Source organism: Cryptomeria japonica, chromosome 7 (assembly GCF_030272615.1).
Source record: "Cryptomeria japonica chromosome 7, Sugi_1.0, whole genome shotgun sequence".
Taxonomy (NCBI): domain Eukaryota; kingdom Viridiplantae; phylum Streptophyta; class Pinopsida; order Cupressales; family Cupressaceae; genus Cryptomeria; species Cryptomeria japonica.
Genome location: NC_081411.1, coordinates 410,318,534 through 410,390,622, shown reverse-complemented (window position 1 = coordinate 410,390,622; position 72,089 = coordinate 410,318,534).

Sequence of the window (72,089 nt, the reverse complement as noted above, 5' to 3'; positions counted from 1 at the left end):
CACATGAAAGGGCCCAAGACAAAAACACAAGTCCAAAGAACAATCAAAAAGGATAAAAACCTTAAAATGTATACCAAGAAAGATTAAAAAGCATGTAAATGAAGCATGCCAAAAAGAAGAGAAAAGAAACTCCCTTAGATGCTCCTTGATAGCTCTCCCTTGTATTTCTCTTCTCCAAGATCCAAATGAGTGTATCTCTCAGTTTTTAGAACTAACCATGGATGCCAAATGGAGATTCAAAAATGGTTGAAAAATGATCTTCCTATTGCTATGCAAATGCTAGAAATAAGATTGCTATGAGAAAGATTAAGTGTCTATGCTAATGCAAGTATAATAGAAATGCTCAACTGCTTCCTTTTTTTGCTTGAGGAATGAGACTCTATTTATAGGCAAAATAGAAGATTGGATGGTCAAGAATGATCTGGCTTGTGAAGGGATGGGATTGCATGAGAGGAGCATAATCATCAATCCATGTGACACTTTCAAACCAATGCAGCGATGACAAGTGATACCATGAGAGGGCTTGAGAGGAGAAGGAAGAAGCATTTAATACTTGAGATGACATGAGGGTTATCCTCTATGGTTGGGGTTATAGGATAAAGCTATTATCCAAGGGTAAGTTTATTACCCAATGGGTAAATTCTTGTGTCAATTTTACCCATGGTTAGGCTTTGACCAAAGGGACAAAACCCATGTGGGTTAGTGTGTTGAAGAAGAAAAGCCATTAAGACTTTGTAAGAGTCTTAAATGGTTGAGATGATGGGTTGGGGGTTAATCCTGGTTTAGGATTGTGCAAATGGATAAAAGAGGGAGTAGGCTATTTTAGAAGAACTTAGAAGAACCTAGAAGGATGTTAGAAGAATCTAGAAGGAGGTTAATAAGCGAGTTAGGATAATAGGCTTTTTTAATGAAATGTTTTATTTAATTAAAATAGTGAGTGCAGCTTGCATTTGTAGGAGAATGCAAGTGGATCGGGAGTTTTAAATAAATATTGATTTATTTAAATAGGGATTTGATTTAGGTTTTTAAATAAATGTTGAAGTTATTTAAATAAGAGGAAAGGGGGATTAAATTAATTTATTAATTTATTTAACTAGAATAGAAGAATAGGCTGAGATGAATTAATTAAATGTAAATTTAATTGAGGAATATTAGTGCATTAAATAAATAAAAAATTTCATTCAATTAGAAGACAAATTTATGTGTCTACAGATATAACACATATTCAATTTTTAATATTATTTAATTTATTATTATAGCATCAAAATAATAAAGATATGTTTTAATATTATTATATTTGATTGTTATATTATTATTTTATTAAAAAATATATATTATATTAATAGGAAAATAATAAAAAATGGGCAATTTATTCACCCAATGGGCTATCCTTTACTAGGGGCCTATTTCGAACTCTATTATTTATAATTTAAAAAGTTCATACAAAGGCTTTACCCTTATAACCATATCGTAACTATCCTGATATAGCTATATGAAGTGAGCATTTTACAATCAGCGAAGATTATAGATGCATCGAAAGACTTTTTTTTTGCCTTATTTGGCATGCATTTACCATATGGCACATTTACAATGGGCCAACATTAATCGATTTGCATTTCTGACATATGATACTAAACTTGGAAATCGATGCATTGAAATATGCAGAGTGCAAGTAATAATTAAATATGTACTTCAGAAGAGTTAATTTTGAGGTAATAGTGATATCAATACTGCACTTGAATAATGAATTTAATTAATGAAATGACAAAAATGTTGGTATTATGGATATGTTGCATTGGTTTTGTCATTGATGTCAACACTTATCAACACTTATCCTTCTAGAGATCTTTGGTTATGTTCACCGGCAAGTTCAGTGACTTATGCACAGTCACCGGTATTTGGTTCACCGACAGGTTATATTGTTCACCGACACTGAGGATGACTTGTTATCATCTAGAGATCACTTGGTTATGACGAAGACATGGTTTGGACACTTGGTTTTGGAGATTTGGTTATTGGTCTAACTGGGTTGACATATTTGCTATTACCGGCAAATTGGTCTAGGTTATGGACCGCCATGTGTTATCTATTCCAGATCAACATGGCACATTATGGAGATGGTTTAATCAATTAATATTGTTGTTGAGCTAACATGATGCATCACATCTTGACTTGTTGTAATTGATTTTATTGTATTATTCTTAGTAAGTTGACCTACATATTTGGTCTTAGGTTTTGGTATATATGTAAGATTTCAATTTTGAGATTCATATAGAGGTGGTATGTAGTAAGGTATTATAAGGTTGTGATATTCGATATATGCGAATATAAGTAGAGCTACTCACGCAGACATCTTTTGAAGATTCAAGAAAGGTTTGAAGAAGACAATCAGAGCTTAACCGGTAATGAATCCATCATTGGAGATGCTACTTTGAGTAGTACATCATCATTGGATTTAATCATCCAATTGTAGTTAGTGTGACTCCTATTTTGTGATTGAGCAGTGAGCTCTAGGCAGCTGGCCTTTCTACATGTGCAGACCCCATTTGTAAACACATACTATCTGCAGTAGTATCATCTGATTGTGGGTAAGGTTTCCCACCGTGGTTTTTCCCCTTACAGGGTTTCCACGTACAAATCTCTGTGTTATGTGTTGTGGATATTGTTTCTCTTTCTGTTTCATGCACTAAGTTTCACCGATACTGTTATTAACTGTTAATCTGTTTACCGGCATTAAGTTTGGTTTACCAGTATTAAGTATCAAGTTTGGTTAAGTTTTATTTGAGATAAAATTATTAGACAACTGATTCACCCCCCCCCCCTCTCAATTGCCTCCGGGTCCTAACAAAAAATTATGTATTTTTTATTTTTAAAAATTAAATTTTCTACCCACATAAATTGATATTGACCAATCACATAACAAATAAATCTTATTTTACATAACTTTTGTTAAAAAGTTTGCATGATAACTTTTGAAAAGATCTAGAAATTTATTTTAGCTTAAAAAATTTGAAAAATTGATTGGTTGAAAAGACAATGATTAATAACTATTTAAGCTATTTAAAAGCATAATGAATGCGAATGATGAGTGATAAATTTGTGTACTAGGTCCTCAAATGTTCATATTCCATCGGGCAAACATGAAAACCATTGCATGGTTGATCCACCTAAACTTTAAGTGAAAAGGCACATTAAATATGTTTCCTCATATGCCACCTCTAAGCATCTAGAGTAAAATTCTCTCACATGGTCCCTTGGATCTCCTTTCCCTTGTATTTGTCAAATTTTGGTGTTTTAAAATTGAGTGGGAAAGGAGGCATGATCACATTCCTATCAAATGGATAGGGATAGATATCTTCGAGAGCATATTGCTTTTGTGACCTTCCTAAATTTACTTGCTGGGAGAGGTCTTGTATCTGTTGTCTCAATATATCCATTTATGTGGGAGGAGGCAGGACATTCCTATGTTGATAGTTATCGTCATAGTTGTGAGTATTCCATACCCTCCTATCATCTTGTCAATGGCTATATTGGGCTTGTTCTGGTGTGCCCCTAAGTTGTGATACGTCAAAGTCTGGTGGGAGTTTTTCTCCCTCTTGAACAAGTCTTAGGAAATGGGCGTCAGCATTTCCCTTGAGAATTTCCTCAAAGAGTTTGTTAAATATGGGATTACTCGTGGCTTCCTCAATTTGTGCTTGTGTAGGAGTGTCTAGGTCTTCTCTTCCTCCAAAGAGGTTAACATCTTCTTCCTCTTCCCATATTTCATTTTGTGGTTGTCTCTGACTTTGAGATCTAGTCCTAGCCATGTTTGAAGTTTGTATTTGTGGAAGCGAGGTGGGTGAAAAGTGGGTGGTTGATCCTCTTTTTAGTTCCAAGCTGATATGATGATAATGATGAGTTTGAAGTATTTCGTGGATGTTTTATCTCCTACACTAAAGGTTGGGTATCAACAAAGTCCTCTTTAGAATTTATTGTTGGTGTTTCAACAATTGTTAGATGAGGTGTAGCAAGGTGTGTGCCTACAAATCACAAGCTACCTAGCTTTGAGAGGATGCACTCAAAATCTATTTTTAACCTATTTAGATTCTTAGTAATGTCTTTTAGGATGATTTATCCTAGATGTAGAGACACACTAGAGAGTAAGTTTTTTGGTATGATTAGCAATATCTTGAAAGAACTAAGGACAAGACCCTTGTGTGTTGAGAGAGGAATGGATTTTTGATGTTGTTGGAATGAGTGTAAAACCTTGGAATGATTGTGTGAATTTGAAAATAACTTAAGAAGAAGATGAAATATGGAAGATGGAGGTTTTTAAGAGGTGATTGTGAATTTGTGGAAAAATTTAAGAATAATTTATTAAAGACTAGCCTATATGCAGAATGACTCAATAAGTGATTTCTAGTTGAGGTAGATATGATAATAAGATCTTACCACTTTTATTGAGAGATTGAGACAAGATGGATCTTTGCTAAAAGGCACGTGTTTTTAAAGATTCATCATCAAACTCATGTCCATGACCATGTAGATAATCGTGAAAACTGTGAAGGAAGGTTCGATGTTTGAACAAGAGTTTGTGGTTTATATAGAGAAATTTCCTCTTCTTTAAGATCTCTTTTTGGATTGGTTTCTTCTTCTCAAGAAGGTGATATATGGACTTATTGATATGCTTGAGGGATTTGAGGATATGACGCGTTTGTAAATCGTGTGATGTTTTGCTTGTTTAGATTGCTGTTGGGGTGTAACTTTGGTTCAAATGTTTGATCTCTTTGACAAGAAGACACATCAAGCATACAAGAACATATAAACACTTATTTTCTTTTGATAACTATTGATCAAATGTGTATGTTTAGGATCTTTTCAAATCCACTCGAGGATATTTTCAAATCCCCTTTTTTTTCATAGGTTTGAACAAACTAAAGGCAAATAAAATAGACTCTACTATTGTCAAAAATGTCATTCCTAATATCAATAGCCCACACTTGATACTCCGCCTGCTCAAAAATAAATGTCACACCCTAAGATGCGACCGTTGTTTTGCCTATTTCCATAATTTGAACCAAAGAGAATTGCTCCTCAATTGGAACATTTTCTTGGGAGATATATGGTGAGTGTCTTGGGGGCGGATTCTTCCCCACCCTTGCACTATGATATCACAAATGTTTCTAAAGCTTATAGTAAGGGTTCCATTCAAGTGGTCATAATCGGTAGCATTTTCCACTCCATTAAAGGAGGTCTCCCAGCTTGTAGAGGTTACGCTCTACAAGTTTACGCACCATATAGGCACTAAGGAAGACATAATGCCATTATGATAACATGTAACACTCGTTTCTTACAACTTTTATCACAAACACATTTGTTTATACTGGCTTGGATTTTCTTGGCTTTAGTCATTGTCACTTAGGTCATTCCCCTCTCACCGGCCTTATGGGCTTCTCGGGAGGGTTGACCTATTAAAGGATTTATCTTAATTGCAAGAAAGTAAAAGAAAGCAAAAAGTGTGAATTTGACTTTTTGATCACCCAATTAAAGGGAGAGCACATGCCTATCACTTTCGAATCACAATAACACTTGTTATTTTTATCCAATTATTGCAATATTGTCTAATGTGCTACTTGGAGTTGTTGCTCCAACAAACATGGGATTCTTTTTATCTAAGATAGAAAAATGTTTGATATTTGAAAATTTTGAAAAAGTGAACACCTGGTCAACAAAATAAAATCGTGTAGCAAATGTCAAAAATGAAAATGAGATTCCTTTTATTTGCACCAAAGGGAATAAGGTTCTTTTTAACTTACACCAAGAGCAAAGTGAGATCCTTTTTATCTTTGCAAGAAATAAAGATTTGTTTGTAGTTCTTTTTAAACCCTTTGCAAAATTTAAAAATGAGATTCATTTTATTTGCACCAAAGGAAATGAGGTTTTTTTTAACTTGTACCAAAAATAAAGTGAGATTCTTTTTAAGCTTGAAAGAACATAAAATGTTTGTAGTTCTTTTTAAACCCCTTTGCAACAAAAGGTAAAACAAATGAGATTCTTTTTAAACACCATAGAAAGATGAAGTTCTTTTTAGGTCCTTGCAAAATGAAAATGAGTTCTTTTTTAATTCCTTTGTAAAAAGAAAATTTGTGAAAAGAAATCAAAATCTATGCTAACTCCTTGGAACCTGGAATAAATGTTAGGACCTGCAAAAACCTCTCAAAAAAATTAGTCAATATGGTGGGCTCACAAACCTAAATTTTTCATTTTTTTTACAATTTTGAGCTCTCTACCCAATACAAAAGCGCTAATCTGCTGGAACCAAATGCACTAACAGAGAATCAAAAGCGCTATATTATAGAAAAAGTGCTAGTTTAAGACAAATGCACTAGAATAGACAACAAAAATGTTGCTTTATGATAGAAGCGCTAAAATAGGCAATAAAAATGCTAGAGTAAAACATAAGCGCTATACTGAAGGTCCAAACAAGGTACAAAATCTAGAATAAATATGCTATATCAGGCATCAAAGTGCTATAGCGCTACCTGTGTGTGAAAAACCTACAAATTTCAAAAAAATAGAAAATCTTAACTTGTTAGAAGATGAATGGGACATAGCCCCACAGTGGGCACCAAAATGATGCACATGAAAGGGTCCAAGACAAAAACACAAGTCCAAAGAGTTAGATGTTAGTTCCAACCAAAACAACACAATCAAAATGGACAAAAACCTCAAAATGCATACCAAGAAAGATTAAAAACAATGTAAATGAAGCATGACAAAAAGAAGAGAAAATAAAATCCCTTAGATGCTCCCAATGATTCTCTTTGATAGATCCCCTTGTCTTTCTCTTCTCCAAGATCCAAATGAGTGTAGCTCTCAATTTTTAGCACTAACCATGGATGCCAAATGGAGATTCAAAAATGGTTGGAAAATGATCTTCCTATTGCTATGCAAATTCTAGAAATAAGATTGCTATGAGAAAGCTTAAGTGTCTATGCTAATGCAAGTATAATAAAAATGCTCAATTGCTTCCTCTTTTTGCTTGAGGAATGAGTCTCTATTTATAGGCGAAATAGAAGATTGATGGTCGAGGTTGATCTGGCTTGTGAAGGGCTAAGATTGCATGAGAGGAGCATGATCCTCAATCCATGTGACACTTTCAAACTAATGTAGTGATGACAAGTGTCACCATGAGAGGGCTTGAGAGGAGAGGGAAGAAGCATTTAATGCTTGAGATGACATGAGGGTTACCCTCCATGGTTGGGGTTATAGGATAAAGCTATTATCCAAGGGTAAGGTTATTACCCAATGGGTAAACTCTTGTGCAAAGTTTACCCATGGTTAGGCTTTGACCAAAGGGACAAAACCCATGTGGGTTAGTGTGTTGAAGATGAAAATCCATTAAGACTTTGTAAGAGTCTTATGTGAGGCCCTACCCTGAGCCCGTAATAGCACTTCTTTATTTTTCACTATGGACTTATCATTTGATACATTACTTTGATGCATTATGGATTTTGAGACTATGTGATAGATGATTTAATAACATTGGATATGATATATCCCATATTATGTTTAATTTCAGTACTTATGTTGATGTTATGATGAACCATGTATGCATGCCTAGATAATGATTGTGTAATACGAATTCAATGAATGTTGCAATTAAGTAAATGGTTACCTATGGATTGTTAGGAAAGGAAATTTGATTCTATCCTTATTGTTCTTGATTAAGAGATCAAACCATGATATGATGTGAAATTGGATGCTATGTGTTTTAAAGTGTTTTCTTTCATATATGTATGTATATTGTTTTGGACCTACTGATGTGTGGGTTGAGATGTGCAAGATATTAATCCATGTGACCATGAAAATACATGGGAGAACTAGATCCAAACCTATGTGTGATTGTGAAGCCAAGGTTTGTCTATTTGGAGAGACAATACCTCGTTTGTAAAGTGTTTATTTTGTATAAGTGAATGCAAGTGTGTGTGTTCAATTTATTTAATTTTAATTTTAATTCACCTTGAAAAGACATGTCCAAGTGTATGTTGATGTGTTGTATTTTATGGTGTCACTTGACACTTGTAATGTGTTGTGAGTTGTCATGTGACATGTCTTTGAGAGGGAAATGTGGAAACCAATGCATTTTCAAATTCCATTTAGTGTTCCCAAATGACAACTTGGTTAGGGAGCCCTTGGAATGGTCAAATCAAGTTTGACCCGTAGGTAAACTTTAGGTGGGTTTTGGGGGGTCAAACTAACTCCTATAGTTGAGGTTAAGTCATTTTTGAAGGTCCACTTGATATACCTATGGGTAAGGGACCTTTTTGGGCATAAAACCACTCACATGTGATTGCCAAGTCACTTCAAAAATGACATTTTGTTGATGGACAGAAATCAACTTCTAGAAGATTGAGTCTTGGTAAGACAACCTTCCATTCTTGTGTTGGATGCACTTCCCCACATTACACTTACCTTTTCAGTTTCCTCTTTTAGAAACCTTGTAAGAAGGTTGGGAAGACCAACCTATGAGCTCTCGCATCATCTTCCTAGGAAGTTGGAAAGTGTGAGGAGAGAGTCTACTTAGGAGAAAAATTCAGACTTAGAATTTTTATCACCCACTCACCAATCTTGGAGATCAAGAGTAGTTGTAGGAATTAAATTTTCAAAAAGAAAATTTAGGAAGAAATCTTGTAGTTGGTGGATTTTTTTGGCTTCGTTGGAAGCTCTTCATCAAATCTCTCATCTCTACCATTGCAGGAGTTAAGGTGGTGCATTGTCACCCTTAGGTTTAAATGCATTTTGGATCTTATTGTGGAAATTTACATATGTTAAAATCTTGTGTTTGGATTCGTGTGTTGTGTTATTTTGAATATGGTTGAGTTATTATTTTTTGTTGAATGCTTATTTATGTAATTGTTATGGGAGTCAAGACTAAACTCACCCTTGGGAGGGTAGAGTAGTCTTGGGGTGAAGAGAGTTTGACATTCATAGGGTGTAGAGTCTCTCTTCTAGGAAGAGGGATACAAAGATCTTGGATCCTTACTGCATTTAAATTGTTAAATTTGGGGGTCATAAGGGAAGTATTGGCTTAAAAAGCTTTAGGGGGTCATAAGGGGTTTTTTGTGGTCATGGGAGACTAAGTTTTGAAAAGGGATTTTGGCCTTGTGATGGCCTTGGGTTATTGTTTATATTTGCATATCTCCCCATGTCTAGTCCACCTTCACCCACTTTAAAAATGTCATTCTTGATGGCTATGTGTTAAGCTTGGGATGGGTGTTTTGTGTTGAATGTATTATTTGGAAATCTGAAAAAGGTATATGTGTGTGAGTTGCTTGCTTGTAACCTATTTGGCACCTAGTTCTCCCAAGCTCAGGGGTGGCCTCTTGTAGGCCTAGGTTGGGAGGTGAGCCTCCATGGTCACAACCAAAGGAATTTGTATTTGCAGGTTTGCTTATTGGATGTAGGAGAAGAAAGAAAGAATGATATCCATGTGGCAGATTGAAGAAGTGTGTTCCTAAGTTTGCATCTACATGTGTTTTAGATTTTGCATTATAAATGTGTCATGAGAAATCTGAAAAGAAAGATTATAATAAGACTATTGTATTTGTCTTTATTTGAATTAAAAAAAAAAAAGACCTTTGAATGTTTTGTACTATTATTATTGTTGTTGTATATTGAAAGTAGAAAGAAAGAAAATTAAGAAAGTTATTGTTTTTCTTCTTCTCTACCTTTGTATTTCTTTTTGAAAATAATACAAACAAAAAAAAAAGCTATCTCAGATTTGTATTCCTAAATAGTATGAATATTTATTTCTGTATATAGTTCTTTAAAAAAAAAATATTGCATTTAGCCATTAGGCATAAAGTTAGTAAAGCATTGTAATATAGTAAAGCATTGTAATATAAAAAATTCTAGTTGCTCTATCTATCTAAATGTGTATGAACTTTGAAAAGAAAAGTTATATCAAAGCATTTAAATAGATTCAAATTTATTTATATTCTATTTTTGTGTTTAAATCTGTTTAGTAGTTAGTCTAAAAGTTTAGGTTTAAACAATATAATTGCATATCATTTATATATTAACAACATTTCTATATGTTTCAACCTACAATTAGTCAATCTGTTTAGAAGAAAGATTTTTAAACCAGAATTTAAAGAAACTATTTATTCAAATTTAACTAGGATGAACATATGTATATATCTGAGAGTGTATATATAAAAGAATGTTAGAATAAACAGAAAATAACATCATTTTTATAAAGCATATACTTGTGTATATATATATATGTATGTATATATATATGTATATATGTATATATGTATATATATACATATATATATACACATATATATATATACATATATATATACACATATATATATATACATATATATATATACATATATATATATACACATATATATATACACATATGTCTATATATATGTATATATACACATATGTGTATATATATACATATACACATATGTGTATATATATATATATATGTATATATGTGTATATATACATATATATATGTATATATGTATATATGTATGTATATATGTATATATGTATGTATATATGTATATATATATTTATATATGTATACATACATGTATATATGTGATGCTCTGCAAAAAGGATTAGAAAACCTGTTTGATGGCAACACACACAAGAGCACAAGAAACAAACGTTAGTGTTAGCAACAAGAGATTATCCTAAACAGGCATATCAAGAGAGATATTAAGCATGAAATAGAAAGCATATAAACATAGAATGAAATAGCTAATCAAGATGCTCATAGTTGCTCCTCCCTTGTTCCTCTCCTCTCCAAGTCCCAAATGAGTGTAGCTCTCAGCTTTTAGCACTAGCCATGGATGCCATATGGAGATTCAAGATGGTTGAATATGATAAGCAAATACTATGCAAGAGTAGATAGTGATGCTATGAAAAAGCTCTATGCTAATGCCAGTATAACAACAATACTCTAAAATGCTTCCTCCTTTTGCTTGAGGAGAAGGGTTCTATTTATAGAAGAAATAGGGAAATGAAGGGTTAAGATTGAATGGTTTAATCAAGGGCCAAGTTTGAAAGTTGGGGATCCATGTGCACAATTGGCACCAATAAAATGGTGACAAGTGTCAACATAGGATTGGGTTGAGAGAGGAGGTTGGAGGCATTAAAGGCCTGAGAAGACTTCATGGTTATCTAGAAGGTAAGGGTCAAGCCTAAATTAGGATTACCCACTGGATTAGGAGTTAATGCAAGGATAAACCTTTGTGCAAATGATTAAGAGATAATCATGGTCAAAGCATTAAAGGCTTGATGAGACCCTTGGGTTGGGTAGAGGTTGAGTCAAAACAAATGTTTTAACCATGTGGGAGGGTTGAATTAACCATTAATGGTTATTGGAGACTTTGGGGATTAAGTGGTTGAAGGTTGAAAGCCTTCAATGGTTATCAAAGACTTTGAGCCATTTAGTGGTTGAAGGTTGGAAGCTTTCAAAGGTTATCCAAGACTTTGAGGGTTAATTTGTTGAACACACAAAGCATTAATTGCTTTTCAAAGACTTTGGAGTCTTTGAGAAGTGACTCCAATTTGCTTAGGAATGTGACAATATTTAGGGGATGGATTAGGCTAATTAGGAAGGGTTTAGAAGAATCTAGAAGGGGTTTAGGCATACAAGTGGATTTTGTAGGAAAATGCAAGTGGGAGAAATTTTGGTATTTTCAATTAAAATAAAATCATTTATTTCAATTAAATGGTGTAAGTTGCATTTGGATAAATATTCAAATAAATATTAATTTATTTAAATGAGAAAAATGAAGATAAAGCATTAAAATGCTTGAAGACTTTGAGGGAAACCATTAAAGGCTTGAAGACTTTAAGGAAAACCATTAAAGTCTTAAGAAGACTATAGAAGGAAGCCATCAAGTTTGAAGACTTTAAAGCCATCAAGTTTGAATACTTTAAGGGAAACCATTAAAGGTTTCAAGTGGGTGAGGATAAATAGGTTTTTAAATAAATAATTTATTTAAAATAGTTGTGCAACTTGCTTTTGTAGGAAAATACAAGTGGGTGGAGGATAAAGGTGATTTAAATAAATTATTTATTTAAAATAATTGTGCAACTTGCTTTTGTAGGAAAATACAAGTGGGTGGAGGATAAAGGTGATTTAAATAAATGATTTATTTATTTAAATGTGAGAGGTGGGATTTTGGGGGATTTAAATAAATATTAATTTATTTAAATGTGAGAGGTGGGATTTTGGGGGATTTAAATAAATATTAATTTATTTAAATGTGAGAGGTGGGATTTTGGGGGATTTAAATAAATATTAATTTATTTAAATGTGAGAGAAGATTTAATTAAATAAATATGATTTATTTATTTAATTAATGGTCTGAATTTGGTTAAGTGAATTAAATCAAATAAATTGAATAATTTATTTAATTAATAGGAGAATAGGGTTAAGATGAATTAATTAAATATTAATTTAATTAATTATTAATTGATGGTTAAATAATCAAATAAATACTAAGTATTCATTTAATTAAGTGGACAAATTTATGTGACTACATTTGCCCCTCTTTGAGACGGTGTGGTTTATCGCGTCGTTTCAAAGAAAGAAAAATAGGTGTGAAGAAATGCCCCATAAAATGTAAATTTAATGGGTGGTATGCCCCCTCGAGAGATGGGCCGAATTTTTTTTGAAAAATCGGGCGATCTCTCGAAAAAGAATGAAAAGTGGAGGGGAGGTAGAATAGAAGAAATTAGAACTAATGATGAAAGAATGGGAGAAAATGGAGTGAATATGAAGAAACAACAAGCCAGCGAGTACCCTGAGGTCATGCAAGAGATACATAGCAGATGTAGTGTGGGGTTTTGATTGATGCTATACAATTGATCAAAATTGGTTGGACAATCTGGTGCAATCGGTTTAATTGCCCCGGTCAAGTCAAAGCATGACAGTTGATGTCAGTTGGTCGCTTGAACATGATAAAGTCTGAGTAAGTGAATCAAAGTGACCTGATGGTGACTTAGACAATTGATGTAATTGTCCGATGAAGTCAAGGTATATGAAGCAAAATACTCGTTGAGACGTAGACAATTGATGTAATTGTCCGTTGGATTGTGTTTGATTGGTTGATCAATTGATAGTGTGTGCGTGTGATGGATGGTTGTGGGGAATCATGGCAACCCCGTTGAGACTAGGTCATTATGATAAATGCCCGATGTAGTCTAGGATTACCATAATCGATTACCTGTTGAGACCCGAAGATACGTGATCAGAGTATCTGTTGATAGTCTAGGTGTGTGGGAGTTGATGTACCTATGCAGATAGAGTAACTTTCTTGACTTTATTGGATGACTTAGGATAGGAAACACAATCCCTCCTATTTAGAGATGGATGGTGATGAACATGGCTTGATTAGGTTGATTGGGACATGATGTAGGGTATGTGATGGTGATTATCGAGATGGGGAGGGTGGGGTGGGGGGTTCAATGTTAGAAGAAATGGAGGACCTATGACTCATTCCTATGGAAAAAGAGGAAAATAGAGTATCCATTGTCATTACTATGTATGAATGATATGCAGCTATTTATGAATGTATGGATGGATGGAATGCAACGGAATGCAATATATACAAATGAGATGGAATGATGATCCATGGTGCATTATTTTTCATCATTGAGCTTTAAAATGTTGTAAGAAAATACAAGCAACTTGACATAAAGATTCAAGATGACTAGAGTATTTCTTACATGGATTTTGATATAGCAAGTTAATACAAGCAACTTGATATAATGGATCAAGTTGACCTGAGTATTGCTTGCGGAACAGACAAGGATTATCTCCGTTCATGCATGACTTGGATCGTCCTCCTTGATCTTAGGCTGATCATATCCTGAGACAAGTGCATACCGTACTAAGAAATAAAACCTTTATCCAGTTTGGATGAGGTAGGAGGAACCAAAGAAAGAGAATTGTACCTGCAAACAAACAATATATACATAAAGAATAAAGAATATGGATCCTTGGTAATGGTTCATGCTCATATGGTCGAGGTATATGCTGTAGTCAACAAGCCGTAATGATCTATGATTGCATTTGGCATAAGATCACGTAGCCTAGTGAACTTCCCACGTAGACACCATTAGTACATGCCCCAGAACTTCATCGGAAATAATGCACAAATGATACAAAACAATGCTGAAAGATCCTGATACAGATAAACGAACGATTGTACTCACAAATCAACCAAGTATTTGATAGCTTAACATAATTTTCTTGTCAAAGAAAACGTCATCTTGTCTTTGTTTTGGTAAGGAAGGATGCATCCTTGTTTAAAGACAGGTTTGGATTTGTTAATGTCGATTGTGTGGTTTGATTGGTAAATGGTCATTGTGTGAGTATTTTGTCAATGTTTATTTTGTATCTGATCGGATAAATATGTACAAGGTGTTGCCATGTTTTTGTGTGATTTTTGATGGGTTTTCCGATGTTTTTTGGATTTTGTGAAACAATTTTGAATGTTTTTGGTATTTTGAGAGTCATTTTTGAATGTTTTTGATATTTTCTGATGATTGCCTGAATGAAGAGCGTAATGAATCATATGAGACAATGTAGAATCCACTTCCTTCACGAGGGTAAGGGTATTGCCCCCAGTTTGTAGACCTGACTATGAAAAGGTGGGATGCTAGACGCATGGAGTATTTTCTTAATTGCAGATCAAATAACAAGCCATGGTTTGGATGGATGGATGTATGTGTGCATGAATGTGATCGCAATGAGCCTGAAAGATACTGGAGCCATTGCCTTTATGAGTGGCGCCTGTTTGCCAGGTTTTCACCATCGCACTTACCCAAGGTGCCACCGGAGTGGTTGTTCACCGTTTGGATGCATGATTTTTTTCTTTACTTTTGTGAATGTTTTTGTATTTTCTTCAGGACATTTTCTGAATGTTTTTGGTATTTTCTGATGTGCAGTGGAGCCTGATGCTCTGTACACCTTAGGTATAAAACCTTTTGAGGTGCATGCTATTGATTGGATCTGCAAGCGGTTCTCCTTCTGATGTAGCCAACTGATATGCCCCGGACCCGAATACAGCAGTGACAACATATGGGCCGAGCCAATTTGATTCAAACTTGCCTTGATGTTCTCTATTTGGTTGGTTGCGAGGATTTTCGCGAAGAACAAGATCACCTACCTCAAATGTACGAGATCTAACTCGGTGATTGTAGCTTTTACTCATGCGCTGCTGATAGGCTTTGAGGTGATTGTATGCAGCTTGTCGCTTCTCATCTAGTAACTCTAAGTCCTGAAGACGAGATACTCTGTATGCTTCATCATCGATGAGATTGTGCAATGAAACTCGTAAGGATGGTATCTCGACCTCAATAGGTAAGATAGCTTCAGCACCATAGACCAATGAATAAGGAGTTGCACCTGTAGGGGTCCGAATGCTAGTTCGATATGCCCATAGCGCTGGATTCAATTGAACATGCCAATCACGGCCGGCATCATTGACTGTCTTCTTTAGGATCCTCAATATGTTTTTATTGGATGCTTCGGCCTGACCATTGCCTTGTGGGTAATAGGGAGTGGAAAAGCGGTGTTGGATATGAAATTTCTCACAAAGTTCACGGACATCCTGATTTTTGAAAGGAAGACCGTTATCTGTGACGATGGACATGGGTACACCATACCGGCAGATGATGTAATTGAGGATGAATGAGGCGATCTGCTTGCCGGTGACTTGGGTAAGTGGAACAGCTTCGATCCACTTGGTGAAATATTCGGTGGCGGTAATAATGAATTTATGGCCATTGGATGAAGATGGATGGATTTTACCCACAAGGTCAAGGCCCCATTGACAAAAAGGCCATGGTGTTGTGATTGGTTGCAGTTCTTGTGCTGGTGCATGTATCAGGTCACCGTGAACTTGACATTTCTTGCACTTCCTGACAAAGTAGTAGGAATCCTTTTCCATAGAGGGCCAATAGTATCCAGCTCGCATGATCTTCTTGGCTAGTGATGGACCACTTGAGTGAGTCCCGCAAATTCCTTCATGTACCTCTTCCAAAGCCTTTGTTATCTCATCTTGTTCCAGACATCGAAGGAGAGTACCATCAAGACTACGTCGGTATAGGGTTTCAGCAATAATGGTATATCGAGCAGTTTGGCGAATGAAGGTTTTTCGTTGGTTATTTGATTGGTCGGGAGGAAGGGTGTGATCACGGAGATAGGTGTAGAACTCACCATACCATGGGGATTCAGAACCGACAAGGTGACATATCATTTCAGATTCCGGGATATCATAAGCGGGAATCCAAAGTTGTTCTACCAAGAACTCGTAGCGTGTTGAATTCTGTGGAAGATCTAGTAAAGATGCGATGGTAGCCATGGCGTCAGCAGCTCGATTCTGCTCTCTTGGTATCTGCTCAAAAGTGATAGTAGTAAATGATGTCTTTAGATTGTCCACCATTTGCTTATATGGCATGAGTTTATCATCTTTGGTCTGATACTCATCTGTTGCTTGTCGAATGACCAGTTGCGAGTCGCCATATACTTGTAGTTCTTTTAGTTTCCATTGTATGGCTAGCCTAAGTCCTGTGATCAAAGCCTCATACTCTGCTATGTTGTTTGTGCATGGAAATGTGAGCCTGTAAGACTTCGGGATGCTATCACCTTGAGGTGTGATAAACAGAATGCCTGCCCCCGAGCCGTGCCTAGTGTATGAACCATCAAAATATAATTTCCATGGTTGTACTTCTGTGATCATGAATATCTCTTCGTCTGGAAAATTGGAAATGAGAGGATGATCACCTATGAGAGGTGCATCGGCCAACTGATCTACAATGACCTGCCCTTTGATAGCTTTACGATCCACATACTCAATGTCAAATTCACTTAGAATCATCACCCATTTGGCCAAGCGACCTGTCAATGCTGCTTTGCTGAGTAAATACTTGAGTGGATCAATCTTTGCAATGAGTTGTACCTTGTGTGTTAACAGATAGTGCCTCAGTTTAGTGGCTGCCAAGATTACTGCTAGGCAAGCTCGCTCAATAGGTGTGTAATTGAGTTCATAGCCCACCAGTGTGCGAGAGATGTAGTATACAGCACACTCTTTACCTTCTGCATTATGTTGTGCTAGTAGTACACCCAATGCTGTACTTGTTGCTGAGATATAGAGCAATAATGGTCTACTTGGATCTGGTGGCATCAACAATGGTGAATTCATGAGATAGTCTTTGAGTGACTGAAATGCTTGCTGGCATCTGTCATCCCACTGAAAGCGGATGTTCTTGTGTAGCAGGTGTGTGAATGGGTGACACTTATCAGCCAATTGTGCAATGAATCTGCGGATAGATTGAAGCCATCCTTGTAGTGTTCTTAGCTGACTGATATTCTTTGGAGGTGGCATGTCCATGATTGCTTTAACCTTTGCTGGATCGACCTCAATGCCTTTGCTTGAGACAATGTATCCTAGAAGCTTCCCGGAGGTCACTCTGAAGACACATTTCTTTGGGTTGAGTCGAACATGGTATTGTTCCAGTCTATCAAAGATTTTATCTAAGATGTGAAGATGTCCTTCTCTAGTAAGTGATTTTGCTAGTAAATCATCCACATAATCTTCCATTATAGTATGCATCATGTCATGGAAGATGGTGGTCATTGCTCTTTGATAGGTCGCTCCTGCATTCTTTAGACCAAAAGGCATTACATTCCAGCAGTATGTGCCCCATGGACATGTGAAGGCTGTCTTATGTTGGTCCTCTGGTGCGATCTTTATTTGATTGTATCCTGAAAAGCCATCCATGAGTGAAAGCATGGCATGTCCTGCTGTCAAATCCACTATGATGTCGATATTTGGTAGAGGGAAATCATCCTTAGGACATGCCTTATTTAGATCTCTGAAGTCAGTACAAATGCGGATGCCCCCTTTTGGTTTGCCAACTGGTACAATGTTGGAGATCCATTCTGCATAATCAATTGGTCTAATGAAACCAACATCCAGGAGTTTCTTGAGTTCTGTTTTGACTAGCACGGCAATCTGAGGATGCATCTTACGAAGCTTCTGCTTGACAGGTTTGGCTCCTTTTGCTACTGTGAGATGATGCATGACTAAATCAGGATCAAGCCCAGGCATGTCTGCATATGACCATGCAAAGTTGATCTGACGTTGTTGGAAGAACTCTATAAATTGAGGCTGTTCCTCTGGAGTGAGAAGAGATGCCAGATGTATGATATGAGGATTTTCAGGAGTCCCCACATTGTATTCTTTGGTTTCCTCGATAAGAATCGTTGATCGTTCCTGTTGTGTACTAGCAGGGAGGATGTCAAACCCTTCATCCTCAAGTGCCTCAGAGAGGTTTTCACCATTGGATACGCTCTTTCTTTTTACTTTTGTCGGATCAAATAGTGCCACAGTGTGGTTTTCACTGGAAGATCCATGTTTTATTGTTATATTTTTGCAGCTAAAGGGTTTGGCATCCGCCCCGAAGTATGTTGCGCTATTAAGTTCAATGGCGAATCCAGCTTTGTGATCCCCGCTTGGTAGATTATCCCTTAATTCTAAAAAGTCAATGACAGCCTCATCGTTTTGGAAGAGGTCAAGACATGGGGGATTTGGTTGGTTCCATTCGATGAGTTCAGGGTGGACAATGGGCATTACATCATCGATTAGGTTAAGTGTAGGAGATGTATCAGTGAGGGTTAAGACAGTGTGGTGAAGGTCGTTGATGGTACTCTCCCTGTCAGAATCAGGCGTAGGATGAGACGTAGGGTCTATGGAAGATGTTTCCAGCTCAGGTACCCAAGTGGTCTTTATCTGTGCTTCTCCGTAAACAGGGATGTCTTTGCGGGGTGGAGGTGGTGATGTGTCTTCCTCATCTGAAGTGTTAAGTTGCACTGAATCGAATTCCCACTCATGTGAGTCGGTCTCTGAATCACTCTCCAGCATCCGATTGCTATACCATACTGGGATGTCTTTGGAGTTAAACACGGCAGGTGTGATTGGTTTATGTATCCTTGTAGTGATCGGTGTTGCAGGAATTGTGATGGGGTTTAATGGATTTGTCACTGGAAGTATCGGTAATGGTGACTCAGTGGCTTCTGCTGGAATTACTGGTGCCATAGATGTTGCTGCGGGTTCCAATATAGTTGCTGCTACAAATGGTGTTGCTGATAGGATTACTGGTTCGTTTGATGGGATGAGTGACATTGGTGATGGTGGAGTTGTGAGCCTTGAGGGGGCAGTGGGGATAGTGCTTGATGGTGCTTTGATTATGAAAGGTATCCTCTTTGCAGTAGGTGGGCAAAATGGTTTGCTGGGTTTTCCTTTGAATCTGAGTTTAGGAAGGATCTCTTTTTCAAAGCCAAGGCCTGTATTACCTTTGGGCTTGAATTCTGGTAGTAGAGGTTCGTGTCGTCCTTGTTTGCAGTATCCCAAAGCACTCTGACCATCATATCCCATTCTTTGCATAATGAGGAGGCCTTTGCCATATTGTTCCGTAGGAAGTGTAACTTGCGGTTTGTCAGTGGTGATGGGATCTTTATAGATCCAGTCCGCTAGGTCCTCATCTTGTGTTTCTTCCTCTTGACTCTTTCCAAGGATGAAAGGCGTTAAGGCACATGCTGGCGTGATTAGTCGTTGCTGGAGTAACTGCTGTGGTTTACCATGTGTTCTAGGAGAAGTGGGCATTTGTCCCACACAAAAGAGTTGACTTAAGTTATATTCCCCGGGACCTTCCTCTGCGACTTTCATCTTAAGCTTTTCTTGCTTGGGTATAGGGGTGTTCGAACTGGCAAGAGAGGTGGGATTTACATATGATGTGGAGGAAATGGCTTCCCTATTATTAGGAACAGTAATCTCTGGTTGATGGCTGATATTATGGCAAAATGCAAAGGGATTTGCATCACCCAGGATTGTGATCTCTGCACCATTATGTGGGAACTTGATACATTGATGGTAGGTAGATGGAACGGCTTGCATGGCATGTATCCAAGGTCTTCCTAATAATAGATTATATGGCAGAGGAAGGTCCAGAACCTGACAAATTATGTGTTTTACCACAGGGCCCACTCGGATTGGTAGCACCACCGCTCCTTTGGATGAACGCTCTGCATCATCATAGGCCTTGATGGTGATCTTCTTGCAAGGATCCACTGATTCTATTGCATATCCCAATGCTGTGACCAACTGTAGTGTACAAATGTTTAGGCCTGCTCCATTATCTATCAAGACTCGCTTGATCCTGTGTTGGTTGACAAAGCCTTCAATGTGGAGTGAGGCGTTATGAGGTTGCTGGAATGAAGAGTTGTCACTTTCGGAAAAAGTGAGACAAGGTGATGACTTTAGATTTCCAACCATGGCTTGAAATTGGTCTGTGTTCAGGTTTGCAGGGACTGACGCCTCTTGGAGTGCTTGATCCAAGATTGTTTTATGAGATGGCGATAGGCGTAATAGTTCTAAAATGGATATGAGCGCAGGCGTTTTGTCTAATTGTTCCACAAGATTGTACTGCTTTGGATTGGAGGTGGTGCCTTGTGGAGCTGCCTTGATGGTGACCTTGCCACGACGTGTAACAACATTGCAATTTGAGGTGGGATTTTTGAAGGTTATGGTTGCAATTTGTTCACTGGCATCATACAGGTGATTTACAGTGTAGTTATACGCAGCCTGCGTATAATCAGTGGTATCAGTGCCTCGCCGGGAAGTGGAAGGACCCCTTTGATCTTGTGATGGAAGTGGATTCTTAAACATTAAATGATCATTATTTGTCATTTTTGGATCATGTCCTTCAATCTCAATTTCTCCTCGATCAATAAGATCTTGAATGAGATCTTTCAATCGATGACAATTACTTGTCTTGTGTCCTCGTCCTTGATGGAACTCACAATGTTCAGTATCTCTCCACCATGATGGTTTGACCTGAGGCTCATAGTTGGATAGCTTAGGTAGAGTGATCAAATTCTGAGAAAGGAGTTGTCGCAACACTGTTTCAATGGGTTCCCCTAAGGGAGTGTATGTGCGTTTTTGTTTTTGTGGACGAGGTCTTGGTTCATCCTGAGATGTGATGCGACCTTGATTAGGAGGAACATTTGGGTTATTCTGAGGTGGAGGATTTTGTCCTGCAAACCGAACCACAGGTTGTGCATTTTGGATAGTTCGAGCATCCACAACCCCATCGTTGACGATATTCTTATTCTTGTTCCAGAAGTTTGGTTTATCACTATTGAATCGCGGGCGAGGACCATCTTTTGGTTCATTAAAGATTTTGATGAGTCCTTTCTTGATGAGTGCCCTTTCACATTTTATACCTTTGGTGATCATATCGTTAAAGGAGTCTGTGTCTTTGACATCCAGGTGAAATTCCATTTCTTCGTTTAAGTTGGAAATGAAAATTTCCACTAGTTCTCGTTCAGGTAACTGAAGAGAACGTCTGCTAGACATTTGGCGCCATCGTTGCAGGAATACTGAGAATAATTCCCCTGGTTTTTGTTTGGTGTTGCATAGATCAGCCATGGTGATGTCGCGTTCAATATTATAAGAGTAATGAGATAGGAACTTCTGGATGAGTTCCTCAAATGTTCTAATGCCGCCTGGAAGTTGGGAAAACCATGATGTGGCTGTTCCTCCCAAGCTTTGGGGAAAAAGGCGCATTAGGTATGTGTCCTCATAAGCTACTTCAAGACAAGCAGAATGAAATTCTCGGACATGATCACGGGGATCCCCCTTTCCTCTATATTTTTCAAATTTGGGTGTTTCAAACCCGCGTGGAAAGGGTGGCATATAAAGATTCCTATCAAACGGATAGGGACAGATGTCGTTAAGTGAGAATTGATTGGTCTTAACACCACTATGAAGTTGTTGGGCGAGATTCTCGATTTGTTGCCGCAACATCTCCATTTCATTTGGAGGAGGAGGTGGTGGGTTACCTCGAGGAATGTTATATCTGATGTGATCTCTACCTCTTTCCTCCTCATGGCGACTTTGTCTTTCTGATGCTTGTCTTAATTGGGCAAGATCAAAGTCCGAGGGGAGTTTGGCTCCTTCTTGAGCGAGTCTTAAAAAGTGAGCATCCGCATTGCTCCTTAATATTTCATCAAATAATCTGTTAAAATGAGGGTTATGCTGAACCCTTTCGATTGTTGAAGGAGTGGGAGTACTTGGGTTTTCGTCATTCACATTTCCTCCAAGTGCTTCTTGAAATTCATTGAGGTTGTCCTCTTCTTCCTCAATTTCTATTTCTCGTTGCCTTGATCGTGATCGGGTTTGAGCCATTTTGTTTGCAAGTTTGTGTTGAAGTTGATTGAAGATGATGATGAGTTGTTGATGAAAGATGGATGATTAGTGGATTGTAGATCTCTAGCACTCTAAAGGTAAATGTAACCAGAATTCTTTCTTTGAATTGCTTGTTTGTTTTGATGAGTTTGGATGTGATAAGGTGTAGAGAAATCTGAGATGTGTTACAGATTTTGACTACCTAGTAATGAGAGGATTCACTCATGAACTAGTTTTAACCTGCGTAGATGTGTCTCTTAGGATGAGCTTATCCTAGATGTAGAAACAATCTAAAAGTGATGTGATGTGTTTGATTTCAAGCAATATCTAAAAAGGAATCGTGGGACAAGAACCTCTTAATGTTTTGAGAGTTGGGATGGATTGATGATGAAGTGATGATGTATGAGTGGGATGATGGATGAAAATGTTTTCAACTTTCAATAAAAACTGTGTCACAAATGGGACAAACTCTTCTTCTTCCCTTTCAGACGTTGGTGGCACTTCTCGAGCTGTGTTGTAGGTGATACAGATGTTTGGGAAGAAATTGGGATTAATCTTTCCTCCTTGATTTTTGTGATAACTCAGAGCTCTATATTGCATAAAAGCTCTGCGGTTCAATGATTCTGAATCAAACTCGTTTGTTTTACCTTGAAGGTATAGACGCATGCGATGTAGAAAGACTCTATGGGAGACAAAGATTTGTCGATTGATATAGAAGAATTTCCTCCTTTTGATCAAAGCCTTTGAGCTTAGTGGTCTCCTTTTCAAGGTGATATTCTGATGACACTTCTTCTTTCGCAAGATGTGAAGAATGGTCATAAATTTTTGACTCTTTGTTTGTTTGCACTTTGTTCTTGGTATTTTTGGTTGTGTTGACAGATGTTGGATGAATACTTTGTTTTTGGGATTGATTTTCTGATTTTTCTTTGACAAGAAAACAAAGCAAGTACACAAACACAAGAATGTTGCCTCAAAAGGCACAAATGAGTATGGGTCTAGATCAACCCAATCCTTGGACTTGTTTTTGACCCTTCCTTTAGATTTATTTTAAGGTGTAATTCCAAAGCCTGAAGTCGGCTCAATTTGCACTAGGTCTGTAAAACGAACACACTTCAAACACTCTTTATCCCTAAGGTCAAATGGCCAGTTGTGATAAATTTAGCCCACATCTTGATATTTCTTCGACTTTGGTACTACATACCTTATGAATCCCGCCGTGGCAGGTAAGGATGTGATATACTAAGTCTTGCACGAGCATAACAAATAAATGATCCCTATGATGGGGGAGTCACCACTTTTATCAAGTCACAAGTGACTTTTCAAAAAGCTATGTTTCTACTCAAGGAAATATGTATGGTGAGTATCTTGGGAGCAAAACCTTCTATGCTCTTGCACTAAATTGTATCTCAAATATCCTCAATCAATAGAACGGGTGAGCTACTACTTAAAGGTGTTTAGTCATGTTCGATGGCTTTGGACATAAGTTCATTCTGCAGTGACTCACTTAAGAGCCTTGTAACTAGTGGTGGGGCCCATTTGTCCTTTCGGCCAGTTACACTGTAGGAACAGCTATACCCAAGGCTACAGCTTTCGCTCTCACCTGATTTCTATAGCGGCTCGAAGGATTTACCGCTCGAGGTCGTTCCCAAGAGTATTGATCCCTTGGCAGGCCTCTCTTAAAAAAATAAAATTTTGAGTGTTACTAACACTTTTCTCTTGCACCTAGGACCACGAGAGCCAAGGGAGAGGATAGTGTGTGTTAGAAGTAGGTCCACTCGACTGACTTTTGTGCACAAGCGTGCCAAACATGAAATTCACTTGTTCTTTTTAATCCATCATGGCAATATGATCTAACTATTTGGAGATGTTGCTCCAACAGTCATGGTGTTCTTTTTAACTTCAAAGGCAATGTGTTTTGTAATCTAGAATTTTGAAAATCCTGGTCAAATTAATGAAAAACACGTTTGCATGAAGTAAAATTGCTTTAAAAATGAGACAAGTTGATTGTGAATTTTATTTGCACCAAAAATGGAAGTGTGGATTGTAAGTTTTATCTTGATGCAAGAAATAAAATTTGCCTTGTTGATTTTAAGCACCAAAACGAAGTTTGTTTCCTAACTTGCAAAAAAAATAAAGTTGTTTTTGTATAAGTTTGTGGTTCTTTTTACCTTTGAACAATGAAATTCTTTTTAATAGCCCCAAACAAATGTGTGATTCTTTTTCAAAAGCCCAAATTTGAAATGTGAAGTTAATTTTAAACCAAAATAAAAAGTGAATTCATTTTTAAAACCAACTTCAAAAACAAGTTAGTAAAAAAATATAAATCTACTCTTTAATCTAATTTAAATCTGCACAAAAGAGAAAAATAGTTAGTAAAATCCGCCTATTTGGTGGGCTTCTACAAGCCTAAATTTTTTTTATTTTTTTTTGGTTTTTTATTTTTTTTTTGTTACAAAGTGATTTGTACAACGTTTTGTTACAATAGCGCTAGTCTGCGTTTGAACAGAGGCACTATTTAACACAAACGTATTAAAAGAAAGGGAAAGACAGAGAAGGGAAAAGCACTGAAACAGGGGGAATAGCGCCAAAATAATGCCAAACGCACCAAAACAGTGTCAAAATCGCAACCTGTGTGACATTTTCAACATTCAAACATGTTATTGGTTAAAAAAAAAAATGATCTTTTTGGTGTTTGGATTCACGTCGGGTTCACCAAATGATGCTCTGCAAAAAGGATTAGAAAACCTGTTTGATGGCAACACACACAAGAGCACAAGAAACAAACGTTAGTGTTAGCAACAAAAGATTATCCTAAACAGGCATATCAAGAGAGATATTAAGCATGAAATAGAAAGCATATAAACATAGAATGAAATAGCTAATCAAGATGCTCATAGTTGCTCCTCCCTTGTTCCTCTCCTCTCCAAGTCCCAAATGAGTGTAGCTCTCAGCTTTTAGCACTAGCCATGGATGCCATATGGAGATTCAAGATGGTTGAATATGATAAGCAAATACTATGCAAGAGTAGATAGTGATGCTATGAAAAAGCTCTATGCTAATGCCAGTATAACAACAATACTCTAAAATGCTTCCTCCTTTTGCTTGAGGAGAAGGGTTCTATTTATAGAAGAAATAGGGAAATGAAGGGTTAAGATTGAATGGTTTAATCAAGGGCCAAGTTTGAAAGTTGGGGATCCATGTGCACAATTGGCACCAATAAAATGGTGACAAGTGTCAACATAGGATTGGGTTGAGAGAGGAGGTTGGAGGCATTAAAGGCCTGAGAAGACTTCATGGTTATCTAGAAGGTAAGGGTCAAGCCTAAATTAGGATTACCCACTGGATTAGGAGTTAATGCAAGGATAAACCTTTGTGCAAATGATTAAGAGATAATCATGGTCAAAGCATTAAAGGCTTGATGAGACCCTTGGGTTGGGTAGAGGTTGAGTCAAAACAAATGTTTTAACCATGTGGGAGGGTTGAATTAACCATTAATGGTTATTGGAGACTTTGGGGATTAAGTGGTTGAAGGTTGAAAGCCTTCAATGGTTATCAAAGACTTTGAGCCATTTAGTGGTTGAAGGTTGGAAGCTTTCAAAGGTTATCCAAGACTTTGAGGGTTAATTTGTTGAACACACAAAGCATTAATTGCTTTTCAAAGACTTTGGAGTCTTTGAGAAGTGACTCCAATTTGCTTAGGAATGTGACAATATTTAGGGGATGGATTAGGCTAATTAGGAAGGGTTTAGAAGAATCTAGAAGGGGTTTAGGCATACAAGTGGATTTTGTAGGAAAATGCAAGTGGGAGAAATTTTGGTATTTTCAATTAAAATAAAATCATTTATTTCAATTAAATGGTGTAAGTTGCATTTGGATAAATATTCAAATAAATATTAATTTATTTAAATGAGAAAAATGAAGATAAAGCATTAAAATGCTTGAAGACTTTGAGGGAAACCATTAAAGGCTTGAAGACTTTAAGGAAAACCATTAAAGTCTTAAGAAGACTATAGAAGGAAGCCATCAAGTTTGAAGACTTTAAAGCCATCAAGTTTGAATACTTTAAGGGAAACCATTAAAGGTTTCAAGTGGGTGAGGATAAATAGGTTTTTAAATAAATAATTTATTTAAAATAGTTGTGTAACTTGCTTTTGTAGGAAAATACAAGTGGGTGGAGGATAAAGGTGATTTAAATAAATTATTTATTTAAAATAATTGTGCAACTTGCTTTTGTAGGAAAATACAAGTGGGTGGAGGATAAAGGTGATTTAAATAAATGATTTATTTATTTAAATGTGAGAGGTGGGATTTTGGGGGATTTAAATAAATATTAATTTATTTAAATGTGAGAGGTGGGATTTTGGGGGATTTAAATAAATATTAATTTATTTAAATGTGAGAGGTGGGATTTTGGGGGATTTAAATAAATATTAATTTATTTAAATGTGAGAGAAGATTTAATTAAATAAATATGATTTATTTATTTAATTAATGGTCTGAATTTGGTTAAGTGAATTAAATCAAATAAATTGAATAATTTATTTAATTAATAGGAGAATAGGGTTAAGATGAATTAATTAAATATTAATTTAATTAATTATTAATTGATGGTTAAATAATCAAATAAATACTAAGTATTCATTTAATTAAGTGGACAAATTTATGTGACTACAATATGTATATGTATATATACATATTTAAATAAAAGCTTATTTTTTCGATTTTGAAAATAATAACCAGCAGGGTATTTCAAATACAAAATGCAGGGATACATGATGATATACATACATATACATATACATACATATACATAGACATACATATATATACATATACATACACATACATATACATATACATACATATGTATATATATATATATATATATATATATATCTATATATGTGTGTGTGTGTGTGTGTGTGACCATGTATCCCTGCATTTTGTATTTAAAATACCCTACTGGTTATTATTTTCGATATTAAAAAAAAAGTTTTTATTTATACATACATACATACATACATACATACATACATACATACATACATACATATATATATATATATATATATATATATATATATATATATATATATAACGTAACAAATGTTGTTGCTAAAAAACAAAGGGATATGAGAAAACACTGTGTATATACAGTGTGTGTACACACACACACACACATATACAAATATTAATGATAAAACATGCCTATTTAAAATTTTTTTATCAAAATAATTTATTTAGCATCGGGTGTGGGGGCTGAGGCCACCCACAGTCGCAGGCCGAAGCACCGCGGCTATGGGGGAGCATCCCCACAGTCGCAGGGGGGGATAACCCTCCCCGCATTGTGGGTGGTGGCTGCCACGGCGGACCACCTCCCCTTCCCTCTGCCTCGCCTCTTCAAATGTCGGTGTCGTCGTTCTTCAACCCTAAAACAAACACACGACCGCCATGGTGTCGATCTAGGGTAGGCATGAGAATCTGCCGCCCTGTGACATCCGACCTGCATAAAAAAAAATATATGATGGTAAAAAAATAAAAGATGCCCTATTAAAAAGTTAGGGTAAAGTTTCAAAAAGGTATTTTAAAATATGTTTTAATAATATAAAATATAAACATAGGGTTTGATGTTTAATTAATTAACAATTTATAATATATATGTATGTATGAATGTATACATATAAAAGGGTTTATTTATGTATATATATATATATATATATATATATATATATATATATTTCATATGAATGGGGCATATTTATGGAAGGTATTTGTGGATATATACATATATACATATATACATATAGTATATATATATATGTATGTATATATATATACATATATATGTATATATATATATATGTACATACATATATACATACATATATATATGTACATATGTACATATATACATCTACATATGTACATATGTATATATATATATGTACATATATATATATATATATTCAAAAAAACAATTGGGTTTGTATATATTTCATATGCACCTAAATAGAGATATTAAAATGATTATTCTATGGTGTTGGAATAATAAGGTTGGTGGATAAATGGGTATGTGCACAAAGATGGTGGTCAGAAAAGTGGACACCACCCAAAAAAAATGAAAAAACAAGCAGCGCGTATGCGATTATAAAATTTGAAATCACCGCGTATGCGCTTAGGTCTGTTGTTCCCGAGCCTAGAAAAGGTAGTGCATATGCGCTGCTTTTAGGAAAGTGAGCACATACGTGCTACCTTTAGGAAAGTGAGCACATACATGCTACTTTTAGGAAAAAGAGTGCGTATGCACTAATAAGCCCTAAAGGACCACGTACACAGTACCTGTCAAAAAAAGATTTAAAAAAAAAAAAGGGTCTTATTTTCCTATGACAGCCACGTTTTTTCCCTCATTTTCTCCACCAAACTGCGAATGAGGTGCCTCATTTCTCCTCCAGACACTATGGATCAAGATTAGTTTTTGTTAATTTTTGTCTTTCTTTCCCGTTTGTTAAATTTGTTTTACGTTTTGAATTTAATTTCATTAATTTTGATTAGATTTTTTTCATTTTTTGTTTCAAAAACTAGATTCTGATAATCCACAACAAGAACAACAAAATGCACCTCATGAAAACCCACAAGATACACCCCCAATTCCTCCTTTTGACCGCACAACCTGAAACACAAGAGCAATTAATTAATCAGTTAGGGAAAAATACGTCTAAAATCAATAGACTGATTGATAAATTGAAAACATCCGAACTTGAGCATCATAAATCCCTCACCACTAGCCTAGAAACATTAGCTAGTGGTGCCATAGTTGTTTCCACACAAATTACAAAATGGGGAAACTTTAGGGATAAGTGTCGTCAATACTATGCTGATGAGTTGTCATACGAGGGAGTGAAAAACAAAAATATTAGTAAACAACAAATATGTGCCCTTTTTGTTGATCCTAAAACTGGTTAGTCATTACCTCTTAATGTAAAGAGGTTTCTGATACATTGGTGTACCAATGTGCAGACGAAGAATCTTTTTTGGAAGAGGTGGTGGATGGTCTTTGATGATCCACCTTGTAATAATTATGAGGTGCCATTGTATTTTTTGATAAAAGTATACTATGATTTTGTGCTCAATGTGCGGCCAAACTATTTTGACATGAGGGAGTTCCATGGTAGAGGTGGTGACTCTGCCCAAGATAGACCTGGAGCCCGTAGGCGAGTAGCCCGGAGAGTCGTCGCTCCCTAGCACCCAAACCCAAGGTGCATCAGGTTGTCCCAGTAGAGCTGAAAGAGTCGATGGAGCTATAGACTCTTTAGGTGTCCACAACATTGATTGGTGCCATCATCCAGCATGGGACGTCATTAGCATACCCTATTGTACTGGATGATGATCCATCAGTTGCTCCAGGTGGTGACAGAGAGCCCATTCAGGCATATGTGTGTCACTTGCTCAGGGATATGCTCAGGGATAGATGATATGGCCAGTGTAGATTGATCCACATCTCATCTGTGCATGATTTGTGGGAGTAGATGTCAGGCCCACACGGCTGAGGATTTTGCGTTGACAAATGAGTTGATGGACATGGTGTTTGCCCATCAGCGACAAACACAAGTGTGTTGATTTGAATTCAAGGCATTTTATTTATCAATCACTTTAAATTTGTAATTACATAAATTAATTTTCATTTATACATCGATTTAAATTGAGACAAATAATATGCATTTCATGATGTAGCAGCGGTATCCCATACTCCTCCCCCAATTACTGCAACTGCAACTTTGATGCCCGAGGTATAAATTTTGTAACATGTTAAAATAGAATAGTACACTTTGAATTCAAAAATATTACAAGATATACTAACTATCTTTAATGCTTGGTCCAATTTTTGGTTTGTAGGTGTTGATAGGGGACCAAATGTCCCAGATTGATGACATCACGCTCTCAGCGATCGATTTTGGCCTACAAGGCTATATGGTATCATATTTTGTACAACCCTTTTTATGCATTGTTTTGATGGAATATGCAAGTCATTTCATTTTAAATTTTTTAAATTATGTTTAATATATTATCTATACTAATATCTCATGTTAATTTTGTTTTTTTAGGGTACCCCCTCCGCGTCTAGGCCTCGTCCTAAGAAAAAGAATTCCTTGAAGACGCCAAAACGTGGGAAGAAGGTAATTGAACACATTTTTAGTTGTACAATTGTTTGAAAATATTGAAATCAAGTATTAGTTGGGGTTTGTAGATTGATTAGTGTTTTTTGTCTATTTTACATGTACAATGGCCATTGAGCTATGTGGATTTGTTGAATGCACCTGATTCGCCCGTGGATCAAGAGAGGGCAGAGGTATGTATCTCTACTCTATTTTCTTGATTTCATGATTATATGCATGCGTACATGTGAACTTGTGATATATTATAATCTTATAATTTTTTCATACAGGAAATATCCATAGTTGTTTCATCAATGGCGAGCCCTCCTCTGTGCACTGGAGAAGCATCTCAGGATCTGGTACACTTTTGTTTGATATATTACATTAATTATTTTTAACCTACAATACTTATCATTATATTAATTGTATTTAATCTTTGATCATTTTTTGTATAGGTAATAGCGATAGTTTCTCCATCGATGGTGAGCCATCCTCAGTCCATTGGAGAAGCATCTCAGGCACCGATATGTCATTGTTCTCTATATTATAGCTTTTAAGTGTTTTTGATATATTTATGTTAGTACATTATATTAATTGTACATTTAATCTACAATAGACCCCTCTGTGGTATGGCCATAATGTGGATCGTTTAAAGTATGTCTTCAAGAAAACTCCTAAGAGTGACAAGGAGAGGAGAGCGAAGACATTAACTCCTAGATCAGCCGATGAGGTAATCTACTTTTCAATTACAAAGGAATTATAGTTAAATGCATAGTTATGTTGTTAATTGTGAACTATTTTCTACAAAAGAATTCTAACTTGGCTTTTGAATTATGGTTTTGCAGCCATCTACAGAGCCATGTACTGCATCGAAGAGGCTTGATTTTGATGATCCACCACAAATTTAGGATCATATAGTGTTATTTTTGGTCATAGAATGACCAATACATGTGGATATATTCTACATTTTTAGTATATATCGATTTGGATATGCCACATTTTTGTAATACTTGTATTGACTTGGCAGACATGCCTTTTTTTGATATATATAAATGTTGATATTCGATCCAATAAGTGTCTACTGAGTTCATCATTTTGTATTTGTTGTATTTCACTGTTGTCCTTTTATAAATTTAATTGATCATTTGCCTATGTAATCAACAATATGAATATAAACAACAAAAAATTATGATATAAAACATTGCAATCGTGGAATATGATTTGATAAAATTTCTAAAATATTGTATTGACCCCATAAAACTCCTTGTATTAAGTTCATTATTTTGTATTCGTTGTATTTGGTGGTTGCCCTTTTATAAATTTAAATGAATATTTTCCTATGTAATCAACAATATGAATATAAACAACAAAAATTGACAATATGTATATAAACAACAATATGTGTGTGGTGTGAGAGCACCCTCACGCTCGCAATGGTCAAATTTTGGTTATCATGTGCACAAACCGATGTGACGAGCACATCCAGGTGGGCAAGTTTACACTAGGCATTCTCCTCTCGTGCATCCCAAAGTGTCAGAACGTCGAGAGTCATACCCTACTGGTGTGATCTCTCAAGTGTCATGAGACCAAAAAATTGTCAAACTTTGACAGACTATTTCGTCCAATCTAGGACACATATGATCAATCCGTTTGAACTTGTGGGGTTGCATGAGGATCCTCTACAATGGCCTATCTCATTTTTTCATGGCTTAGAGCCATTTTCAATTGGTAGCATTTTTTCGCCTGCTGCAAAAATCGTCAATTGCATGCAATGCAAAGTTGCAAGATAGGCTAGAATTGATTCGGTTTGTTATGTGCACAAACCCATGTCATGAGCACATATGGGTGGGAAATTTTATGCTAGGCATGCTCCTCTCATGCATCCCAAACTGCCAGAACGTCAAGAGTCATACCCTACCCACGCGATCTCTCAAGTGCCCTGAGTCCAAAAAATTGTCAAACTTTGACGGACCATTTCTTCTAATCCAGGACACATATGATCGATCCATTTGAACCTGTGGGGTCATGTAAGGCTCCTCTACATATCTTAGTTTTTGACGACTCGGAGCCATTTTCAATTGGTAGCATTTTTTCGCCTGCTGCAAAAACCGTCAGTTGCATGCAATGCAAAGTTGCAAGATACGCTAGAATTGATTTGGTTCATCGTGTGCACACACTGACATCACGAGAACATCTAGGTGGGTAGGTTTACACTAGGAATTCTCCTCTCATCCAACCCAAAGTATCGGAACATCGAGAGTCATACCCTACCGGCGCGATCTCTCAAGTGCCCTAAGTCCAAAAAATTATCAAATTTTGATGGATTGTTTCTTCCAATCCATGACACATATGATCAATCCATTTGAACTTGTGGGGTTGCTTGAGGCTCCTCTATAATGGCCTATCTTGGTTTTTGATGACTCGGAACCATTTTCAACTGGTAGCATTTTTTTGCCTGCTGCAAAAATTGTCAGTTGCATGCAAAAAGTTGCAGGATAGGCTAGAATTGATTCGGTTCATCATGTGCACAAATATACATCAAGAGAGTGTCTAGTTGGGAATGTTTACACTAGGCATGCTCCTCTCTACATCCCAAAGTGCTAGAACGTTGAGAGTCATACCTTACCGGCGCGATCTCCCAAGTGCCCTGAGTCCAAAAAATTGTCAAACTTTGATGGACTGTTTCTTCCAATCCAGAACACATATGATCAATCAGTTTGAACATGTGGGGTCATGTGAGGCTCCTCTACAATTTCCTATCTAGGTTTTTGATGACTCGGAGCCATTTTCAATTGGTAGCATTTTTCGCCTGCTGCAAAAACCATCAATTACATGCAATGCAAAGTTGCAGGATAGGCTCGAATTGATTTGGTTCATCATGTGCACAAACCAAAATCATGAGTGCATCCGGTTGGGAAGGTTTACATGAGCCATGCTCCTCTTGTGCATCCCAAAGCGTCAAAACATTGAGAGTCATACCCTACCGGTGCGATCTCTCAAGTGCCCTGAGTCAAAAAAATTGTCAAACTTTGGTGGACTATTTTTTCCAATCCATGACACATATGATCAATCTGTTTAAACCTGTGGGGTCACATGAGGCTCCTCTACAACGGCCTATCTCATATTTTGATGACTCAAAGCCATTTTCAATTGGTAGCATTTTTTTGCCTGCTGCAAAAATCGTCAGTTGCATGCAATGCAAAGTTGCAAGATAGGCTAGAATTGATTATGTTGATCGTGTGCACAAACCAACATCATGAGCATGTGTGGGTGGTAAATTTTACACTAGGCATTCTCCTTTCATGCATCCCAAAGCATCAGAGCGTCGAGAGTCATACCCTACTAACGCGATCTCTCAAGTGCCCTGAGTCCAAAAAAATGTCAAACTTTGACAGACTATTTCTTCCAATCTAGGACACATATGATTGATCAGTTTGAACCTGTGGGGTCGCGTGAGGCTCCTCTACAATGGCCTATCTCGGTTTTTGATGACTTGGAGCCATTTTCAATTGGTAGCATTTTTTTGCCTGCTGCAAAAACCGTCAGTTGCATGCAATGCAAAGTTGTAGGATAGGCTAGAATTGATTGGGTTCGTCGTGTGCACAAACCAATGTCACAAGGGCATCTGGGTGGGCAGGTTTATGCTAGGAATTCTCCTCTCATGCATCCCAAATCATTGGAACGTCGAGAGTCATACCCTACCGGTACGATCTCTCAAGTGCCCTGAGTCCAAAAAATTGTCAAACTTTCATGGACTGTTTCTTCCAATCTAGGACACATGTGATCAATCCATTTGAACATATGGGGTTGCATGAGGCTCCTCTATAATGACCTATCTCATTTTTTGACGACTCGGAGCCATTTTCAATTGGTAGCATTTTTGCCTGCTACAAAAAACCGTCAGTTGCATGCAATGCAAAGTTGCAGGATAGGCTAGAATTGATTTGGTTCACCGTGTGCACAAAATGACGTCACAAGCACGTCTGGGTGGGAAATTTTACACTAGGCATGCTCCTCTTGCGCATCCCAAACCGTCAGAACGTCGAGAGTCATACCCTACTAGCACGATCTCTCATGTGCCTTGAGTCCAAAAAGTTGTCAAACTTTGACGGTCTGTTTCTTCCAATCCAGGACACATATGATTGATCTGTTTGAACTTGTGGGGTTGTGTGAGGCTCCTCTACAATGGTCTATCTCAAATTTTAATGACTCGAAGCCATTTTCAATTGGTAGCATTTTTTGCCTGTTGTAAAAATTAACAGTTGCATGCAATGCAAAGTTGCAGGATAGGTTAGAATTGATTTGGTTCATCGTGTGCACAAACCGACATCATGAGTGTGTCTGGGTGGGAAGTTTTATGCTAGGCATACTCCTCTCATGCATCCCAAAGCACTGAAACGTTGAGAGTCATACCCTATCAGCGCGATCTCTCAAGTGCCCTAACTCAAAAAAATTGTCAAACTTTGACAAACAATTTTTTCCAATCTAGGACACATAAGATCAATTTGTTTGAACTTGTGGGGTCACATGAGGCTCCTCTAAAATGGCCTATCTCAAGTTTTGACGACTCGAAGCCACTTTCAATTGGTAGCATTTTTTCGCCTACTGCAAAAATCGTCAGTTGCATGTAATGCAAAGTTGCAGGATAGGCTAGAATTGATTATGTTGACCGTGTGCACAAACCGACATCACGAGCATGTCCGGGTGGGAAAATTTACACTAGGCATGCTCCTCTCATGCATCCCAAAGCATTAGAACGTCGAGAGTCATACCCTACCGACGCGATCTCTCAAGTGCGTTGAGTCCAAAAAATTATCAAACTTTGACGGACTATTTTTTCCAATCCAGGACACATATGATAGATCGGTTTGAACCTATGGGGTCACGTGAGGCTCCTCTACAATGGCCTATCTTAGTTTTTGATGAATCAGAGTCATTTTCAATTGGTAGCATTTTTTTGCCTGCTACAAAAACCATCAATTGCATGCAATGCAAAGTTGCAGGATAGGCTAGAATTGATTTGGTTCATCGTGTGCACAAACCGACGTCATGAGCGCATCCAAGTGGGAAGGTTTATGCTAGGTATGCTCCTCTCGTGCATCCCAAAATTTCAGAATGTCGAGAGTCATACCCTACCAACGCGATGTACCAGTTGCTTGACAACATTTTTGACAATAATGATATTTTTTGCTCAAATTGTATCTAGACTCAATCTATGACCCCTATGACTCGATAATGACTCAAATAATTCTCCATGATTATACAAGAATCAAGAATTCTCATGATTGACCTTATCACAACACATAAACTCAAAATATAATCACAAAACATAGACACAAAAAATAGTCAAAAAACACTGTCATATATTATTCAAAAAGTTGCCTCTAAATATGGTCAAAACAGCTCTTGGCTATATGAATATACAAAAAAATATCTTACAAATCATCTCATGGGCTTTTATATAAAATTTGGCATTACAATATGTGCGATTCAGCTCATCACCATTTTAATATACAAAATTTGGCATCTACATCTGTACAAATCAACTCATTGTCATTTAAATATACAAAATTATGCCCCTAAACATGTAAAAATCAGCTCATGGGCATTTATATATACAAAAAATGAATATAGAACAATTTGTCAATAATATATACAAAATTCTCAAAATCATTCTACTCTAAACCATAGAATCAATCAAGTGAGCCTTCAGGATTGTCTCTAACCCGTATTGTGTCAAGTATTGTATCATGGTTAGATTCACAAACTTTCCATAAAATCTTGTTATGAGGTCTACCATGATACTTCATCAAATGATTTTTTTTTTGCAACAACAAGGTTAGAGAAATAACGAATATGTCTATGTGTTTCAAAGTCCTCGAACAACCAAACATCAGAATTCTTGATAGGGTATCTCCTAAGCCATGTTCCTGTCATGACAACGGACCCTATTGGGTACTCAATACCCTCTCTGTCAATGATTGTGGTTGTCAATTTTCTTTTTGGCTCAACACAGTGACACAAATAGTAATTTGTTCCTTCTTCATTGTTCTCTTCTGCAATAACTGCATACACATGACCTGCATTTTATAAAGTGTTAATTAATACCAAAAATAAAGTATGATGTACAACAAAATGAACCAAAAAGAATACTTGCAAAAAAATTAACTCAAAAAATCACTTGAATCCACTAGGTCGGATACATAGTCAAAATCCACTGATGTCTCCATCTGGCTCAATTGTAGTGATTTGGGAATTTGATATGTATCAATGAGAACCAACGGTCTACAAGACCACTTGTCAACCCACTTTTGTGATTCAAATTCTTCCCAGAAACAATAAATGCATGAAGAGCAAAAACATACCATTTGGCTCGTACAAATTACTAGTGAACTTGAATTTGAACTCATAGATGAGTGCATATCACTCGATCCTGCAATTGTACAACAATCTAGATAGTTTTCAATGTTAGATTCAGTGATCAACCAAAAATATCTATGAACCATTTACATACCTGGATTACCTGGGCCCATCGTAGACTTACACCATTAAACAATTGTTTATGCATCTATCAACTCAGCACCACCTTCATACTGTAAAGCGGAAAAATCAAACCCTAGTTGTTCTCCCCTCCCTAGCTCCAAGGAGAGAGAAGGGGGAGTCACTAGGGTTGATGGTTTTCACTTAGGAGAGACTTTACATTCAAAAGAGGGGTTGAAACCCACAAGATCCAATCCCACACAATTCAAGATTGGATTCTATATGAGTTTCAAGGGTTAAGACATCAAGGATACCCTCTTTTGTAAAGAATGTAGATAGAAAGATTGAACTAGGAATGCATGTAAAGTAGGAAAGATTCGCTTATAAACAGAGATAGGGATATGGGATGAAGCTGCGGACCTGGAATTAGCAATAAAATGTTGAGATGGTGTTGTTTTGCAAATTTGAGCGAAAGTTGACAGGACGATGGCGCCCGGCGTGCACACGGTCCTCCGAAAAATCTGCGAAACGAAGGTGGATCTGTTCGTCTCTGCACAAGGATTCCAGATCTTCAATTACAGCCGCGTACCTGCAACCTACACACAGAAAAGAGAGGACGATTGGGGGGTTAGGGATGAGGGGTTTGCCTTTAGGTCAAACCCCGGTTTTGGAATTAACCAAGAAATGAGAATGCTGTAAATGTAAATGTTTGTAATGTAAACAAGTACTGATACCTTGTTGTAAGAATGTTTGTATTCTTACATGCGAAGGTGTAATGTATGTAGTATGTTGTATGTTGTATGTGATCTCCTCTTCAATGGTTGAATCCTTGTCTTGAATGCAACACTTAGCCTTGAATGGAGACTTAGAATGATCAATTGCTTGAAGGAAATGCTTGAATGCTTGAATGCTTGAATGTTTGAATATCGTTTCCGCCTTTTTTCTTCATCTTCCAAAATGGGAGAGGAAATGTAGTTTATATACTTGTCAATTAGGGCTGATAGACTGATTTTCCCGACCTTAGGCCGACCAGGAAATATTATTTTCCAATTTGCAAACTTAAAGACCCAAAGCCCCATAAGAGACCGGGCCCAAAATAGGGCCAGGGACCAGGGCGCTGGGCGCCATGGTCCCACCTCCAGGGACAGCAGGGTGCAAGGAGGATCAGGCCAGGGTGCTGAAAAATGCAGTTTTTGATGTCATGAACAAGTTTCGGGGTCTCCATTCAGGTTCCATGTTGCATCGCCATCGTGAAGACCCAAATGCGGTCGAAATTGCAAGTGTCGCAATTTTAGGACGCTACACATACTTCAATTCTTCTCTAGCTAGGGCTCTTTTTACACATGCTTCTGCACCATCGTGCTCTCCCTTACCATTTCCAGCCTCAGTGAAATTCCAAAAATGTTGTACACCACTTGTCATATGCATCCTTGTCAACCAATAAAACATCCTTGCATTATTCAATTGTGTAGTGTAATTATCTGACCATATTAAGTGTCGATTATATTGTATGTTCCTTTCCCTTAAACTATCATAGAAAAGTTTAAATCATCCTTATACAAACTCTAATGAATGAGTATGATCATCACTTATGTAGAACCGATACTCTCTTACAACCTTTCTATCCTCCTTTGTACTATCATCTGCATGCATGAATGCTATGTGTACAAAAATAGAAACTTGTGTAGAATGATAATACATAGATTGCACTTCATTTTGAGGTTGTAGTGTATAATTTTCAGCAAAATCAACGATAGAGACAATGGTGCCAAGAGGAAATGTGTCCTTACATAATTTGAATTGCTCATCTAACCATCGAGCTCTATGTGTATGCATTATGTACTCATAAACTAGTTTCTCTTGAAACATTTTCATAAATTCAGCTACACATATATCATTTTTCACTAGCTATGTATCTCTTCAAATCTTTTCCATCTTTAACTCCATATGTGACTGTCTTGTATTTTCCAAAAGAAACTAGTTTCCTACCAATTTCATGTGTGCTCTCCAAATGTACACATCTTAGTAAATGTTGCAAACCACCACATATAGCACAAAAACCTTCCAAACAAGGCATCTTATAATAAATGCAGCCTTCATGTCTATTACATAGCACACTTGAAATAAATTCTCTTACCGACTTAGGAGGTGCTTGTATATTGCATTCCTACAAAACATAGTTATTGTGCAAAGTAGAACAAATATGACAAAAAATATCATAGTGCATGGAAAATTCAATATGCATCCTACAACAACACATGGTGCGTACATGATTAATCTTAATATAAAAAGGTTTTGCCATTTCAAAAAATCTTTGAGAAATTTTTATTTGAGGAAACTTTTGAAGGAATCTTTCATAAAATTTAGTCTGAGTCATATCCAAATAGTGTTTGGCATGTGGCTCACGATTTGTAGACCCAATTATCCTTCTAACAACATCTCTTTGGTTGGGCGAAACTCTTGTGTTGTCATTCCAAAAAATTTCAATTAATGTTCTTAGTCAATCAACAACAACCTTGTCTTTGCATGGTAGTCTACCCGAGAATGCCCAAAGAGAACTATTGTTAGGTTCCTCTATTTTTTCTCGCCTCTGTAATGCTTTACTTAATGTTGTTCTACTAATGTTTAATGACTTACTTGTTTTGATTATCAAACGATTTTTTTTAATTTTCTTGCTCATTATGGTTGATTCAATGACACGTGGAGTAGCATTAAAATCTTTAGTACGTGATTTTGAACCAATAGCTTGATATGAATCAAATATATTTCTCACAATAGTTCTTTCACTGTTACTTTAAGATGATCTTAAGCCTAGAATTTTCATTGTCTCTCTAAAATTTGAGTTTTTAATCATTTGAACAATTAATTGACATCTTGCGATTTGATTTAAGTTTTCAAAATAGTTTTGCCATTATCCATTCTCCTACAAGTTCATTCATTCATTTTCTCGGGCATTAGCTTCAATATATTCTCATCAATGTCAATTAGGTATTTTGGTTTCCTACAAATGATTCTAGGAGGTGTTAACATCGGTGCATTATGTGCATTCAATTCATCAAATAGAGAAGGTGTATGTTCATCATTTAATTGATTATTCAACATGGTATCTTCTTCAATTGCATTAGGTTCATACAATAAATCAAATGTCTCTTGTTCAATTGCATTAGGTGCATTATGTTCGTTTGGTAAATGAAATTGAGATGTTGAGGATGACATGCCTTCTTCTCCCATTATTCTTATGTCATGTAATTTCTTCATACATTGCCTTTGTCTTTCCTTTTTAGCCTCTCGTTGTTTGATCATTTCTCACTTGTTCTTTCCCATGGTTGATATCGACTGTCCTAAATAGAATCATATTACATATATATGTAAACAAAATTTCATAAACAAACAAATAACCATAAATATGCATCTTATCATTATTTTTTAAATCAAAAGTATTAAACAATCACAATAATATTGACAAAACTAATAAGAACAACAATTCAATCATTTGAAATCATGCAAAAATAGTGATAGAAGTGTAGACACAGTTGTAGTGGGGCCTTCAACAACCTCAAAAACTTCTTTTGAGGTCGTTGAGGCTCTTGGGCAAATAAAACTATGTCTAAGTACCCCGTACATGCTATATTAATAACCGCATGCGCGCTATTAGTCCATAAAATGTTGGCAAGCCCAACGGTTTTTTTTTTTCACTTTGTACTAATATGTAGTGTGTTCACACTCTTATGCCTTAAAAATGTTATGGCATGGCAGTGAACTAATAGGTTTAGTACCCCGTATGCACTATTTGTAGTAAAGAAAATGTGAAGGAAAGGGGAGGGAGGGAGAGAGAGAGAGAGAGGGGGGGGAGATGGGGGAGAGTAGGGAGAGGGAGAGAGAAGGAGAGAGGGAGAGAGGGAGAGAGAGAGAGAGAGAGAGAGAGAGAGAGAGATGGGGGAGAGTAGGGGGAGGGAGAGAGGAGGAGGGGGGAGGGAGAGAGGATGGGGGATGGAGGGATGGAGGGAGAGAGGGAGAGAAGAAGGGGTATGGAGGAATGGAGAAGGGGAGAGGGAGAGAGAGAGAGAGAGAGAGAGAGAGAGAGAGAGAGAGAGAGGGGGGAGGGAGAGAGGAGGGGGGAGAGAGGGAGAGAAGAAGGGGTATGGAGGAAGAGAGTGTTAGGATCTGAAGGCAACTGAGAGGGGGGGGTGAATCAGTTGTCTATTAATTTCAACCCAAGTAACTTAATCAAATTTGATACATAATACTGGTAAACCAAACTTGATGTCGGTTAATAGATTAACAGTAAATATCAATATCGGTGAAACTTAATGCATGAAACAGAAAGAGAAACAACATCCACAACACATAACATAGATATGTGTACGTGGAAACCCTGTAAGGGGAAAAACCATGGTGGGAAACCTTACCCACAATCAGATAATACTACTGTAGATAGTATGTGTGTACAAATGGGGTTTTCACATGCAGAAAGGCCAACCGCCTAGAGCTCACTGCTCAATCACAAAATAAGAGTCACACTAACTACAATTGGATGATTAAATCCAATGATAATGTACTGCTCAAAGTAGCATCTCCAATGCTGGATTTAGTACCGGTTAAGCTCTGATAATCACCTTCTCTATGGTCTTCTCATAAGATCTTCTATATTTGCACATACCATGTTACAATACCATAACCTCACATACCACATCCTACATCTCACAATTGAGATCTTACATATATACCAAAACCTAAGACCAAATGTGTAGGTCAGCTAATAAAGAATATTATAATAAAATCAATTACAAATAAGTCAAGATGTGATGTATTATGTCGGCTCAATGTAATTACAACAATACCAATTGATTAAATCATCTCCATAATGTGTCGTGATGATCTAGAATAGATAATGCATGTCGGTCTATAACCTAGACCAATTTGCTGGTAACAACAAATATGTCAACCCGATTAGAACAATAACCAAAATACCAAAACCAAGTGTCCAAACCATGTCTTTGACATAACCAAGTGATCTCCAGATGATAACAAGTCATCCTTAGTGTCGGTGAACAATATAACCTGTCGGTGAACCAAATACTGGTGACTGTGCATAAGTCACTGAACTTGTCGGTGAACATAACCAAGGATCTCCAGAAGGATAAGTGTTGATAAATGTTGATATCAATGACAAAACCAATGCAACACATCCATAATACTAACAATCTCCCCCTTTGGCAATGATGGCAACACAAAGATGGAAAAACATCTAAGTGACAAAACAGAATGCCAAAAACCAAAAACCAACAATCTCTAGAATATATCAATACAATAAATCAAAATACAAATGTAGAGAGTATATATCTCTCCCCCAATGAATAATTTCCCCAAAGGACAATGTTGTTTTTTCATAAATATCTCTCCCCCTTTGAAATCAAATGCCAAAGAAATACAAATACCAGATACAACCAGTTCAAAGAACTAATTACAAATATCAACTGTTATAACCAATTACTCCCTCTAAGAAGTAGCTCTCCTCCATCAAAGCCAGAAAAAGGTTTCTTTGTAAATTTTGTCAGTTTGATGCCAATCATCAACTGTCTAGGTCTCTACCAGTGAGGGTATAACCCCAAGTTTGTCTCTGAGATATTCAAAAGTTTCCTTAGGCAAAGGCTTAGTAAAGATATCTGCAATATGCTCTTTAGTATTCACATAAACCAATCTCACTTCTTTTGCTTCAACATTCTCTTTCAGAAAATTATATTTGATAGAAACACGTTTAGATTTAGAGTGAAATACCGGATTCTTAGATATATCAATTGTTGCTGAATTATCACAATAAATGATTATAGGTTATTTACATTTTACCTTTATGTCCTTAAACATTTGCTTAATCCATAATACTTGAGTACAATTAGTTGTTGCTGCAACATATTCTGATTCTGCTGTTGATAATGATGTACAACTTTGTTTCTTGCTCAACCATGAAATCAATCTGCTACCAAGAAAGAAAGCCCCATCGATGGTGCTCTTTCGGTCGTCTACATCTCTCGCCCAATTAGCATCGGTGTATGCACATAAATCAAAATTTTCATCTTTAGGATACCATAAACCAAAATTTGTTGTGCCTTGTAGATACCAGAAAATCCTTTTCACTGCTGATTCATGATTTTCTCTGGATTACTCTGAAACCTTGAAACAATACACATTGCATTCATTATATCAGGTCTTGTTTGTGTCAAATATAGTAAACATCCAATCATAGATTAGTATCTTGTCAGATTGACAAGAGTTGAATCATCCTTCAATGATAGTTTATCAGTTGTAGTCATAGGAGTACTTACCGATTTAGAGTTTTCCATACCAAATTTCTTCAGCAGTTCCTGCAAGTACTTTGTTTGACATATGAATATACCTTTATCAGTTTGTGAAATCTGCAATCCTAAAAAGAATTTTATCTCCCCAATCATAGACATTTCAAATTATTCCTGCATCTTATTAGAAAAGTCTTTACACAATCCATCTTCTCCTCCAAAAATGATGTCATCAACAAAAACTTCAATAACCAAGATGTCTTCATTAGTCACTTTGAAATATAAGTTGTTGTTAGCATTACCTTTAGTGTAACCAAGCTTCAAAATATATTTGTCCAATCTATCATACCAAGCTCTAGGAGCTTGCTTCAATCCATATAAAGCTTTCCTTAATCTGCAAACCATATCTTTATCATTTGTCAATGAAAATCCATCAGCCTGTTCAATGTAAACTTCCTCTTCAAGATCACCATTCAAAAATGCACATTTTACATCCATTTGATATACTTTATAGTTCTTGTGTGCTGCAAATGCAAGAAATAATCTGACTGCTTGAATTCTGGCTATCGGTGCAAAGGTTCCATTGTAATCAATTCCTTCTTTTTGTGAATATCACACTAATCTTGCTTTGTTTCTGATTACCTTACCATCTTCATTAAATTTATTTCTGAATACCCATTTAGTTCCAATTAAATTTTTATCTTTAGGTCGGTATTGTTCTTTTCAATTTGTTCTAATTCATCTTCTAGAGCTTTAATCCAATGTTTATCTTCACATGCCTCAATAAAAGATGTTGGTTCAATTTGAGAAATTAAACATACCTCTTTATTTTTCAGTGTTCCTCTTGTCATAACTCCTTGATACTTATTCCCAATTATCCGACTTTCAGAGTGATTCAGTCTTACATACCTGGGTGTGTTCACTTGTTCTTGTTCTTCAGTCACTGTGGAATTCTCTGATGATGCCGGTGTGACTAGATCAACATTTTGTACCGGTGTACTCTGTATAGGTTCATTTGTGATCATCTCAACTGTCGGTTCACAATCCATAGACCTTGAATTTCCTCTAAAGTGTTCGTCTATCTTCACATTTGCACTCTCAATGTTTTTTTGCAATCTTTTATTAAAACATCTATATGCTTTTCTCTTAGATGAATAACCAAGAAATATACCTTCATCACTTTTAGGATCAAATTTACCAATATACTCTTCTCTCCCAATGTAACATTTGCTTCCAAATATTCTGAAGTATTTAAGAGTAGGAATATTACCAAACCATAATTCATAGGGTGTCTTACCGGTTTCACCTTTGATGCAAACTCTGTTGAAAGTGTAAACCATTGTATTCACTGCTTCTCTCCAATACACATGAGGTAGATTTTCTTCTGATATCATGCTTCTAGCTACATCCAGAATAGTTTTGTTCTTCCTTTCCACAACTCCATTTTGCTGAGGTGTCTAGGGTGATATAGTTGTCTTCTAATTCCATTAACTTCACAAAATGTATTGAACTCCTTAGATGTAAATTCACCTCCTTGATATGATCTTAAACATATGATTTTCTTACCGGTTTCATTTTCTACAAGTGCCTTGAATAATTTGAATTTCCCAAAAGCTTATGATTTCTCCCTGAGAAAAGTAACCTAACACATTCTAGAATAATCATCAATGATTAGCATAAAGTATCTATCTCCCTGTAGACTTCTTGTTCTTGCCGGACCACACAAGTCAGTATGAATTAAATCAAGAACAGCATTAGTTTTCTCAGAAATACTCTTAAAAGTTGTTCTAACTTGCTTTCCCATTTGACATTCCTTACATACCAGATTAAGAGGTTTTACAATCTTAGGTAAATCCCTTACTGCCTTAGATGAACTAATATTTACAATACAATCAAAATTCACATGACAGAGTCTTTTATGCCATAACTAACTTTCATCAATATGTGAAATCAAGCATGTCTTTTCATTGTTATTCAAATGAAATATATTACCTCTAGTCTGATTACCGGTTGCAATCTCCAAACCAGTTCTATTCATGATTTTGCATTTACCATTCTTGAATTGTAACTGAAATCCTTTTTCAACTAATTGACCAACACTCAAAAGATTATTCTTCAAACCTTCAACATAATAAACATTGTCAGTATTGTGCTTACCATCAAAAGATATAGTGCGTTTACCTTTGATCAAACAAGCTTTGTCATCTCCAAATCTTACTACACCTCCACTATATTCCTAAAAAGATAAGAATTTACTTTTAACACCAGTCATATGATGTGAACAGCCAGAATCTATAATCCATTCATCTTTTTCTTCAATTTTAGCTACTAGGGCCTACTCTACCGGTGGAACAGTAGGTGTTGGTTGATCTTTTGTTATTGCAACAAAATCCCATCCATTATCTATTGGTTCTTCATCAGAATCATCAGTAACTCCTTCATTAGCACAGTAACATGATTTGTCTCTATTCTTCCTAAATCTGTATCTCTGATATTCAGGGTTAGGCTTGTATGTTCTTTTATCTTCTTCTCTCAATCTTGCATGTTTGTCAGGACATCTAGATGCCATATAACCAACTTTATTGCAGTTAAAACATTTAAATGGTGTTTTACCTTCATACTTACTTCCAATAGGACCTTTAGGCATTTTCCTTGCAAATAGTGCTTCAAGTTCTTCCAGTTCTTCATTTTCCCTCCTGATGTCTTCAAGTTCTCTTGCATAAAGTGCTTTCCAATCAGATTTATTAGATGATGATGATGATGATGATGATGATGCTTCAAAGGCTAAATCTATTTTAATTTTGGCAACAGGACCAAATTCCTCAAGTTCAAATGCTGAAAGTTTTCCAACCAAGGTATCTCTAGATACTGATGTATTAGGCATTGTTCTCAACTCATTAATAGCAGTTACTTTAAAAAGAATTTCATCTTCACTTAAGGAACCTGCACAGCATTGTATTCCCAAAATAATTTCATTAACCCTTTCCATAAAAGCAAAAATTCTTTCATCTTCTTCCATTTTCAAATTTTCATACCTAACCCGAAAGCATTCTAGTTTTGCAATTTTGACAGTGGTATCTCCTTCATTCAATGTCTCTAATTTATCCCAAATAGCTTTAGCAGTAGATCGATCTGATAATCCCATGATTTGCTGATCTGACAAGGTGCTCAAGAGTGCTTCTCTTGCTTTGCAATTATTCCCTTGATCCTTACCCAAAGTTGGGGGATTAGGTTGATTCGATGTAGGACAAAAATAGCCTTTCTTTATAACATCCCATATGTCTTTTCCAATGGAATTTAGATGTGTCTCCATTCTGATCTTCCATATACCATAGTTAGTTCCATCAAGTTTCGGATTGTCCTTCCTAAAAAAGTTAGTTGCCATAGAATCTCCTCAAGTTGTTAAACTTCTGCAAAAAGAGGAATAAGCTCTGATACCAATTGTTAGGACCCGAAGGCAACTGAGACAGGGGGGTGAATCAGTTGTCTATTAATTTCAACCCAAGTAACTTAATCAAACTTGATACATAATACCAGTAAACTAAACTTGATGTCGGTTAACAGATTAACAATAAATATCAATACCAGTGAAACTTAATGCATGAAACAGAAAGAGAAACAACATCCACAACACATAACATAGAGATTTGTACGTGGAAACCTAGTAAGGGGAAAAACCATGCTGGGAAACCTTACCCACAATCAGATGATACTGCTGCATATAGTATGTGTGTACAAATGGGGTATGCACATGCAGAAAGGCCAACCGCCTAGAGCTCACTGCTCAATCACAAAATAAGAGTCACACTAACTACAATTGGATGATTAAATCCAATGATAATGTGTTGCTCAAAGTAGCATCTCCAATGCTGGATTCAATAGTGGTTAAGCTCTGATAATCACCTTCTCTATGGTCTTCTCATAAGATCTTCTATATTCGCACATACCATGTTACAATACCATAACCTCACATACCACATCCTGCATCACACAATTGAGATTTTACATATATACCAAAACCTAAGACCAAATGTGTAGGTCAGCTAATAAAGAATATTACAATAAAATCAATCACAAATAAGTCAAGATGTGATGCATTATGTCGGCTCAATGTAATTACAACAATACCAATTGATTAAATCATCTCCATAATGTGTCGTGCTGATCTGAAATAGATAATGCATGTCAGTCCATAACCTAGACCAATTTGTCGGTAACAGCAAATATGTCAACCCGATTAGACCAATAACCAAAATACCAAAACCAAGTGTCCAAACCATGTCTTCGACATAACCAAGTGATCTCCAGATGGTAACAAGTCATCCTTAGTGCGGGTAACAATATAACCTGTTGGTGAACCAAATACCAGTGATTGTGCATAAGTCATTGAACTTGCTGGTGAACATAACCAAGGATCTCCAAAAGGATAAGTGTTGATAAGTGTTGACATCAATGACAAAACCAATGCAACACATCCATAATACCAACAAAGAGAAGGGGGGAGAGAGAGAGAGAGAGAGAGAGAGGGGGGGGGAGGGAGAGAGAAAGAGGGGGGGAGGGGGGAGGGAGAGAGAAAGAGGGGGGAGGTAGGGAGGGAGGGAGAGAGGAAGGGGTATGGAGGAACGGAGAGAGAGAGAGAGAGAGAGAGAGAGAGGGAGGGAGAGAGAGAGGGAGAGTAAGAGAGAGAGAGAGGAGAGAAGGGGGAGGGATAGATAAGTAGGGGGAGGAGGGAAGGAGGGATGGAAGAAGGGGTATGGAGGAAGAGAGAAGGGGAGAGAATAAAGTCTCTAATTTTCACCTAAGTCTCTCTCTCTCTCATTCTTTATCTCTAAAGTCTCTTCCTCTCATCCTCTTCTCTCTGTCTCACTCTCCCCTTCTCTCAGGTGTATCTCTATCTCATTCTCTCCAACTCTTCTCCCCCTCCCTCTCTCTCTTTCTCACTACCTCTCTTTCTCACTCTCTCCCTCTCTCCCTCTCTTCGCACCTCTCTCTCTAGTCTCTTGTACTCTCATTCTATCCCTTCCTCCCTTTCACTCAGACTCTCTCTATCTCTCACCCTCTCTCTCCTTACCTCCCTCCACTTCTTAGGTCTCTCTTTCTCTCCCAATCCCTCTGTCCGCCTCTTATATCTCTCTATATCTTCCCCACTCCCTATCATTCTCTGTGTCGCTCTCTATCTCTATCTCTCCCTCTATTTCCCTCTCTCTCCATCTCTCTCTCTCCCCCCCTCTCTCTCTCTCTATCTCCCCCTCTCTCTCTCTATCTCTCTTTCTCTCATTTATCTCTTGTCTCTCCCTCTCAGTCTCTATCTATCTATCTATCTATCTCACTCTCCTCCTCTATTAGGTGTATCTCTCTCCCATTCCATCCCTCTCCTCCCCCTCTCTCCCTCTCTAGGGTCATATGGTATTCTTAGGGGTCATATGGTATCCTAGGGATCCATGCATGTGTCCTAAGGGGTCATAGGACACCATATAACTCCTTAGGACACCATATGACCCATAACAACACATAAGAGGTCATGGAGTCCTACGGGGTCATAGGACACCATATGACCCCTTAGCACACCATACAACCCATAATAATACCAAATGATGTCCTAAGGAGTCATAGAACACTATATGACCTTTTAGGACACCATACAACCCATAACGGCACCATATGGAGTCCTAAGGGGTCAAATGGTGTCCTAAGGGGTCGTTGGAGACCATATGACCCCTAATGACACCATATGGTGTCCTAAGAGGTCATAAGGTATCCTAAGGATCATAGGACACCATAAGACACATAATGATGTTGGAATTGCACACTCCAATGAGAATTGTAGGTGATTGAAGGTATTGTCATTGATGGCAACCTTGCAATCTTATGGCACCGGCACCAGCAGATAGTTCACCGGCAAGGACAAGGATGTTTACCAGCACCCTAGCCGACAGGACTTTGTTTATTATATATTGTCTTTAATTATAATATCTTTTTGTAAGCCGACATGGCATATTGTAATAAGACTCATATATAAGTATGAGATATTGTAGATCATTTTGTAGAGAGATGATAGGATGGATATGTAGAGCAAACACTAAGGCAGATCTTGTAGAAAGCTTTATGGTTATTGTATGAGCTTCAACCGGTACTGAACCTGGCATAGTAGATACTTTTTGTAGTAGTATATTATATTGGATTCTCATAATCCATTTTGTAAGTCAGTGAGACTTCCTTTTGTATTTGAGCAGTGAGTTCTAGGAAATTGGCCTTCCTGCATGTGTAGGCACATCATTGTAAGTAATATCCATCCATTGGCTAGTGAGTGAATATTGTGGGTCACAAATCCCATCGAGGTTTTTCCCACACCGTGTTTCCTCGCCAAAAATCTTGTGTTATGGTGTGCTTTCTATGTTGTGTTTATTATTCATATTTACTGCATTAATTCTTGTTTACTGATACATTATTTTGGAATGCAAAATATTTAATAAGGTCAGAAAATCTGTAAACTGGTTAGATATTGATTCACCCCCCCCCCTCTCAATATTTTTGGGAATCCTAACAAACGACACCATATGGTGTCATAAGGGGTCATAGGACACCATATGACCCTTAGAACACAATATAACCCCTAACAACATCTAAGGGGTCATAGGACACTATATGATCCCTTAGCACACCATAGGACCTATAACGACACCAAATAGTGTCCTAAGGGGTCATAAAACACCATATGACCCTTTAGGACACCATATGGTGTTGTTATGAGTCGTATGGTGTCTTGAGGGGTCATATTGCATCCTATGACCCCTTAGGACACCATATGGTATTGTTATGGGTTGTATGGTATCTTCAGGGGTCATATGGTATCCTAAGGGGTCATAGGACACCATATGACCTCTTAGGAAATAATATGACCTCTAATGAAACCTAAGGGGTCATATGGTGGGCTAATAAAATGATATATTATTTAAAGTTATGAATAGAACATCATACAATAGAACATTAGTAGTTTAGTTTTGATATAGCTAAGTTAGACCATTGTCATCATAGGAGAGACTCCAAGAGAACAAACAATGAGGCTTCGCTAAAAAGTAAGTGTAAAAGCTTGACCTAACCCTATGAGTATTGCCTTTCTAAAACATATGATGCTCCTAAATTTGCAAGGCTATAGGACTGATCTCGATTGTGACTATAGGAATTACACACTTGATTTCTTTCATGGGTATGTACCCTTCCAGGCCTTTTCAAAAGTGATGATCATCATATACTACCACTGCCATGCTTACAACAAACTTCAATTTCTTTAGATGACAGGCATTGTGTAACGACATGGGAACTCTCGCATACCCACCACTATCATTCTCTGTGACATCATCTGTGTTACTCTCCCGCTTTCTCTTCCTTCCAATTGTTTCCTTCTGAAAAACATATTGCAGGTAGTCTGACTCATCATTTTTCTTTGTTGACACTTTTCCACATCTGCTTTGCTCATTAAAAACACATTCGAGAAGAATATTGTTGTAGGTTTCCTTGTTTGTCATGATAATGCACCCATGGTTCAATTTTAGACCCTACTTCCTCCTATTCAATATACACACACAAATCCATCAGTCAATTTTCTTAGGAGAGCATACATGATAAAAATCAAAGAGGAAGTTGCAGACAAGAAATAAATTCTCTTACTTCTATAGAAGTGTAGACATAGTTGCAGTGGGGTATAGAGGGAGGGAGAAAAGAAGAGAGAGAGAGAGAGAGAGAGAGGGGGGGAGAGAGAGGGGGGAGAGAGAGAGAGAGAGAGAGGCACCTTGTACACACTTGAGAGGGGGAGACAATACACTTATATGTGTGTATATATATACTTAATATATTATATATATATATATAAATTATATATTATATGTATATACATATATTATATATACAATATCATATTATATACACACCCAAAATTTAAACAAACATAACGCATATGCGTTGTTTATAGTTAAGATAGAGCATACGCGCTTCTTACACCATAAGTACCCCGTATGCGCTTTTTATACCATAAGTACCCCGTACGCGCTTTTGACTGTTTAGGCTTGGAAATAGGCCTAGATGACAAAACTACGGTTTGGAAGTTTGATTTCCCTCCATTTCCCTCCTTTTTGACGTGTTTTATTTTATCAACTTGGTTTCTCGACTTTGTCATCATTAGGTTTACACTTCATCAAGTGGGTATTTCTAAAATTGCCACCATATTTTCACCCATCTTCTGATATTTCTAACCATATAATTTTTTTAAAATTTGAACAACAATAACATATTATTATTGAATTTCTTTTACCAATGTCTCCATAGTTCTCACAGACATAGGTGCACCATTTTTTTAATAACTTTTGATATACTTATCCAAATTTAAAAAACTTTATATATTATTGTAGTGCACTTGATTCTTTACAATTTAAAAAAAAATGTATTTTTGATTTGTTTAGTGCAACTTATGCTTCACGCATAAATAGGTACCTAGTTTTCAAAATGTGCTCAATTGGAAACATCATAAAAAACAAAATACTCAACAAAAAATTACAAAAAAATACACATCTTCTAGTGCTCACTCTCAACTATCTTTCTGCCAAAGGATTTGTCAAAATACTAAATCTAACTATGACTTTTTTGATGTGCACGTCGGACACTATGTTATGTTTTTCAGAAAGAATCAGGGTTTGTTTTTCATGCATGAAGGATTTGACCCTCCTAATCTTATCCAATTTTGAAAAAGTTTAGTATTTTGGAAACTATATTTAGAGTACTACAATATTTGTTATTTGATTATCTTCATATCTTGAGTGGGTGACTTTCAAATTTTTCCTCCAAGGTTAGGTTCACCTGATTTTAGAAAGAAAAAGTGTCCACTTATACCCCCCTTTTTTACCACCATCTTTGTGCACTTACCCAAATACTTATGATTATTAAATCAATATTAATATAAGGAATTTATATTAATACTAATCTTGTTAAAATTTAAGATTTCAATTGAATGATATAATTAACACATAAATTGATATTGACCAATCACATAACAAATAAATCTTATTTTACATAACTTTTGTTAAAAAATTTGCATGTTAAATTTTGAGAATATCTAGAAATTTATTTTAGCTTAAATTTTTTGAAAAATTGATTGGTTGAAAAACAATGACTAATAACTATTTAAGCTATTTAAAAGCATAATGAATGTATAAGTATCATGCCATGGTAGGAACTAAAATTGGACATGTTATCATTTTCTTCAAAATTTGCCTCTTTTCATATCGCTTCCACAAAATAGGACACACAAAAGAAAATAACATGGAGGGAGCATACTAGGTTGTTGTTTGTCTCTTGTAAATATCTGCACCATGGAATATGAGGGTATGTGATCTGCCCCTTCTCTTGCCAAACATAGCTATCGTCACATGCCAAATGTCAAAATGCAAATGAAAAACACAATGGTTTTGGAAACATTTTATGGTCCATCTTCTCTTTTCTTTCATTTTTAAATTATTGACTATAGACACCTAAATTTGATTAATTTAATTAATTGAATTTAGCTATCCCTAGCACCTTTAAGTAAAGAATTACGCATAATTTAATTAATTAGCGTTCCCTCTTTCTAGTTAATTAATTTTATTAATTATGCTATAGTCCTCCTTTAATTAATTAATTGATAATTATAAATCAATTAATGAATTGAATTTGACCCCTTCTATTAAATACATCAAATGCATAATTTGATTATTTAATTCACCTTTTGTCCTTTTCCTCTATCTCTCTCATAGAAATAGTTAATTAAATTAAATTAATTCTATTTCCCTCACATGTCTCTTAAATCTAACCCTCATCAAACCCTTTCTCTAACCTTCACCCACCTAGCTAACCATGGGTTTTAGTCAACCTTATCCCCTTGTCTTAACCATATGTGTGCACATTCCCAAAATATCTTGAATTCCCTAAAATTTGTGGAAATGTCTTAGAATTTGGAGAAATTTCGTAAAAAATGGAAAAATATCCTAAATCTCCTAAAATATGGAATTATCTCCATATTTAGAATAAAACCTTCCTATTTGGGTGTCTCACTCCCAAATAGGCATGTGTCCTCATGGACACATGTCATTCCTCCCAATGGCACTTGCCTTTCTTAAGGACACATGTCATTTCCATCCATGACACTTGCCCTTCTCAGGGACAACTGTCTCATTCTCATGCCTTCTCATCTCCTAGCTTGGCCTATTTAATCCGCTCATTTTCCTTCACAATCCATCCACTTTCATTCTTTCATACCATCTTAATGTTGAATTGTTCACTCATCTTTTGCATCCATTAACATTTTACATCCATTTTGCATCTCATTTGACATAATCCTCATCTTGCATTCACTATCATGGAAAAACATTGAGCATCTGCAACATAGCAAGCAAACATCAAACCAGAAGACAATTAAATCAAGGGTTTCAAGAGAGTTTGCATTTCTTTTGTTTTCCATTTGCTTTTGAAATTACCTTCTAGCATCTTTATCATGAGTGTGGTTGATTATTTTTTATTATGGAAAAAACAGGTTTTGAAGGGATCCCGAAACCCTTTACAAAAGATCCTTAAAAGATAAGAGCATTAAGAAACAAGAAAAGACATTCTGAAAAAAAACCAGTACAGTTCTCGACAAAAACCAACATAAAATCTCAACAAAATCAGCAACATCCAGCCATAACAGAACAAAGAAAAAAGACAAATTGCTTAATGTTTTTAAGAGCATTGGCCAAATTTCCGCTAATGCCTTGCAAATATTTAATATTATCCCTGAGCATAGGGATTTCCTTGGAAGAGGCCAAAGTAGTTTTTTTCATACTCGCCCTAGTCCTTTTTGTGGCACCATCAGGAGCACTTTCTGCGTTCCCTACCTCAATAGCATCCTCATCAACATCTAGGTCCACAACAAGTTTGGAAGTGTTGGAGCCATCAAGGAACTTGGCAATTTCCTCCATATTCTTGGTCACAGAGGTAAGGATATCCAGAATCATAAGCTTACTAATCTGAGCTTCCAGCTTCTCCACTTTTTCCTCCATAACCTTTTTCCACTGCTCTTGGTTACTTTCATCTTTATTTCCCTGCTCTTCCTGATGCTTATCAATTTTTTCTAGATTCTTGATTCTTTCATATACCCACCTATCAAAATCCATTCGAGCTTCAGACTGGTTTTTGAGTTTATCAAGAATAATCCAATCTCCAGCTTTATTTTGATCCCTACTCATTTCCTCCTTATCCTTCTCCTGCTCAGTTTCCATTTCCCTTTCCTCCTTATTAATCTGATTGTCCTGCTCCTCCATAGGTTGGTTGTTAACATTACCAATACTAACGTTGTGGGTAGGGCTATTCTGGTCAGAAACATCCTCTGCTCCTCCTTCCTCTTCCCCCACTTCCTCTTCTTTCTAGCTCTCCTCTCCGTCAGACTCATCGGTCTTCATCTCACTTCCATCTTTTCCCATGTCCTCAGAATCAACCTCTGTATCTTTTTGTTTACCCATGTGCTCTTGAATTTTCTCCACAGTGGATTTTTTAACCTTCTTGCTCTGTATCAACTCATCCTTACTGGGCCCACATCCTCAATTTTCCTCTTTCCTTTCCCCAGTGACACCAACAACCTCTTGTTTTCCTGGATAGACAGAATCTTACAATGCTCATAAATGAGCAAAATAAGGTTGTAATGAAGCACATGCGAAGAAGGGTTCATGCTATGCTTGTTCAGAGATTGCGACGGAGACCTGAAAAGGTAATAGGGCAGAGAAATCCTCTTCTCATGTCTAAAGTGATTTAGAAGCACAAAATGGTAGGTGTAGACCCTGGTGAAATGACCCTCCACAATAATATATTCCATAATTGTATTAAGTACACAGTCCCAGATTTTCTTGATATTAGAAGCATCATAATACCCCCCCCGTAGCTATTCCTAATTTCGCTCTCTCCTTCTCTTTACATGGAAAAAGCTTTACTGCATTATTAGACACTTTCAGGTCTCTAAAGAAGTTAAGACCATAATAGGGCATACCTGTGACCATTGAAATGAGGTCCACGTCTAGCTTGAATCTAACACCATGAATTTTGAAGGAGCCATTTTTCCAATTTTCAGTAACTTTGGTAACCGCTAGGTTTACTCTGCCTTTATCATAGTCTACCAATTTTCCATGAAATGTGTCATGAATCCTTCTCCAGCTTTTCCATACCTTAGGCATCTCCCGCCATCTGGAAATATTATCAGATTCCTCTCTTCTTAGATCCCCCCCATTTTAGAATTCATTTTACAATTTCTCTACTTCTGCAACTTCAGAGCTTTCTTCCAAATGACACTCAGATTTTTGAAATGCACACCCACAAAGCATGCGGAAATTTAATATTCTTGTTTAGGACTCTGGCCTTTTGACGTGCCATCATTACCTTTCTAAAAATTTGAAGATTAATCATTAATACTTCCATGATTAACGTGTGATCCTTTATTCCCCATAAATCTATCCTTTCTAATGAGTTCTTTAATATCAAAATCAATGTTAACTTCCCCATTCCATATGCTTTGAGCTTCAAAAATAATGCCAAGGTTAGCAAGGTCGTTCGCTACGGTATTTTTTTCCCTAAAAGCATGTTCAATAATAATTGATTTAAAGCTTGAAATAATTTCTCTAACTTTAAAAATAATATTTTCTATAGTCCACGAAGGCTCAATTTCTCCCTTAAGGCATTTAATAATGTTAAGAGAGTCTCCCTCCAACCATATATTATCATGATTAAGATTTTTTTCTATAATCAAAGTATTCAGTGTCACTGAGGCTTCATCATAATGACTAGTTTGGTTACCCAAAGGACCAGCAACAGCCACAAGGCAACTTCCAGCAAAATTCCTGACAATGCCCCCATAACCAGCTTTCCCAGGATTTCCCTTAGAAGCCCCATCAAAGTTGGCTTTAATCCATCCCTAGGAAGGAAAGCACTAGAAAAGACCATCCCTACCCTTATCCTTACTATTTATGCTATTGGAGAGGTTCCAACTTTCATTAAAGTCTTCTTTAGCAGCTAAACCATTATCAATTCCATATAAACATTCATAGATCCCTCTATGGATTTTATCCACCACCACTTCAGGGTTCACACTTTTATCCCTAAAAATCCTATTGTTACACTCCTTCCAAATGATCCATATGACAATAGAGAGAGTTAGTTTCCAAAGCTCAACATTCTTATAATTGGAACTAGGGTAATACCATTGCTGTCAAAACTCTTCCAGAGAGTTCAGGAAAACCCAGCTCAACTTCCACCTACTAAAAATAATATTCCAAATTTCCTAACTAAAATTGCACTGGTAGAGGATATGACAAGCAGACTCCTCCTCCTTGTAGCAAAGAGAACACCTGTTAGGAAAAACAAATCCATGCTTATGGAGATTATCAAGAGTTAGCACCTTATTTTGGATAAAAATCCAAAAGAAGATATTAATTTTGGGCGTCAACTTCTTTATCCACACTTTAGCCCATGAAGGGATCTCTTCTAGAACTTTGTTATGGATAGACACTATTGAAGACACAGAATATTTCCCATCAGAAGTTTCCCTCCAAATCAAACAATCCTCAGAATGGTCCATAAATATTTTGGAAGAAAGCAAGATCTCTAAAAATTTTAATCTCGGACAAAGCTGGTTGAACTCAATCCACTTCCCATTTCTCCAGTAGTCTCTAACAAAGTCTCCATACCTACTTTTGAACTAGTCTTTCCATTCCTTAAGAATGAAGATTTCCTCCAGCGGTTTATCCGTTAGCCATCTGACCTCCCAAAATCTAATAATTCTCCCATTCCCTAATTTCCACTTTCTTCCAGCTGCAGCCCAAGCTTTAGCCATTTGAACTGCATTCCAAATTGCAGAGACTTCCACAAAAAAATAATTTTCCATAAATTCTTCCTCAGATGGTTGCATGTAAAGGTATTTCTTTTTCCAAATTTAATTTCATTCCCTTTCCTCCCCTTTCATTCTCTAAATTTGTTTAGCTATAAAGGCATTATTCATAGTTATAATGTTCCTCAATCCCAAACCCCCAAAAGCCTTAGGAGTACAAGTATTATTTGATGTAATAAGGGGGATTTTATTTTTATCTTCCACTCCTGACCATGAGAATTTTTTTTTGAATTATTTCAATGGCCTCAACAAACTTCCTAGGGATTTTAAATAGACTAAGGGCATAGATAGGCAAATTTTGAAGGGTAGCTTTAAGCAACGCCACCTTACCTACTTGGCTAAGGAGGGCCCATTTCTATTTAGCTAGTTTGGAATTGAATCTATCAACCAGCTTCATCCAGAAATTCTCCGAAGGCTTTAAGCACTGAGGGAGACCCAAATAAGTAGATGGGAGCTCAGCAATTTTACATCCAAGGATTCTTTCAATCATTCTTTGTCTATCCATAGGGGTATTGATGAAGAACAAAGAACTCTTATCCCAATTTATTTTTTGACCAGAAGCAGCTTCATAGGAATCCATAACACTCTTCATGTTTCTTGCTTCTCTTATGGTAGCTTCTCCCATAGTGATAGAATCATCAACAAACTATTCATGAGTACAGGTTAAGTTGGACGAAGAAGGTTTAAGGCCTTTGAGTTTCCCTTCTTCCATACTTCTCAAAATAAATCTACCCAAACTTTCAACCAGAATAGTAAACAAGATAGGAGAGATAGGATCCCCTTGTCTTAGGCCTCTAGAACTTTTGAAGAAACTAGAAGGGGGTCCATTAATAATAACAACAAAGGTTGAAGTGCCAGTCAATTGAGAACAAAACTAAATCACCTTTTCCCCAAACCCAAAAGCTTTCATAATTTTGAAAAGGAATTGCCAGTTCACTCTGTCATAGGCCTTGGACATGTCCAACTTAAGAAAAAAGCCTTGTTTTTTAGCAAACGTTAAAGAATGAATATTCTCATGAACAGAAATGATAGAATCCAGAATCTATCTGCCAGGGACAAAACCATTGTGCTGAGCCAAAATAATGTGGGGGAGAATATCCAGCATTCTAAAAGTAAGAACCTTAGATATTATCTTGTAAACAGAATTACAAAGACTGATAGGTCTGAACTTATTAAGAGAGTTAGCTCCAAAGATCTTAGGAATAAGAACGATAAAGGTAGCATTGAGCTCTTTTAGAAGCTGCCTTGAACCAAAGAATTCTTTAAATCCATTACAAATATCAATCTCCACAATATGCCAAAAATTTTGGAAGAACATAGGGAATCCATTTGGACTAGGAGACTTGTCTCCAAGAAAGGAAAACACGGCCTTTTTGATTTCCTGATTCGAAGGGATTTGAGAAAGATTTTTGTTGTCATCCTCATTTAAAATGGGAGGAATAGCTTAAGCTAGTAGGTCTTGATTTCTGATATCCAGCACATCCACACGTCCCAAAAGATTACTAAAGAAATCCATAACTTCCTTTCTTATTTCATTTTCATCCGACAAAATCTCCCTATTGCAGGATAAACTAGAAATCCTGTTGGTCGCCCTATGCTTAAGAGCAGTCATGTGAAAAAACCGGGTGTTTTTATCACCTTCCTTCAAATACAACACTCTTGATATTTGTCTACAAAAATTTTCTTCATTAGAGATAATTTCATGGTATTTGGACAGCAACCAATTTTCAACATTCCTCAAATCCTCCGAAAGCCCTTCCTCTTGAATTTTATCTTGAACTTCTCTAATATCTGTCTTAATATGAGCTTTCATTTTAAAGATATCTCCAAAAGTCTCTTTGTTCTAGATTTTAACTTTGGCTTTGATGATATTAAGCTTTTTGGCCACTCTGAATAAGGTAGTTCCCTCAACCTCCGAATTCCACCATTTAGCAACACAGAATTCCAAAGACGGGTAGGACAACCAAGCTTTTTCAAATCTAAAAGGAAAATTTTTCTTTGCAGAAGTTGAATTGGTAGTGAAAGAAATAGGGTAATGATCAAAACCAATCTTAATGATAGATGCCAAAGAACAATTATACCTAGAAATCCAATCAAGAGAAATTAGGGATCTATCCAACCTGACTTGAATAAGATCAAAACCAGTTCTTCTATTGGTCCAAGTGTAATTAATCCCTTGGAGATCCACATCCATTAAAGCTTGATCATTAATAAAATCCATAAGATCTTGTCTTCCCTCCAACTGCAAAGGAAGACCTCCCATCTTTTCATCCTCTTTTAAAGGGGTATTGAAATCTCCCATAATCATCCATCTTTTATCAGCAAAACTTAGTATCTCTTCAGCCAGGATCCTCCAAAATTTAGTTCTTCCAGCTTTAAAATTAGGTGCATAGATATTAGCGATAACCCAAACAAAATTATCCTTAATGTGCTCAAGCAAAACTGATGTCCTATTAACCCCTGAAGCAATTTCCTTACCTTTAATATTATTCTGATTCTGAAAGATAGTTGTACCTTTAGAGGAACCCTTTGAACTTGTTCCAATTACCCAATTACTTTTTAAAATTTTAATCCTTTCCACTTTATCCTTACACATCTTAGTTTCCTGAATAAGGACTACATCTGGTTTATGATCTCTTACAATATTACGCAACACATCCTGCTTATGGGGGGTGTTCAACCCTCTAATATTCCATGAAATCATCTTCATACTTTAACTTGGGATAAGGTTGACTCAATGGAGCTTAGTGTTCCATTAGCACAGTTCTTCCAACTTTCTTGTTCCCTTTGATTCTTTAGAGAGGGTCTCCCCTACTTTTTGTTGTGACTTCCAACAGCTGCCACCTTCTTATTCTTACTTCTGGTTGAAATACCTCCATTGGGTCCTCCATTATTTGACTTGCCTTCTTTAATACCAAAAATCCTAAGATTTCCCTCAAGAGCCACCGTTTCCAAACTTTTAGAAGGAGTTTTGCATTGGGAGTTCAGGATCATATTTCCAGTCTGCTTAGGACTTCCATTGGTTAATAACAGCAAAGGCACAATATCCAAAATATTACAGTCTTGCGCTTCATTAAAGTCTTCCTCATTTTTTGTATTATTAGATGAAGTTGAAGCATCATCATAGGAAAACTCATCAACTTTACCCTGGATGATAGGACCAACCTTCAAATCCTCTAATTCATATTTTTGAACCTTTTATTCATTCCCATACTCTTCCTCCTTTTTACTTTCTTTTTGACTGTTAGAACAGGCACAAACTATTTTTTCATTGTTATTATTCACACCCTTCTTTTCCTCGTTTTCCATCTCGGTCACTTCCTTCTCAAGGACAACCTCTGAGGGTGGATCATCATTCTTCCCTTTCATTTTCCATTTCTGCTTCGAGTTTCTATCATTTTTACCATTCTTACCCTTCTTGAGTGGACAAGATTTCGCCCAATGACCCGACTTTTTACAATGAAAACATATAAACGAGAGAGATTCATATTCAATCACTTGGGTCCATTTCCCCAATTTGGACAAAATCTCAATAGGTTGAGGCATATCCGTCATTTGATTAACATTAACACAAATAAGAGCAAAAACCAACCTAGATTTAGCTGCAGTCATCAGGTCGATCGATAGAAGTTCACCAAATGATCTCGCAATCCCTTTAAAGACCTCCTCATTCCAGAACTCCAATGGAAGGCTAGGAAGACGCATCCACACAGGCGCGGGCACAAAAAAGGAATCATCCAAAGGGAGGTTAGGAGCCCATTTCTGTAAAGCCAAAGTTGACTTGCCAAACATCCTCAGCCCTTCACAGAGTGCTTTATTCATATCTTCTTCATTATTAAAAGAAAAGGAAAAAAAACCCTAGGCAAAGCCGCCACATCCACTTGACTTTTGAGAACCCATTTTCTCCTTATAAAGTTCCTTATGACATTGATGTTAGGTCTAAACCTAGCAAACCATCCAACCAAGGTCATAGCTAAGCCAGACATAGTGAAATCAACTAGTTTATCCAATACAGATATAGCAAAAACCTCTGTCGCCGGATCAAAAAGATTTTTAAATTCATGAAGTCCAGATTGCACCAAAGGCCCGACTCCAAAAAGATCTGACCATTTCTTTTCTTTACCTCTATCATGTGGGTCCCTAGTTTTGGAATCTTTATCTTCCACCGATTTGACTGTTGCCTTGTCCCCCTTAGTACCCTGAGAAGCCTGGGGACCTGCATGATTACCAGCTCCAACCTGCCATCCCCATGAGTTTCGCCATCCCCATGTTTGAAATTTGAATTTCCTACTCGCCGCTCCGCTTGCTGCCCCTCTCCACCCATTGCACCGGTTACTTCCTCCTACATGATTGTTGTATCGAATTGCTTAGCTAGTATTGGCAAATAAATGGGTGTATGTAGATTAGTGTGGTTGATTCTTGTGTATGTTTAGATGTTTAGTTTAGTATTTTAACTTTCTTTATCTTGCATTCACAATTTATTGTATAGATTTTTGGCATGCTCAGTGGGACTCACTTCGTGAATCCAATCTCATGTTTTATGTTGTTTTAGTGTATTTCTTGCATGTTTTTTACTCTTGCTGGAAAAACACGAGGATACAGGTAGATTTTTGCTTCGACAGAGGTCTTTATTGAAATTTCAATTTTCAAAAATGACAGGTTTGCTTGTAGAAATGACAGGTTTGACTAGAGAAACAATGGGAACGCTTTCACACCATCTTGGGCAAGTATAATCTTTTGGTTTTTTACATTTGTAATTTTTTGTTTTCAAAAAAAATATTTTCATCAACTAGATAGCAAGCTTGTGGGTAGAAGTGGCGAATACTATGATTTTCTACTTTCAATTAAAATAATTTCACCAGTAAAGCAATGGATTTGCTTCTAGAAGTAGCAGGTTTTCTCTGTGAAATGGCGGGATTTTTCAATGTTTTTGTAAATTGTCATTTTCCAGAATTAAATTTTTCTTAGTTTGTTGCTAATCTACTAATGTGTGTTTTTTAATTAGGTTTTGTTAACATTTATACAACTCCATTGCTCATTGAAGACCTCACAACTTGAAACACTAACTTCCTTATTATAGGACTACCAAAGAGATGTTCTATTTGAAACAATCTTTTGGGTTAAAATGAACAATCATGCTTTCTTTAATTAGTGGCACACCTTGGTGCAGGAGCACCTAGGACTTAGGCTAGTAGTGATTTCTCAATTTTGGCTTGTACTGACCCTAGCCAAGTCAATTAGTGAATAAGGACTCTAGGAGAGTCCAAGAGTTAGTTTTTAGAGTCAATGTAGTCCTAGGTTGAGTTCATTCTTCTTAGGTTTGCATTTTGTGCATAAATTGTGGTTTAAGTAGGTAGTTGACCTTCTTGATGGTCAAAAGTGTAAAAAATTGGTATAGGCATTAGGGAGGGTTAAATTAGTCTTAAACATGTTTAAAAATTCATGTGTGATGACTTATAATAGGCCTCATAGGTTGAGAAGGCCAAAAGGTGAAAAAGTGCAAAGTTGCAAAAAGTTGTCATGACAACTTTTGTCCTAATTTGATTAGCGATGGAGTTAGGGATTGTCCAATGCCCTAGAAAGACTCCACACATGGGAAATTATATAAGAACCCTCTCTTGCATGGTTACCAAGGTTTGAGACTTGGTTTTGTAAGTTCAACAATCTGAAACTACTCATATTCAAACTAGTTGGCAGCATTTTGGCTTGTTTTGTTCATTTTTGTAAATGCAAATGGATTGAATCCATTAATCTAGAAATGGATTGAGTTTCTTTGGTGTTTTATAGAGTTTTTAGTTCCATTTCAAGCTTTGTAGATAGTTTAAATTAGTGTTTTCTTGTTTTGGTTTGCACACAACATTTTTATGTAAAATGGTTGCCCCATGAATTCCACAGGTGCTTCCATCACATCCTATTGGTACATGAAGGAAAACCACTTGTACAGTGTACATATGCAGGGACAAGTGTTGGAGATGATTTTCAATATAACTGTCACCTTGTTCTAGGCGAGTCTAGGAGCAACTCGGCTAGAGGAAACATGGTGAAATTGATGTGCAAAGTGCAGGGGTGAATTCCAAACCACCATCTAAGATTTTGTAGGGGTACATGAAGTTGGGAAATATTTTCCAATGATAGGATAAGCCTTGAAAAAATCATTTGATGCCCAAACACCAACTTGACTAGTCATTGTCGGCTAGAAGGCATATAAACCCTTCAAAACCCTCATTTTGGGGTTAGCATATTGCACGGTGGAGTAAGTAGCCAAAACCATAAAAATCACTTGAGTTTAGGTGTATCTTTGAAGAAAATCCAAACTTGCTAGGGGGTCTTTTGGACCGTTTTCCTCCAAGCCCTAGAAAACTGGATTTTGGAGGCCTAATTGGGGCTCTTTCCTTGTAGCCCTTTTCTAGGCAAAATAGTGAAATCGGCAAGCAAGGAAATGAAAGAAAACCTAAAAAGGACCCAAAAGGCATTCAAAGCATGTTAGTAGCCACCTCCACACCTCTGCATCAACTCATAATAATAGGAGGTCAATTTGACAAGTTGAAGCCAAGATAGCCATGATGAGCACATGGGAAGCATTGTAACTTGGTAGGGTTCCTAGCTAAAACACTTGAAGCAAACACCTTGGAATGGTTAAGAAGAAATCCATAGAAGAGATTGAGAAGGACTTCGAGGTCTAGAGTGCAATTAGGCCTAGAGAGTTGGTGGAATTGAGCAACACCAACTAGGAGAAGTGTTAGTAAACTAGGTGTCCCCCATCAAATTGGTATCAGAGCCTATAAGATTTGGGCTAGGTGAGTAGATGTCCTCAGTGGAATCTGTAGGAGATAATAGCATGGTGACCAATGCAGAGTTGGCAAAGAAAGTGGAAGATCAAGAGGAGGAAAATAGACTCCTAAAGGAGAAGTTGCTAGAATTGGAGAGTAAGCTTGGTGAGGTAGAAACCAAGGTAGATGAAGTGTTGGTAAAGGTAGAAGGAGCAGAAGGGAGGGGTAAATAAGTGTTAGAGATAGACAAAGTACCTAAACCTAATCCCATCCTAGAACAAGAACCTTTCCTGAAGGCATTGAAGGCCTTGAGTGGTAAATCACTAGAAGGATTGTCATTGTTCACTAGTTAGATGGAGGCAAAAGTGGTCTTATAATGGATAGAAGGAATGGAGAACCATTTTGAATGTGAAGGCATAACTGAAGCCTAGAGAGTCAAAGTAGCCAAGTCAAGGATGAGAGGAGCTGCTCTCACATGGTGAAAATTTGTGCAAGATGAGAGGAAGAAAATGGGCAAAGCACCCATCTCTTCTTGGAAAGGGATGTTAGTCAAAATCAAAGAAGTCTATCTCCCTAACGACTATGAAGTGAAAATTCATAGGAAGAGGCAAAACTTAAGACAAAAAGACCTTAATCTTAGTAACTATATAGAGGAGTTTCACAAACTTAGCCTTAGATGTCATGTGGTGGAAGAAGAGAGTCTCAAGGTTGCTAGGTACCTAAATGGTCTACGGTGGAACATCCAAGAAGAAATCAGTTTAATGAGCCCAAAAATAGTCCATCAAACCTATCAACTTTCCCTTAAAGTGGAGGAAAAATTGAAAAGAAGACATGACTCAAGCAGCAATAGGGGCAGGGGTAGAGGAAAAGATAATAGAGGCCATAGGGGAGGCTTTGGAGGAAGAAGTTATGAACAAAGAATACAAGGAGAGTCTAAACTCACTGAGCAACAAGAGAGTGGCACTAGTAAAGGAGGATTCAATAGAGGAAGGGGATCAAATGGTGGTTTTAGAGGAAGATCTAGTGGACAAGGTAGAGGTTCCTCATATTTTGCAACAATGAAGTTTTACCATTGCAACCAACATGGTCATCCAGCATATAGGTGTCCAGAGAAGGGATCATCATCACATGGTGGAGAAAGAAGAGTGAACTATCTTCAAGAAGAGTCTTCAAGTAGCAAGACTTTATAGGTTGCCTTAGAATCAGAGGTAGGTGACAACTTGATGATAAGGATAACTTAGATCAAAGAACCGGTCAGAGAAGAGCCAAGCCAAAGAAGGTCCTTATTTAGGATCAAATGCAAGATTATGGAAAAAGTTTGCAAAGTAATCATTGATTCAGGGTCTACAGACAACATTGTGTTAGAAGAGGTAGTGAGTAAGCTCAAATTGCAAAGGATACCTCACAACAATGCTTATAGAGTCACTTGGTTGAACAAAGGCCAACATGTCCTTGTCAATGAGCAAGCATGGGTGGATTTTACCATTGAGAGGTATAAGGATAAGGTATTATGTGATGGCCTACCCATGGATGAATGCCATCTTCTATTAGGAAGACCATGGCAATTTGATAGACAAGCTATTCATGATGGAGCCAAGAATGCATATTCATTCAAGAAAGATGGAGTCATATACAAGATTTAGTCTATCCATGAGGAAGGTGAAAAGAGGGCAGCACGTCCTAATGTTATTTTGTTGAGTGAAAAATAGTTCTTGAAGACACTTGAGGAAGGTGAAGGTATAGGGTTTGCACTAGTAATGAAGCCCAAAGAGGAAGACAAGAAAGAGTGACCAGATTTGCCAATAGAGGTGCAAGATTTGTTGAAGAAATTCAAAGGCATAGTAAGTGATGGACAACCAGCCACCTTACCTCCAAAAAGAACCATAAGCCATCAAATAGACTTCATTCCCGGAGCATCCTTTCCTAATAAGGCAGCTTATAAAATGACTCCCCAACAAAATATTGAGATTGCCAAGCAAATCCAAGAGCTCTTAGACCAAGGCCTAATTAGGAAAAGCATTACCCCTTGTGTTGTCCCTACCGTGTTAGCCCCAAAGAAAGGTGGTACTTGGAGATTGTGTACTGATTCTAGAGCTATAAATAGGATCACTATCAGATATAGATTCCCAATTCCTAGAATAAAAGACTTAATGGATTGTTTAGGAGAAGCCAAGTACTTTACCAAGATTGACCTTAAAAGTGGATATCACCAAATTAGGATAAGGAGGGTGATGAATGGAAAATTGCCTTTAAGACAACAGAGGGTCTTTATGAGTGGCTTGTAATGCCATCTAGCTTATCCAATGCTCCAAGAACCTTCATGAGACTCATGAATAAGGTGATGAAGGATTTCATAGGTAAATTTGTGGTGGTATATCTAGATGATATTCTCATTTTCAATAAGGATAGGGTAGATCATATTAATTATTTGCAAGCTATATTACAAAGATTGTATGATGAAAATCCAACCATGAACCTAGATAAGTGTGAGTTTGTTAAGGAGTTGGTTTACCTTGGGTTTGTGGTGTCTCAAGGAAACCTCAAGATGTATCCCAGCAAGGTTGAAGCCATTGTAAATTGGCCTACTTCTAAGTCAGTAACAGAGGTGAGAAGCTTCCATGGACTAGCTCAGTACTACAAGAAGTTCATTAGGAAATTCATTGCTATATGTGCACCAATGTTAGACACCATTAGAGGTGCAATAAAGGAAAAGTTTCAATGGAGTGAACAAGCAAACAAAGGTTTTGAAACCTTGAAGGAGAAGATAGCTACTCAACCGGTGCTAGTGTTGCCTAGTTTTGAGAAACTTTTCATAGTGGAATGTGATGCAAGCAATGTTGCAGTAGGTGTTGTCCTAAGCCAAGAAGAAAGACCAGTAGCCTTCCATAGTGAGAAGCTAAGTGATGCCAAGAGGAAATACTCCTCTTATGATCTAGAGTTATATGCTTTAGTGCAGTCTTTGAGGTAGTGGAGACACTATCTCCTTCCTGAGGAATTTGTAGTCTATACGGACAACCAAGCATTGAGTTTTCTAAACTCACAAGACAAACTTAGTCATAAACACATGAAATGAGTGGAGTACATGTAGGCCTACACATTCACCATTAAGCACAAGAAAGGGCAGTTAAACCGGGTGGCTGATGCATTAAGCAGGAGACTTTTGACAGTCCAAGAAATCCAATTGAGAGGCATAGGTGTTGACAGTTTTAGAGACTTATACCCAAAGGATGAAGACTTCTCAAATGCCTACAAGGTGTGTAAGGAGTATCAAAATCACTTCCATAGTGAGCATTCTAATTTTACTTTGCAAAATGGGCTATTGTTTAGAGGTGGGCAGCTTTGTGTGCCTAGAGGCTCAATGAGAGAAAATCTCATTCAAGAGAAGCATAATGGCAGCCTTAGTGGACATTTTGGAGTCAATAAGACTCAAGAGTTGGTTCAAAGGTATTACTATTGGCCAAGGATGAATCAAGATGTGAAAAAGTATGTGGAGACTTGCATAGTTTGCCAAAAGGCCAAAGGTACTTCTTCAAATGCCAGTTTATACCAACCTCTTCCCATACCAAGTAGACCTTGGGAATGCATTAGTATGGACTTTGTAGTAGGTTTACCAAGGACAAAGTAGGGATATGATAGAATTTATGTCATTATGGATAGATTTAGCAAAATGGCTCACTTTGTGCCTTGCAAGACTACTCATGATGCATGCCAAATAGCTCATTTGTTCTTCAAAGAGGTAGTAAGGGTACATGGTTTACCCATGAGCATTGTTTCAGATAGGGACTCAAAGTTCGTGAGTCATTTTTGGAAGACACTTTGGCAAAAGCTTGGCACCAACCTCTCTTTTGGATCAACCTACCATCCTCAAACAGATGGGCAGACCAAAGTGGTGAATAGAAGCTTGGGGAACTTATTGAGGTGCCTTACCAAAGAATATGGTCAGACATGGGATCAAGTACTCTCACAAGTTGAATTTGCATATAATGACACCATGAATAGGACTACTGGCAAGAGCCTTTTTGAAGTGGTCTATGGTGTGCACCCAAGAGGTATTTTGGAGTTGAGACACTTAGGAAGTGCAGTAGCAAGAAGTGGATATGCAGAAGACTTTGCTCAATCAATGAAGGAGGTCCATGAATCAATCAAGCAAGCATTAATAGAAAACACAAGAAAACTCAAACAAAAAGTTGATGAAAGAAGGAAGAACCTACAATTTAAAGTGGGAGATCTTGTCATGGTGCGCCTAAACAAAGAAAAGCTATAGAAAGAAGTGCCTAACAAGTTGCAAATGAGAAGGATAGATCCATGTGCCATTCTAGCCAAGTATGGAGAAAATGCATACAAGGTGGATCTACCTAGTGACATAGGATTGTCACCAGTTTTCAACATAGCAGACTTAGTTGCCTACAAGGGACCAATTCAAGGTTCAGATTGTAGTCACTTAGAGGTATCAGATGATGTGAACAACCTTTAGTTACCAGCCAAACCAAATCCAAAGGCTGAGAAGGTGTTGAGTTCAAGGGTCACCAAGAAGACAAGGCATCAAGCCTATTGGGAGAACCTAATCAAATGGCAGAGTATGGATGATGTTGAAGCTACATGGGTTCTTGAGACAAACTTTAAGAAGCTAGTAATTGATCATAATCTGATTCCCAAGGAGGTGATATGATTTCTTTTGTTTGGGAGAATGGTGCACGAGCACCTAGGACTTAGGCTAGTAGTGATTTCTCAATTTGGCCTTGTATTGACCCTAGCCAAGTTAGTTAATGAATAAGGACTCCAGGAGGGTCCAAGAGTTAGTTTTTAGAGTCAATGTAGGCCTAGGTTGAGTTCATTCTTCTTAGGTTTGCATTTTGTGCTTAAATAGTGGTTTGAGTAGGTAGTTGACCTTCTTGATGGTTAAATGTGTCAAAACTTGGTATAGGAATTAGGGAGGGTTAAACTAGTCTAAGAAATGTTTTAAAAGTCATGTTTGATGACTTATAATAAGCCTCATAGGTTGAGAAGGCCAAAAAGTGAAAAAGTGCAAAGTTGCAAAAAGTTGTCATGACAACTTTTGTCCTAATTTGATTAGCGATGGAGTTAGGGATTGTCCAATGCCCTAGAAAGACTCCACATGTGGTAAATTATATAATAACCCTCTCTTTCACTATTACCAAGGTTGGAGACTTGGTTTTTTAAGTTCAACAATCTAAAACTACTCATTTTTAGACTAGTTGGCAGCATTTTGGCTTGTTTTGTTCATTTTTGTAAACGCAAATGGATTGAATCCATTAATCCAGAAATGGATTGAGTTTCTTTGGTATTTTATAGAGTTTTTAGTTCCATTTCAAGCTTTTTAGATAGTTTACATTAGTCTTTTCTTGTTTTGGTTTGCACACAGCCTGTTTTGGCTTGTATATAGCAGTTTTATGTAAAATGGTTGCCCCATGAATTCCACACGTGCTTCCATCATGGCCTATTGGGACACGAAGGGAAACCACTTTTATAGTGTACATATGTAGGGACAAGTGTTGGAGATGATTTTCAATATGACTTTCACCTTGTTCTAGGCAAGTCCAGGAGCAACCCGGCTAGAGGAAACAGGGTGAAATTGATGTGCAAAGTGCAGGGGTGAATGCCAAACCACCATCTAAGATTTTGGAGGGGTCCATGAATTTGGGATAGAGTTTCCAATTCAAGGAGAAGCCTTGAAAAAATCATTTGATGCCCAAACACCAACTTGACCAGTCACTGTCGGCTAGAAGGCCGAGAAACCCTTCCAAACCCTCATTTTGGGGTTAGCATATTGCATGTTGGATTAAGGAGCCAAAACCACAAAAATCACTGAGGTTAGGTGTATCTTTGAATAAAATCCAAACTTTCTAGGGGGTCTTTTGGACCATTTTCCTCCAATCCCTAGAAAATCGGATTTTGGAGGCCTAATTGGGGCTCTTTCCTTGTAGCCCTTTTCTAGGCAAAATGGTGAAATTGGTAAGGAAGGAAATGAAAGAAAACCTCAAAAGGACCCAAAAGGAATTCAAAGAATTTTAGTAGACACCTCCACACCTCTTCATCAACTCATAACAGTAGGAGGTCAATTTGACAAGTTGAAGCCAAGACAACCATGATGAGCACATGGGAAGCATTGTAACTTGGTAGGGTTCCTAGCTAAAACACTTGAAGAAAACACCTTGGAATGGTTAAGAAGAAAGACCTAGGAGAGATTGAGAAGGACTTGGAGGTTTGGAGTGCAATTAGTCTTGGAGAGTTGGTGGAATTGAGCAACACCAACTAGGAGAAGTGTTAGTAAACTAGGTGTCCCCCATCACAACTCAATTTTCTAAGGGAATTAACCAAGTGTTTTACATTTTTGGAAGGATCGTATTTGGTGTATTATCTCCCCTTTCCTTCTATGGACCTTGGGTGATTAAAAATTGTGCAACCTTTCACTTTTATTTAGATTAAATTCACTAAAGTTAACATACAAGTATCCTCTCCCTTTGAACACTCGTGTGACCTTGGGTATAAGAGAAAGTGTAGTAACTTTATTAGAAAAGGGCTTGCCTCTTATTTCTATATGCTGGTGAGAGGGAACAACCCAAGAAGTACTTCTTTAGACTGCTATATAAATTAAAAATTCATGTGAAAACCGTGACTGCTTGGTATTGTGCATCCACACTGACGGTTCCCTCTAGATAGGCTCTTAAGTGAGTCACCACTACATGGGTAGACATCAAGTTTCACTGAAGTTCCCTCACTACATACCAATATTTTTAGTAGCCCAAAACCTTTGATACTTGTTGGTGTAGGAGGTCGAACCTCTAAACCGCCCCTTTGAACTATTGGTTGTTGAGACAGATGTCCCTTAGTTCACAAGATCTTTGAATCTTTGAGGTTATGATATTTTGTTGCACTCAAGAAGTGTGTATCATGTTAGTGGGAGTCGATGCCTCCAAAATCTCTTTTTGTCCACATTGTTTTAGTATATGGAGAAATCCAAGTGGGGATTCAACTAGTATCTATATTCCAAGCCTCAGGATGTGTTGTCTAGTTTGTCTTCACATTTTGACCAATAATCATAAACATTTGGGATATTTTAGGCCCTCATTATCTCAGTTGAGTCAAACACTTTGCATTTATGCTTGATGTGCTTTTGTGTTACTCAAATCTTTTACCAAAAATCGGGTCTAAAAGTCACCCAAAAACAACGAATTTGCACTCTAAAATATTCATTTTCAACACTTTATCCAGTTATAAACAACAAGTTTTTCACTAGAAATAGTGAGATTGTGTCCACAAGTGGTGAGAATGCTTTGTTTCCCCGTAGTCTATTGTCTATTCCTAAAATAGCAAAATTGTGCCTATAAGTAGCGACAATGCTTTATCTGTTTTGAATTTACCAGTCTTTTAGAAACTGCGAGTTTTCTTTCTGTAACAACAGGATCACTTACAAAAACAACAGGTTTCCCCTTAAAATTGGGGTAATTGCACCAAGATGGTGTGCAAAAAAGTGGACACCCTCTAAAAAAAATGTCTAAAAACTACTAATGTGTACGAGTTATGTTTAAATTTAAATAACATGCTCGTGTTAAGGCTTGTATAACCGATCCTAAATCCTAGCCAAAACACATTCGTGTTTTAAAAATTTTAAAATGTGTACAAGTTTTTGAAAATTAAAAATGTGTACGTGTTATGTTTAGTTAGAGAAACACGTACGTGTTTTGCTTACATAAAGTTAGATTAGTAATATGGACTTGTATGCAATTCATTTAGCATTCCCTTATTTTTCCAGCAAGATATATATATATATATATATATAATATAACATTTAAGTATAAGTTATATTTTCTCTTTATATAACTTATACTTTAAGTTATATTTTATGTATATATTGTTAGGATGTTTTAGAGTGGTTTCAAATCTCTAGGAGTCATAATGCACATTCTAGATTTTAGGAGATCTTATAATTTTTTAGACAGTCAAATTTCAGTAATCAATGGGCTTGTATCATCATTCACTGGCTATCTCTCTATCTCATACTCTTTGTCTCTCCTAAACTCTAGACCTATCTATTTTCCTATCTCTCTCATCCTCCTTTCACCTCTCTCAATCTCACTTTCTCCTCTTCCCAAGCTTTAGATCTTATAATTTATAAAACATAATCAAATTTCAGTAATCACTAAGTTCTCTCCCTCTCT